The 71,738-nt window shown below is 37.2% G+C and overlaps 4 protein-coding genes across 5 annotated transcripts; 3 read left to right on the top strand and 1 right to left on the bottom strand.

Annotated features, from left to right (window-relative positions):
• Window positions 1–3,423: 3,423 nt before the first annotated feature.
• LOC110709194 lies at window positions 3,424–8,995 on the bottom strand. The gene is made up of 4 exons (XM_021887406.1): window positions 8,845–8,995; window positions 8,297–8,445; window positions 3,805–8,041; window positions 3,424–3,599 (listed from the first exon to the last, which is right to left on the bottom strand). The coding sequence occupies exons 1-4, from the start codon at window positions 8,993–8,995 to the stop codon at window positions 3,424–3,426; spliced, it is 4,713 nt and encodes a 1,570-aa protein (XP_021743098.1).
• An 18,191-nt stretch (window positions 8,996–27,186) lies between these two features.
• LOC110709184 lies at window positions 27,187–36,372 on the top strand. Of its 2 annotated transcripts, none has more exons than XM_021887399.1 (6): window positions 27,187–27,355; window positions 27,443–27,513; window positions 31,380–31,428; window positions 31,605–31,711; window positions 35,249–35,331; window positions 35,923–36,372. In XM_021887399.1, the coding sequence occupies exons 1-6, from the start codon at window positions 27,307–27,309 to the stop codon at window positions 36,170–36,172; spliced, it is 609 nt and encodes a 202-aa protein (XP_021743091.1). In that variant the 5' UTR covers window positions 27,187–27,306; the 3' UTR covers window positions 36,173–36,372. The 2 variants fall into 2 exon arrangements, with proteins under 2 accessions (XP_021743091.1, XP_021743092.1); XM_021887400.1 differs by having other exon boundaries at window positions 27,338–27,355; window positions 31,342–31,428.
• A 1,817-nt stretch (window positions 36,373–38,189) lies between these two features.
• Window positions 38,190–42,607, top strand: LOC110709183 (probable aquaporin TIP3-2). The gene is made up of 3 exons (XM_021887398.1): window positions 38,190–38,575; window positions 40,623–40,876; window positions 41,993–42,607. Exons 1-3 carry the CDS (start codon window positions 38,440–38,442, stop codon window positions 42,374–42,376), a joined length of 774 nt encoding a protein of 257 aa, XP_021743090.1. The 5' UTR covers window positions 38,190–38,439; the 3' UTR covers window positions 42,377–42,607.
• A 1,857-nt stretch (window positions 42,608–44,464) lies between these two features.
• Window positions 44,465–60,718, top strand: LOC110709182 (testis-expressed protein 2-like). The gene is made up of 7 exons (XM_021887397.1): window positions 44,465–45,061; window positions 46,196–46,419; window positions 51,016–51,667; window positions 52,462–52,834; window positions 53,869–53,963; window positions 57,622–57,816; window positions 59,517–60,718. The coding sequence occupies exons 1-7, from the start codon at window positions 44,864–44,866 to the stop codon at window positions 60,108–60,110; spliced, it is 2,331 nt and encodes a 776-aa protein (XP_021743089.1). The 5' UTR covers window positions 44,465–44,863; the 3' UTR covers window positions 60,111–60,718.
• Window positions 60,719–71,738: the final 11,020 nt, after the last annotated feature.

Here is a 71,738-nt window from a genome sequence, read left to right as displayed (position 1 = left end):
AAAACCCTAGAAAGCTTTTTTTTCTCAAAACTTAATTCTCCTTTTTTTCTTCAAACTTAATTAAAACTAAGCTATTTATATGTTTCTCTATTTTAATAACATAACACAATAATAATAATAAAATAATATCCAAAACACGAGCCAAAACAAAGCCAAATTGCTGAAAATTAACCAAAACAGCCCGAATTTCTGCCAGAGCCGCTGCCAGCTGCTCTGGACCCGCTGGCAGCTGCTCTGGCAGCCCCTCACTCTGGTATACCCGCTGCCAGCGGCTCTGGCCAGCTGCCAGCGGCCCTGGCAGCGGTTCCTGCTGTTTTCGCCTTCTTTCCTTGCTTCTTCTTCTTGCTTTGCTTCACCTTTTCCTCAAGCTTTCTTCCTTGCTCTTCCATGCTCCATCACAACTCTCAAATCACGAGCCAAGGTCCATCCTTCTTACATAACTCTTCATTGGTTCCCGAGCTCACTCACTCACTTATACTCATAAATCCCGCCTTTTGCACATAAGTGAGATCACAGCCCAAAACTCACAAAAGCTAACAAAAGTACATATAAAGCATCAAAACACACCCTAAAATGCTTCTCTCAACCCATGATAAGAAGGCTTATCAAATTCCCCCATGCTTGAACCTTTACTCGCCCTCGAGTAAACTTAGAGAATAAAACACATCCTCCTCACTAAGGTTCAAAACAGAAGATGGTGGAATCAAACTAGCTCTACGCACTCAAACTCAACAAAACATCCTAGTACTTATCAACCAATCACAATCACACTCCCCCATACTTCACACTTTGAATCTCCCTTTTTTCTTATTTATCAATTCATCCCCAAAATCAACTTGGAACGATAAACGCATAGCCATGAGTATGAATATTCTCAACCTCCTAAAGAAATGAAATTTTTGATAAAATTGGGCAAACAAAAACTCAACTTAACCAAAAATCTCATAAAAACACTTCCACATTCAAGAGTGAAAACAAACAACTCATGCTCTCAAATTCCTAAGATGATCAACAAATTCCCCCAAAATCTCAACTATCTCCCAAAATCACCAAGATGAAACCTACCCCGACACCTCCTTATATCTCCTCCCCTTATGACACCGACTCCGGCAAATAGATGCGAAATTTCCTTGAAAAATCAAATTCATGAACATTTCTCTCTTTTTTCTCTCATTTTGCCTAGGAGCCCTTTCGGGTTTTCATCCTAGCCTCTCATCTTTTTCCAAATCTCACTTTCTCACCCACTCATTAGCCACTTTTTTGCTTAGGTCGCCCTTTCGGGTTTTCAACCTAACCGGGCCCCCATTTTTGCCTAAGCCGCCTTTTCAGGTTTTCAACTTAGCGGGTTTCTTTTTCTTTTTTTCTTTCTTTCTTTTTTTTCTGTTTTTTTTTTTTTTTCAAGCTTGCTTCATTGAACCACAATTAAGATAGTTATACAAAACATGAAATCAAGATAACTATACAAAATTCAAAGAATATATGCAAGAATTTCTTCCCCCCCCCTACTTGAATGAAGCATTGTCCTCGATGCAAGAACAACTACAATGAAACCAAAAGTAAGGGAAAAGGAAGAAAATCGTTACCATCTCAATGAGAGGGACCTCCAGAGCCAGAAGAGCCGGCATCGCCCCGAGAAGCACGCCTCTCGGAACGACGCAAAGCACGGGATGCCAAATGATCCATGAACGCCTCAGTTGGAGGCTCATACTGCGGATACTGAGTGGTGTAAAACCGACTCATGCTTCTTTGATATGCAAGCAGCTCGTGTATCCCATCGCACACCTCCTCTAGTCTATCATCCACATCAGCCCTCCATCGAGGCCAATCATCGTGCTGCACTCCAGCAGCATCCTCACCCCCTTCCTCATCAACAAACTCTCCGCCCATATGAACATCGGGATTCTCCTCTCCCATGTTCTCAACTATGATTTCAGCATCTCCCAAATAAGGAGCAACATCCGGGTCGGGCGGAAGGAAAAAGTCTGCAGCAGTAGGGCCAAAAGGTAATGCTCGTCCCTCGGGACGAGGAAGTCTCAAATAGTTCAAACCCTGCGGTCCGTATCGCCAGAAATAACTACCGGCGACGGGGGAACGCGATAATAAACCGATCTTGACCAGAGTCATGATGTTATATGTCAAGTATGTCGAGTCTACTGGCACAAGATCCTCAGGGGGTGGAACATTCAAATAACAGGCTAGCAAAGAGACCATGCCACCCATACTAATATGGCCACTGGAGTTGGACTTCACCTTTACACAACTATCAACAAAAATCTCCACCCAATTGGGCGTACCGACACCTTCAGGGGTCATCGCCCACAAATACGACAATGTGACTTTGGGGACCTTAGTGGCCTCCCCTTGGCATAGAATAGTGGACGATATAAACCTATGCACCAGTCTAAGGCATGGGTGGGTGATTTTGAAGCTATGATCACCATGAGGGTCAACTTCACAACCAGTTATAGCCCTCCAAAATGTTCGGGACGAGTACGTGCTATAATCACCCCAACGGTTCACCAATGGGGGTGCATCCCAACCAAATGCCATACGCAAATCATCATAAGACATCACATAATTCCTATTGTTCAAATTAAAGGATATTTGTTCACGTCCTTTAGTAAGCGTTGAAAGGAATTCATATGTATACCTGACATAGGTGGGAGCGCATTTGGTCATGAAATTCTCGAGACCCACGTTCCTTAGCAAGAGCCGCACTCCTTCCTCCATCTCTAGCTCTTGTAGAGCTTCTAAGTCAAAGAACTTGGTGCATTGCACCGTTCGTCGGGGTTGTTGAAGCTTAGTCCATACGCCCTTCTCCTTGGAATGCAACCGAACACCCATGAAACCATCCCCTTGAGGCAATGGAGGTGCCTCCCCTTGACTTGAAGAAGCCCCTTGCCTCTTGCCCCTTGAGGGTCTTGATGGAGATGATTCTTTAGACCTCTTGTTGTCTCTACCCATGGCTATAAAAAGGAATATGTTCACTTGCACCTTCACCTTCACCTTCAATGAAAATAAATTAAGCTTGCAATTCCACACAACCAACTCAATTTCACAATTGAAATCAAGAAAAATGGTAAACCTTAGGTGAAATTGTGATGGGAATTGAGAATTTGATGAAAGATGAAGATTTGGGAAAGGGAAATTGGTAGGAATTTGGTATAATTGGTGTAGGGGAATGAATGAGTAGAGAGAAGGAGAAGAAAAGGAGTAAGGGTTTATGTGAATTGGGGGATAATGAAGTTGGAGTTTGGAAAAGGGGAAATAAGGGAAAAAAAATCGGGGAGAGCTGTAGGAGCCGCTGGTAGCGGCTTGAGGCCCGCTGCCAGCGGCTCTGGCAGATTTTGGTGATTTTTTTTTTTTTTTTTTTTTTTTTTTTTGAAATTAACAAAACGTAGAGGGGGGCCCGCTGGCAGCGGCTCAGGAGCAGCTACCAGCGGCTGGGACAGAAACAAAGGGGTTTGGGCTGCAAGAAGACCCGCTGGTAGCGGCTGCAGAGCAGCTGCCAGCGGCTTCTGCAGGGAAGGCCCCTTTGTTTCTGTTTTGCTCTGTTTTTGCTGCGTTTCGCGCATAAAAATTGCTCCCAAGGCCTCCACCTACACAAAAACAATAAAAACACTCTTCACATCACACGAAAAAAATAAAAACTAAACTACGAAAAGTAATGGGGAAGAGTTTTCGATCGGGTTGCCTCCCGATTAGCGCCTTTGTTTTACGTCGTTGGCTCGACGCGGCTCATCCCACTTCGCTACTCCATTGATGGCTCGTAGAGATCGATGCACTCCACGTTCTCGGTTTTGAAACCCTCGAAGTAGGGTTTGAGCCTTTGGCCATTGACTTTGAAAATCTTATCGGTCTCGAGGCTTTGAATTTCAACTGCTCCATGCGGATATACATTCGCCACTTGAAAAGGGCCCTCCCAACGGGACCGAAGTTTTCCCGGAAATAATCTAAGTCGGGATTGATATAGGAGTACTTTGTCACCGACTTTAAACTCCTTCCGCGTGATCATTCGATCATGCCATAGCTTGGTCTTTGCTTTATAAATATCTGCATTCTCATAGGACTCAAGCCGGATCTCCTCTAGTTCTTGGAGTTGCAATTTCCGATGTTCACCTGCTTCATCCATTTGCATGTTGAATGACTTAACCGCCCAATATGCTTTATGCTCAAGCTCAACCGGTAGATGGCACGGTTTTCCGAAGACAAGGCGGTAAGGGGACATCCCGATAGGTGTTTTGTATGCGGTGCGGTACGCCCATAGAGCATCCTCCAACCTCAAACTCCAATCCTTCCTATCCGGATTCACCGTTTTCTGCAGAATTGACTTCACCTCTCTATTGGACACCTCGGCTTGCCCATTGGTTTGTGGGTGATAAGCCGTGGAGATTTTGTGGTGAACAGAGTACTTCCTCAACAAAGCACTCACTGTACGGTTGCAAAAGTGTGTTCCACGGTCACTTATCAACGCCCTTGGGATTCCAAACCTAGAAAATATGTAAGCTTTGATAAAACCTGAAACCACTTTAGAGTCATCAGTCCTAGTGGGTATTGCTTCCACCCACTTCGACACATAATCACAAGCAAGAAGTATATAAGTAAAACCGTAAGAAATAGGGAATGGTCCCATGAAATCTATACCCCAAACATCGAATATTTCACAATACAGAAGAGAGGATTGGGGCATTTCACTTTTCTGGGAAATGTTACCTACTCTCTGGCAATTATCACAGGATTTACAAAATCCATAGGAATCTCGAAACAAACTTGGCCAGTAAAAACCACAGTCGAGAACCTTCCTTGCTGTGCGTTTGGCTCCAAAGTGTCCTCCACAAGCATGAGAATGACAGAAGGTGAGAATGGGGATCACCTCATTTTCGGGAATGCATCTGCGAATGATTTGATCGGAGCAGAACTTCCACAAGTATGGATCATCCCATGCATAGTACTTCGCATCAGTTCGAAGCTTGTCCTTTTGAGACTTTGTGAAACCTGGAGGAAACTGTTGAGAAACCAGAAAATTCACAATGTTAGCAAACCAAGGGCGCAAATCCTTAAGAGCAAATAGAGATTCATCTGGAAATTCTCCTAGGATTTGATATTGGAATGATGGTTGATCAACAATATGGGTCAAACGACTCAAATGATCAGCAACTAGATTTTCCGCGCCTATCTTGTCCTTGATTTCTAACTCAAACTCACATAAGAGCAGAATCCATCTTATTAGTCTTGGTTTGGCCTCTTTCTTCGTCATCAAGTGGCGAAGAGCTGCATGATCAGTGAAAACAATTACTTTAGTACCAAGCAAATAAGATCGAAACTTTTCTAGAGCAAATACTACAGCTAACAACTCTTTTTCTGTGGTAGTGTAGTTTCGTTGGGCTGAATTGAGGGTCATTGAGGCATAATAGATCACATGAGATGCCCTCCCTACTTTCTGGCCTAAAACAGCTCCAACTGCATAATCACTCGCATCACACATTATCTCAAATGGTCGAGACCAATCTGGGGCTTGAATGATAGGGGCAGAAATGAGCTTAGCCTTCAATTCGTCGAAAGCCTTCTTGCAATCATCATCAAAGTGGAATTTCACATCTTTCTGCAGCAATTTGCACATAGCATTTGCAAGCTTTGAGAATCCCTCAATGAACCTACGATAGAAACCTGCATGGCCAAGAAAAGAACGCACTTCACGCACATTAGTAGGATAAGGGAGAGACTGAATAGTGTCAATCTTAGCCTTATCAACCTCAATACCTCTAGAAGAAACTACATGACCTAACACAATGCCCTGTTGGACCATAAAATGACATTTCTCAGAATTCAAGACAAGGTTAGAGTCAATACATCTTTTGAGGACCATAGATAAGTGATGCAAGCATTTATCAAAAGAATCACCATACACAGTGAAATCATCCATAAATACCTCCATGAAATGCTCAACAAACTCAGAAAAGATGCTCATCATGCATCTCTGAAAGGTTGCAGGTGCATTACATAGGCCAAAAGGCATACGGCGATAAGCAAATGTGCCAAAAGGACATGTAAAAGTTGTCTTTTCCTGATCTTCAGGTGCAATGGGCACTTGAAAGTACCCAGAATACCCATCAAGGAAACAGTAATAGGATTTCCCTGCAAGTCTTTCAATCATTTGGTCAATAAAAGGTAAAGGGAAATGGTCTTTCCTAGTTACTGCATTCAACCTACGATAATCAATGCAAACTCGCCAACCATTTTGAACTCTAGTAGGAACCATTTCACCCTGTTGATTTTCTACCACAGTCACACCACTTTTCTTAGGAACCACCTGCGTAGGACTGACCCATTTACTATCAGATATAGGAAATATCATTCCTATTTGCAATAATTTTATGATCTCCTTCTTTACCACGTCCATCATGGGAGGATTTAGGCGACGCTGAGGTTGCCTCACAGGTTTGGCATCATCTTCTAACAGAATACGATGCATGCAAGTGGATGGACTTATTCCCTTAATGTCTGCAATGGTCCATCCAATAGCTAACTTGTGCTCTTTCAGCACTGTCACCAACTTGTCCTCTTGCTCCTTGGTCAATTTGCTTGAAATTATAACAGGTAAAGTATCGTTTTGACCAAGGAACACATATTTCAAATGATCAGGAAGTGGTTTTAGCTCCACCTGGGGTGCCTGCAAAACAGAAGGTAAGAGTTTATCAGTAGGCACTGTCAATGGGGTAGGTGTCGAACCTGGTGGTCTAAGTGGAAGCTTGGAATGACCATTCAACTCTGCTACCATCATCTGCACACTATTAGGCAAAGGAATATCCAAACAATCAGCAGATAAATCATTAGAAATGGAAGTGAGGAGCGCATCCTCGCCCTCAACATTGAAGACATCCTGCACTATAGGATCAATGATATCAATGGAACACAAAGAATGAGTGTCAACAGGGTATTTCATGGAATCATAGATGTTATACACAATTTCTTGTCCATCAAACTCCATAGTCAAAGAACCAGTAAAAACATCAATTTTAGTCCTAGCAGTTTTCAAGAAAGGTCTTCCTAACAAGATGGGTATTGCTTGTCTATCATATTCCATATCAAGCACATAAAAATCAGCAGGAAAAATTAGTTCATCAACTTTCACAAGCACATCTTCCACTACTCCCTTAGGATAAACATTTGATCTATCAGCTAATTGAATCACTACCCCGGTGTCATGTAAGGGTCCAAGTTCCAAAGATTTGAACAGTGAATATGGAATAACATTAATTGATGCACCCAAATCCAACATTGCTCTACGAAAAGTGGTGTCCCCTATTGTAACTGGAACAGTAAACATACCAGGGTCACTGCATTTTTCAGGAAGTTTCTTTTGGAAAACTGCAGAAACATGAGCACTGACTTTCACTTTTTCCTTCCCTCCTAACCTGTGCTTCCTCTTAATAGTACAAAGTTCTTTCAAAAATTTAGCGAATCGAGGAACACTCTTTATTAAATTCAAAAGGGGAATGTTTACCTCACACTTGCTGAATGTTTCATAGATATCTTTGTCCTTCTCATACCTCTTCGTTTCTTTCAAAGCTTCAGGAAAAGGTGGTGTGGGTTCATAAGATGGAAAAGTGGGAGGATTTGCTACAGCTTCATGTTCCACTTCCTTCTCCTCAGCTCCAATCAACTCTTCAGCCCTCTTAGTTGCAATTTCAGTCTCTTTCAGCTCCTTGCCATTTCTCAATGTAATAGCGTTGGCTTGTTGCTTAGGATTCAACTCCGTTTGAGATGGAAGTTTTCCCGAATCCTTAGCTTCAAGTCTGCTCACTGCAGTTGAAATTTGACTCACTTGACTTTCCAAATTCTGAATACTGGATTTGGTCTCTTGCTGGAATTGCACCATGTTTTGCTGCATAGTAGAAACATTAGAAGTTAGTGATCTAATCATTTCATCAGTTGACATATCATTCGAATTTGAGGTTTGGCCTTGAGGTTTGGCCAATGGTGCCCTATATTGCTGATATTGCTGCTGGCCTTGAGCATTTTGCTGTTGTTGTTGGTTCCCCTGGGAATTCCCATATCTCAAATTTGGATGATCCCTCCATCCTGGATTGTATGTATTCGAATATGGATCATATCTTCTCTGAGGACCTTGCCCTTGGAAACCCATTGCATTGGCCTGCTCATTCTGTTCCTCTTGTAATTGAGGACATGCATCAGTGGGATGTCCTGTGGAGGTGCATAAACCACAAGCATTCAGTTGCTGTGGATTCCTTGAGTTCACCATGAACTCACGCATCATAGAAGTCAAATCAGCTACTTGACTCTCTAACTCAGTTGTATTTGAATTTGCTGCATTCACCCGGCGCGTGGGAGTTCTCTGACTGAACTGCCTAGAATTCTCTGCTAGCTCTGCAATCAGCCTAGTTGCATCTCCTGGAGTCTTATTCACTAGCCCTCCACCACTTGCTGCATTCACCATCCTCAAATCATCATCTGTTAGACCTCCATAGAAGTATAGGATGAGGTCTTGATCGGAATACCCATGGTACGGACAACTAGCACACAATCTCTTGAATCTCTCCCAATACTCATACAAGGACTCATCTTCCTTCTGATCCACATTGCTGATAGCTTTCTTAAGGCTTGCAGAAATAGTGGCTGGGTAATACTTCTCTAAGAAACACTTCTTCAAACCTGCCCAATTTGTTATGCTCCCTGGGGGAAGATAGTAAAACCAATCCTTCGCTGCATCTTTGAGAGAAAAAGGAAATGCTCTCAACTGAATTTGCTCATCAGTCATCCCAATCGGTTTCATGCTAGTACATACCACATGAAATTCTGCCAGATGTTTATTTGGATCTTCACCCTTCATGCCATGGAATGCCGGCAATAGATGAATTAGACCAGATTTGATCTCAACATTAGCACCTTCCTCCAACTGCTGATATGCGATGCACAACGGCTGTTGGTTCAAGTTAGGAGCTGTTAGCTCTCTCAGTGTTCGATTTTCTGCCATCACTTCCTCTTCTTGAATGTTGAAGATGTATGTTGATTCACTGGGGTTTGTTCTTGCCTCTCTTCGCAACCTGGAAATATTTCTTTCAATTTCTGGATCAAACTGCAAAACTTCTTTGTTAGCAGAACGGGTACTTATCATACCCTAGCGAACAAACAAAGAAAAAAATAGCTAAGAACAATCCTAAAATAAATTCTACTAAGATAAACAATTAAACGGTAACGCCTAAGTCCCCGGCAACGGCGCCAAAATTTGGTGTGCCTCAGTCGTATGCAACCAAAAATATCACAACTAAGCTAACTGCAAATAAACGTAGTTAGGGAAGTCGAGTTCGAATCCACAGGGAAAAAGGGACTAATAACTGGAAACCTAAGTGGAAATACTCTAGGACGGTAGTAACCTAAGTAACGAGGGGGGTTTTCACGAGCAATGATGATAAATGAACTAAGTAAGAACAACGAACGTAATGAATAGGTAATCAATGAGAAGAACGGTCTTGGTTATGCGAAATCCACTAATGAACATACAAATTGATCATAGAAGTCTCCTCAATCAAGCTCTATTGAACACCTTGTTGTAGAATTCCTAGATTCTAAATTCTCATAAATAGTTAGAAATAGCAAAGCGCTCCTTTCTAACCCTTTCCAATGCACAATTCAATACAAGCGCTCTAAATTATCCACAAGAAGAAAATAAACGGAGAAATCAACAAGGATTGAATAAATTAACACAAGCGGTCTAATTTCTTCAATAATATTATTCCCTCTTCAAGTTATCAACCAAAAGCATGCATCAATAACCTAAAGTTGCTACTTTGGAAAGATTAATTAGATGCAAGCGAATCCAATAATTCTAACCTAGCAATTGATTAAAGCAAATCATGAAATTAATTCAAGGAACAATATATATTCAATAGATATTAAGAGAAGAAAGATCTCACAATTCGTAGCTAAAAGCTTCAATCTTTAACCAAGAATCCGGAAGATTAAGCTTCCATGGATTCTAATTCCAAAACAAAGAATTCTGAAAATTCCAAGAAAACCCTAGAAAGCTTTTTTTTCTCAAAACTTAATTCTCCTTTTTTTCTTCAAACTTAATTAAAACTAAGCTATTTATATGTTTCTCTATTTTAATAACATAACACAATAATAATAATAAAATAATATCCAAAACACGAGCCAAAACAAAGCCAAATTGCTGAAAATTAACCAAAACAGCCCGAATTTCTGCCAGAGCCGCTGCCAGCTGCTCTGTACCCGCTGGCAGCTGCTCTGGCAGCCCCTCACTCTGGTATACCCGCTGCCAGCGGCTCTGGCCAGCTGCCAGCGGCCCTGGCAGTGGTTCCTGCTGTTTTCGCCTTCTTTCCTTGCTTCTTCTTCTTGCTTTGCTTCACCTTTTCCTCAAGCTTTCTTCCTTGCTCTTCCATGCTCCATCACAACTCTCAAATCACGAGCCAAGGTCCATCCTTCTTACATAACTCTTCATTGGTTCCCGAGCTCACTCACTCACTTATACTCATAAATCCCGCCTTTTGCACATAAGTGAGATCACAGCCCAAAACTCACAAAAGCTAACAAAAGTACATATAAAGCATCAAAACACACCCTAAAATGCTTCTCTCAACCCATGATAAGAAGGCTTATCACCTGTTGTAACCGGTTTAGGGATAACGTGGCACTTACCGTTGGGATTTCTTTTAATTATTTATTTCTTTTTAATTGTTTTGATTTAAAAAGCAATAGCCTGCCTATATTTTTGAACAAAATTGCTCGATTAAAAATCTGTAAAAATCAATCCCTTGAATTAGTCATCAATGGAGAGGTCAAATCATCAATTTGCAACATCAGGGTCTTCTTCTTCATCAAGGGGAGGGTCAATTGACAAGATTAAATGTAATTGTGGAAGAGATGCGGTTGTGAGATCGGTGAAGAATGGTCTAAATGTGGGGTTGAAGTTCCATGGCTGTCCATTATGGCCTGTAAGAACATAATTAGGGCATTAACCATCTAAATTATCCAATTTAAGTACATTGAATTATGGTTTAATTAACTAATTGTGGTTTAATGTGCAGGATACGGATTGTGGTTTTTTTAAGAGGATAGGTGGTGTGAGGGATGAAGTTGATGAGTTACGGTTTCAATTGTTTGAAAAAGAAACAACCATTGCTGAGTTAGAGATGCACAAGCAGATGCTAGAAGATAAGGTGAAGAAGGTTCAGCTTAAAAAAGAGAACTTGGAAGAAGATGTTCAAGAACTGAAGGGGGAAGCCAGTCAAATGCGAATTAAGTTGATGAAAAGTGCAAGGAATGAGAGGAATTTTTCTTTGGCTTTGATTTTATCTTGGGTTTTGTTTGGGATAGTGATTATGTCAATGAAGTAGGAGTAGCATGATGTTGCAGTGTTATTTGTTTGTAGTTGTTATGTGATGATGTTAACAATGATTATTCAATAAAAAAGGGTTCCATTTCCTTATGCTAATTTGTTTGTGCAATAATTGAAACCAAACACAAATGTGGGCAAACAACTGCTAAAATAATAAGTCAAAGCAGATTTAAAGTACATTAACTTGATTTAGTTCACAGTTGCTAAAAAAAAAAAAAAAAAAAAAAAAAAAAACACCAAATTGTTCATCAAAATAAACATATTGTTCTTGCCAAAAGCAACATCAATAAACAATATTGACTTTCGTTGACTTTCTCTCTTCTCTCTCTTCTCCATGGTCCTTCATTTTTGATCGGTTTTCTTCATCAAATTTGGATATCAATGGCGAAGAAGAAGAAGCAAGCTATTTCTACACCTCAAGTAGCGCAACAAAAGACTGCTCATGAAGCCTTTGATTCGATTTTGCAGAATTTGAGAAACTCAGGTACTTTTTTCGTTCCTAGTCCGATTCAAGAGGTGGATGAATTGGTTACTCCGGCGCCGGCGTTAGTGGATCTGGCTTGTGGAGCTATTCCCAGGAGTGATGCTGAGACCATTGCTCTCTTTGCTGAAGCTACTGCTAGGCCGAGTCAATCCAATGGAACAGTACCTAGGGTTTCTGGGTTTACTGTTCCATTGGATGCTGGTGGATCTGGGCATCGTGCTGAGCCAGGGAGTTCTCTTCGACATTCCTCACCCTCTCTGGAGCATAATGTGCACAAGATTAGTGAAGATCGAGCTACTTCTCCCTCTGCTCTGGAACTGAACTCGCGCAAATTTAATGAGGATCGAGCTGCATCTTCCCCTGTTCTGGAGTAGAATGCGAGTGAAGATCGAGCTGCACCTTTTACTGGGAAGTTGGCTGCAAAAGGGGCTGCATTATCCTTTGTTGCTCCGAAAGTGCAGGAAGGGAAACTCATTGCTGAGCTACAGGCAGCCGAGCTTGAGGCAGGTAATAAAAAATGGGCTAATGCTTTAGTCTTTTATGTGGTTGGCTTTTACCCTACTATTGCTGTTGTTCTTCGTTTCTTTGCTCAACAATGGAATGATATGCAAAAACCAGATGTGTATTGGCATGATGATGGGTACTTTATTGTTAATCTGTGCTCTAGTGATGATAGAGATACTATACTTTGTTCTGGTCCTCATATGTTCCTTGGAAAGCCGGCAATAGTGAAGCCTTGGTGTCCTAATTTTGATTTTAATGCTGAAATTCTTAGAACTGTTCCTCTCTGGGTTAAATTCCCTAATCTCCCACTTAATTGTTGGGGATCTGACACTCTTAGCCGCCTTGGTAGCTTGCTTGGAGTGCCAATTTGTGCTGATGAGTGTACTACTAGACAACTTAGAGTGTCTTTTGCTAGGGTTCTGATTGAAATTGATGTTACAAAGCCTATGCTCAACTCTATATGGGTTGAGAGTCCTTCGAAGGAACTATTGGAGCTCAGGGTGGTGTATGAATGGGCCCCTCCTTTTTGCTCTAAGTGCAACAAGGTTGGTCATGATTGCTCTGTTAAGCCTCCTATGCCTAAGCAGGCTCCTAAGCAACCGGCTCCTGTTCCTCCTAAGCAAAAGCAAGTTTGGGTTCCTAAGCCTAACCATGCTCTTGATTCTACTACTGATGTTGATGTTGGTGTTTCTGTTCGTGGACAATTTATTATTACTCCACAGGTTCATACCTCTCAAAATTCAGATGAGGGGTGGAGAATAGTAGGAAGGAAGACAAAAAGCCAACAAACTAGAGTTCATCAGCCTGCTTCTACCTCTAACGCTTTTGTTGCTTTATTTGCAAATGAAATGGATGGTGCAGGTGGTTTCACCATAAATCCAAGCGGGGGTGAGGTTGATCCCCCTTTGATGTCATGATTTACTCTGTTTGGAATGTCAGGGGCCTGAATGACCCTGGAAAAGTTGCCTCTGTAAAGAGGTTGCTTCATTCTCATTCAGTTGATATTGTTGGTTTGCTTGAAACAAAAATCAAATTGAAAAATGTTTTCACTTATCAGAGGAAGTTTGGCTCTTCTTGGCTTTGGTTGTGTAATTATGACCATTCTCCCAAAGGGAGGATTTAGCTTGGTTGGAATGCGGATAGAGTAACTGTTAATGTCTTGAAGGTTCATGAACAGTTCATTCATTGTAGTGTTTCTTCTAAGGACCTCTCTACACAAACTTATCTCACTGTTGTCTATGGGCTTCACTCCATTCATGATAGGCTTCCTTTGTGGGAGGGGCTTAGAAGCATCTATATTCAGCATTCTCCTTGGCTTTGTGTTGGTGACTATAACTCTGTTCTTCATACTTCAGATAGGCTTCATGGTGCTGATGTTACTGATTATGAGACTAGAGACTTTCAGAGTCTTGTTGATGATTTGGACCTCACTGAGATCAAAAGCAAAGGGTCCTTTTACTCTTGGTCTAATAAGGCTCATACTGGCCCTAGAACGCTCTCTAGACTTGACAGAGTTTTTGGTAATCAAGCTTGGTTAGCTTCTCATCGGCATGTGGAGACTGTCTATCTCCCTCCTTCTTTATCTGATCATAGTCCAGTTCTGTTGGATATTTGTTCTGGCCCTGCGGGGAAAGGTAGACCTTTCAGATTTTACACTGTATTGCTGATCACCCTGATTTTCTTAATACTGTTTCGCAGGCTTGGGGTTCTGGTAGTTCTGTTTGGAAGAAGCTTAATTATGTGAAGTCTAGTATCAAATCTCTTAATAGCAAGCAGTTTGGTAACATTGAGGAAAAGATTGATCAGGCTAATGTTGAGCTTTCTAGAATTCAAAACTTAATGGCCCAAAATCCTGATGGTTTGGATTTATATGCTAAAGAATCTGATGCTATTAAGGTTGTCAAACACTGGAATGATATTCAGGAAAGCATCTTCAAGCAAAAATCTAGGATCAATTGGGTTAAGCTTGGAGATGGAAATTCTCACTATTTCTTCTCTGTGATGAAGACTAGACAAGAAAGGAATAAAATTGACTCCATCTTTGATTCTAATCAGGTGTTGCTCAAGGATCCAGATGCTATTTCTCATGAAATTATCTCTTTCTATAAGTCTCTTTTAGGGACTCGGGCTCCTTGGCTCCCTGCTGTTGACCTTGTCACTATGAGGAGGGGTAAGCAGCTTAGCTTTGCTGCTCAGAGCTACCTCATTAGGCCTATTTCTCATGGTGAAATTGATGTTGCCCTTAAGGGAATTGATAACACTAAAGCTCCTGGTATTGATGGCTTTAACTCCTTTTTCTTTAAGAGAACTTGGCATATTGTAAAAGATGATATTTATGCTAGTGTTATTGATTTCTTCAATAAAGGGACTTTGCCTAAGCAATGGAATTGCACAATTATCACTCTGGTTCCTAAAGTCCTTTCTGCTTCTCATGTTAAGGATTTTAGACCTATAGCCTGTTGTACTGTGGTCTATAAGCTCATTTCTAAGGTCATAACTACTAGGCTTGTTGCTGTCATTGGTGAGGTGATTGATGATGCTCAGGCAGGGTTCATTCCTGGCAAGCACATTGGTGACAATATCCTTCTTGCAACTGAACTGATCAAAGGCTATGATCACAAATTTATCCCTCCTAGGTGTATGGTTAAGGTGGATTTGAAGAAAGCTTATGATTCAGTTGAGTGGGGATTCTTGATCACTGTCATGCAGGAGCTTGGTTCACCTCAGAGATTTGTTGATTGGATCTGGAATTGTCTTACTTCTGTCTCTTACTCTATTCTTATTAATGGTTTTCCTGCCCCTCCCTTTGAAGCTAAGAAAGGGTTAAGACAAGGTGACCCTATGTCTCCCTTTCTCTTTGCTATTGGTATGGAATACCTCTCTAGATGCCTTGATGAGCTTAGGTTAACTCCTGATTTTAACTTCCACCCTAGACGTGAAAAGTTAAACCTAACTCACATGATGTTTGCTGATGACTTATTGATGTTTTCTAGAGCTGATAGTGTTTCTATTAAGCTTCTTTTCCAAGCCTTCTCGAAATTCTCGGGTGCCTCTGGGCTTTCTGCTAATCTTGATAAAAATGAAGTCTATTTTGGAGGGGTCTCTGTTGATGTTCAGAAAGAGTTGAGGGAGCTTCTTGGTGTTTCTCAAGGTACCATTCCTTTTAGGTATCTTGAAGTCCCTCTCTCTTCCAAGAAGCTTACTATTGCTCAATGTAGGCCTTTGGTGGAGAAGGTCACCTGCTAGAATCCAAGGGTGGATGGCTAAACACTTGTTCTATGCTGGGAGGCTTCAATTGGTGAAGAGTGTGTTGCTTGGTATCCAGACTTATTGGGCTCAAATTTTCATTCTTCCGAAGAAAATTCTGAAAGAGATTGAGGCTAGGTTCAGGTGTTTTCTTTGGACTGGATCCTCTGCCCCTGCTAAGAAATCTTTGGTTGCTTGGAATAATGTCTGTCTTCCTAAAGTTTGTGGTGGCTGGAACTTGCTTTCTCTTCCTGAGTGGAATAAAGCAGCTGTCACTAAGTTACTTTGGGATATTGCTCACAAGGCTGATAATCTTTGGGTTAAGTGGGTCCATATCTACTACTTCAAGCATAAAGATTGTTGGACCACCCCTACCCCTGATAGATGCTCTTGGTTCTTGAAGAAGATTTTGAGTTGTAGAGATGTTGTGAATGATCAAGGGGGATGGGTTGGTTTCATACAGGGCAACAAGTTGAAAATCAAGAAGCTTTATGCTGCTATTAGGCCTCAAGTGCCTAAAGTTCCTTGGAAGAGAGTTACTTGCCATAACTTAGCAACTCCTAGAAATGTTTTTATCTTGTGGCTAGCTTTGTGGAATAGGCTTGTCACTAAGGATAGGTTGCTTCAATGACACATTTCTAGTGATTCAAGGTGTTTCTTGTGTCTGAATAGAAATGAAAGTGTTCAGCATTTATTTTTTGATTGTGAATTCTCTAGGAAGGTTTGGAGCAAGGTGTTGGGTATCTTACATGTTTCCAAGCCTGTTCAGCAGTTTAGTGATGAGGTTGATTGGATGAAGAAAATCTGCAGAAGTTCCAGATTGAAAAATAAAGTGATCCAGGTGGCCTTCACTGAAACAGTTTATGGTATTTGGATCCAGAGGAATGCAGTTCTTTTTACTGGTTGTTGCAAATCTGTTGATGCTCTAGTTAGGGATATTGTCTTTCATTCAGTTTGTAGAATCCCGGCGGGAAGCAAATATTTGATCGTTTAGGAGCTTGTTTCTGGCTCCTAGTGTTTGCGTTCTGGTTTCTTTTTCTTGTGGTTTTTGTTTTATCTGTCTTGTTTTGGCTGCTCGTTTGGCTCTTTATTTGGTGTTGGGTTCTGATGGTGCTTTTTTCTTCTTGAAGTTGTGAATCCCAGTTGCATCTGTTATTGTTTTGCTATTCTTGGCAGGGGTGTTTTGCTGTTTGCTATGGTTGGTGTTGTGCTGCCTTTGCTGCTGTCTGGATTGTCCTTTCTGCACTGCTGCCTGCTACTGCACTGTCTGCTGCTTGCCTACTGTCTGCACTGCTATTTGCACTGCTGTCTGTCTGCACTGCTGACTGCACTGTTGACTGCTGCTTGCTGCACTGCTGTCTGCTGACTGTGCCTGCTATCTGTTGACTGTCTATCTGCTGACTGTCTGCCTGCTTTCTGCTGCTTGCTGCTGTCTGCACTACTATCTCTGCACTGCTGTTTGCTGCTGGGGTTTTGCTACACTGTTGTTCTGATGTTGCCAGGTTTTGCCTAGTGTTGTTTTGTGTTGCTGTTTAGCATACATGGTTTTGGTTTGCTGCTGGTTGCTATTGGCCTCACCCTAGTGCTTTTGCTGCTGCTTATTTTTGTGTTTGTTGGTTTTGTTGGTCAGTTTGCAGGCATGTCTGCTTTTGATTGTTGTTTTTTAGTGGTTTTGAGTGTATAGCTTTGTTGTTTGTTGCTTGTGTTGTTGTCTGGTCCTGGTTTCCAGAACCCTTCCTAGAAGGTGGCTGGAAATCTGAGTCCAGCTGTTCTAGGCCCGTCCTAGAACCCTTCCTAGAAGGTGGCTAGGATTGGATCTAGAACTGGTTTTGGGGTTGGCCTGTTTTTTCAGGTCTTGCGGTGTTCTGGTGGTAGTTATAACTTAGCTTTTGTAAGTTGAAACTTTCTCTCTTTGGTAATAAAATCTTATTTTCCAAAAAAAACATCAATAAACATGTTCTTGCTAAAAGAAGGCCGCATTAGAGGAGATTGTAGTGCCATACATCAAATGTGGCTTGTCTGAGTGGGGAGATCAACCTGGGTGACTTGTGAAGGACCCTGGTGTACATTAGACTGAGAAGGACCCTGATTTAGTACAGAACCATCTGCACCAAACAGGACTCCCAAACCTCTTGAGCCCCTGCCACCTCTTAAGCCCCTGCCACCCTTTGACCCCCTGCCTCCTCTTGATCCCCTTCCTTGTCCTGTTGTAGATGCACTGCTGCTCTCTCCACCAAAAGCTGAACCAGTCCTCCCCCCTCTAGAACCCCTCCCTCCTCTAATCATTCTCCCACCTCTCCCAAGTTGGCTTGGCTGTGCTATAGCCTCATGATGTGACTGACTAGCAATAGGAGCAGCTGTAGTTGCTTGCTTCTTGGTGGGAGGTTGAGTGGCAGTGGAAGTTGGTGCACCACACTTCCTTTTGTTGTGGCCCTTCTGATGGCAATTACTGCATGTCATCTACATCCCTGTTCTAGTGAGTTGACCTAGCTTAGATGGATTTTTCAGATGGATCTTTGATCTTATTTTTCCTGGGTCCATAACCAACTTTACTCTAGGCCAGTGTCTCTCCCCTTCACAAGGTGGAATTGACCCTGCATGAAAAAAACAAGTTAGATTAACAGATATAACCTAAACTTAGTGTTGCATATACAACTAAAATTCATACCTACATATGCTTGCAAATACACCTCCTTCCAATAACATATATCAACATAAGACTCAGCTTCTTTATGTAAGAAAAAAATGCATGCCACTGCATGACAGCATGGTATACCAACCATGTCCCACTTTCTACATGTGCAAGTTTTTGCTTCTAAATTAACAACTAGGGAATCCAACTTGTAGCTGACATTAAACAATGTCTCTGATGAAGGCATAACATCACAGTATGCAGCCTTATTCTTCTCATTTTCCAACCTTTTCTGAATGTTTGGACACATAAAAGAGCTGCATTTCTGCATTTCCAGCCTTTTCAACACAAGCCTCTGCATCAAGTTGGCCCTTATCTCTTCAAGCATGTAAATAAGATGCTTTGTTCTTGCATTGATGATGTATCCATTGAAGGTTTATGCCATGTTGCTAGTGATTGCATCTGTTTTGACTTTTGTATCTAAGTGGGATCTGCAAAACACTTTTGGATTGTATGCTATAAAAGCATTTGCTGCATCAGGGTCCAGCTTCCTAGGTGCTTCAAGGTTTTCATTGTAATCAACCATGTTGTATGACTTGGCTATTTTCCAGAACATCAGCTTCAGTTCATCCCCTTTATAGGACTTGTGTCAGTGAGCATATATATGCCTAGCACAATTCATGTGTTCTGCCTCAGGGAGAACATTTTTCACAACATTTAAAATTTCCTGGTACACATCAAACAATCACAATGAAATCAACATCACACATTATCACATCCATGTCAATAATAGAATTCATCAACAAAAAAAAAAAAAAAAAAAAAAAAAAAAAAAAAAAAAAACCCTCACCATATGTTCATCAGATATGATGCAGACACCATCACCATCCTCTAGGCCAAGATTGTTCTTCAACTGCTCAAAAAACCATTCCCATGATAAGTTGTTCTCCCCTTCTGCAACTGCCTAAGCTATAAGGTACATTTGCTCATTCCCATCCCTACCAACAGCTGATAGCAATTGCCCTCCTAAAAAGGTTTTCAAAAAACACCCATCCACACAAATCACCTTCCTGCAACCATCTACCCAACCCTTTTTCAGACCTTCAAAACAAGTAAACAACCTCTGAAATATGGGTGGTGCAGGCTACTTGTTGAGTTTTGTTACTGTCAGCAACTCAGCACAACTACCAGGGCTGCTACCCTTCCAAGCTGCTATGTAACCTCCAACCTTTGCATAATGATCATGCACTGACCCATGAAGAATTCTATGAGCTGCATACTTGATCTTGTATGCAAATCCTCTCTGAAAAACTACCTTAAAGGCCCTTCTGATAGTTTCAACTATCTTCTTTTGTTGGCCAATGGGGTCTGTTCTTGAAAACCTCTAAAAATTGCTTAGCTACCCATTTAGACTTCAACTGTCTGTTCCTTTTCATGTTCCTATTACAAGTGTGCTCCAACTGCAATGTCTTCATAATAAAGGTTGCCCTCCTACTATCCCAAGCACCATACAAATAGAAAGCACAACCCTCCACACACTTCACACCTAATCTTTGATTTACTTTGATGTTGCTTATCTCATAAGTCAAATCCATTCCTTGTAAAATAGCATACTTAGATACAGCATCCCTAAAAAGCCTCCCTGGATGAAAACCTCTGCCCCACCGTCCAAGTGAAAACACTGAAATCAGTGTCTGCACTGACTGAATTCCCAGCCCTCTTCCTCCTTTGCTCTCTAGTTTCTTCCTCATCTCCACTGTTTGGTGGGGTTATTAAATCATCTTCACTCTCATCATACTCACTACCGTAACCCTCTGCAACTACTTCAGGTTCTTTCCAACCCTCCCTATTAGCCTCACAACCTAGTTTACCCTCAGCAACCTCTTTCTGTAGCTGATTTGCAATCTGCTGTAACTTGGCAGTACAAGTTCTCACTCTCTCCCTTGCTGTCAAATCCTCCTCATCCACCTCAGAGTCATAACCATCAATAATACCAGTTAACAACTCACCATTTTGCTCTTCATCATCATCCAAATCAAAGCTACCATCAGATTCATTCCCTTCATCTTTTGACAAACTCATAACATTTTTCCTTTTATCAATAGCTGGATCATAAAGGGGATCTTTCTCATCTCCACTCAAATCATCATTGAACCCTAGAATCTCCCCCCAATCCAAAGGACTTTTTGGTCTGTTATCAACCCAAACATCATCATCATTTAGGAGTGAGTTGTTTGAGGTCAGATCTGGAAAGGGGGAGTTATCAATAAGAAGAGGGGAAGGCTGGTAGAAGGAACCTAAAGGTTGAGTGTTTTGTTTTGCTTTACCTTTGTTTTTTGGGAAAAAAGAAATAGGTTGGGTGGTTGTATCTATATTTGTGAAAGGACACAATACAATTGACGTGGGAGCATCTTTCTGTGAGGGAGCATCTTTTATCATTAAAGGTAATCGTGGGGCCCTCTTTATAGGTAGTTTATGCTTTGCAATGTCATGGGTCAAAGGTTCTGCTTTTTTTTTTTGTACTTGTGTTGGCATAGGATGTAACTTAGGTAATTCAACCCCTTTATGTACATATATCTCCACACACCTAAACTTCAACAACATCTCCCTCATCCCATTCACTTCATTGTAAGAATAAACCTTCCTCAACCCACTCTCTAATGGCTCCCCTGGTTCCAAATACAGCAAAGCCTCTACATTTTCAACCCCACAATGTTTTGCAAAATCCTCTAACCACCACCAACATAACTGATCAGGATCAATACTAAAAGTCCTACCAATTCCACCCTCATACACTAATGTACCATTACGCGAAGTTTTAAAACTCCCCCCATACCAGTACTTAAGAGTTACAGCACCAAAAGGATCATCCATCTAGCATTAAGCATAAAATTACCATCTTTCAGACACAAATATAACAACAATAGCAATAACAATCCAATGCAAAGCTAAACCTAACTACAAAACGTAACAAAATGAGTGCAATTTTAATCCAAAAAAATCATCAAAATTGACAATTTAGCCCACAATTATGCACAAATCAACAAAATTAAACACATTTAGGGTTTTGTCGAATACATACCATTGATAAATCGATGAAGCGAGGACACCAAGACCTTCCCCAGCTGCTTTAACTTCACTTCAATGCTTCCACGAACCTAGTACAATTGCAGAGCTAATTTAGGAAAAAAAAATTTGGGGACCAACAGTTCGCAGAAAAAGAAAGGGGAGTATGGATTGAAAGCAAAAGAGAGAGTGAAATTTGGGTAAAAGGAGGAGAGGGGTGATTTTTTCAGCATTAATGGTTGATTCGACACAGTTGGTTGAAGAGAGTAATGGCACTTCAATTCGTTTGGGAGGGAAACTAACTCCCCAAAGGTCAACACGAGCTCTGTTGACTTCTCTAACTGGTTCCCAGTCACCTCAATCCATTTTGGGAGAAAATTAAAAAAATTCAGTTTAATTTGGGCAAATTTAAAGGTTAGTCCAATATTGGAGAACCGGCCAAAGGTTTGTTCACTCATGTTAAATTTTCCTTTAATTTATTATATAAATTTTCAGATTTGTGTATGTATAAAATGTAGGGTTTAATCATTGATTTTTCATGTTTTAGGGCTTGAAAACGTGCTAATCCATTTATCTAATTATGCTATGTTTAAATTACATCAAAGTGTAATTATTTTGACTATATACTACCTCCAGTCCAAATTAGTAGCAACTTTGGGGGGGGGGTTTGCCGAGGCTAAGGCAAAAGATCATAAGCATGATTATTGAAAGATAAGGGTATATGCTTAAGTTTTAATCCAACCTTAAAAAAAATAAAAAAAAAAACTTAAGACCAACGACCCACCAACCCAGCCACGACCACCAACCGGCCACCACCACCACCTCCTACCGCCGAACCCATCCACGACCACCAACCCAGCCACGACCATCAAACCAATGACCAAACCACCAACCACGACCACTACCCTACGACCACACCAAGCCACGACCACCAACCCAGCACACCGACATAACCAACCCAGCAAACCGACACAAACAACCCAACAAACCCAACACACTGACACCGAAACCACCAACCCAGCACACCGAATCAACCAACACCAAAACCACCAATCCCAACCCACCAATTTGAAACCCACGAGCAACCGATCTTAAACCACGACGCCGCCGATCCTCGCCGATCTTAAACCACGAGGAAGGAGAGGAGAGAGAAACCGCCGATTCACGCTCAATTCTTCGTCATCAAACTCTGGAACTCACCGGAAATCGCCTCAATTAGACTCGATCAAGCGACAGGTTGAAGGAGGAGAGAAAAAAAATTGAAGATGAGGAAGATTATGAGAAATTTGATGAATAATGGTGATGAGGAGGAAGATGAAGGAGGGTGAAGGTGGCTGAAATTGGTTTAAGTGGCTAAGGGGTTGATTTTGGTGAAAATAGGTAACTTATTAATGTTAGGGTTAAAGCTAATTAGATAAAATCAGTTTTGTAATTAGGGTGTTTTTTTTTAAAAAAAAAAAGTAAGGGTAAAATGGCAATTTTACCACTAAAAAGTTACTAAAAAAGGAAATAAATAGGAAAGTTGCAAGTAATGTGGACCGACCCAAAACGGAAATAGTAGCAACTAATTTGGACCGGAGGTAGTATAAATTTTCAGATTATTAAAGTTTTGATTTTTATGAGCATGTTAATTTCATGTTTTTATGCTTCTAAGCCTATAAAATAATTATTGTTGGTATTTTATGATTAAAAAGCTTTGAACTTTAAATTACAACCTCAAGTATAAATTTTCAGATTTGTATACTTTTATTTTGAAGCTTCTAATTGCATTGAATGGGTATATTTTTGGGTTTTTAACACACTAACTTGCTATATAATGATAATTTAAAGTAGTTATGCTTATGGGGTTATTTTATATACTTAAACTAAATTTTCAAATTTATTTACTTACTTTAAAGCTGTTGGAATATCATGTTATACACTGTATTATCATAATTTTAACATATAAACTTATAGTTGGAATGTTATATTATTAATATTGACTAATGGGAACAATTTAAAAGCTTTATTTTGATGGTTTAAGAGGTTTTAAAGTAGTTTAGTATTGTTGTAAATTTATTTGCTTGGGCATTGATTTATTTCTCATTGTTTGGTTTAGGAGAGGACTTTGTAGAAGGCGACTTCTATTTTCTAAAGTGGCCAACTAAGTTGTTTACACAAGGTACGTACGAGTTATGAAACCTTGCTTTTAGGTGCATGTTTAAGGATGGATCAAGAACTTAGTATCATGTATAGGGATGACTGGGCTAAATTGTTTGGTTATACATTGTGATTTCTGTATGATGTGCACTATTCTATATTGCAAGTATTGTTTATGCTCTAATTAGGCAAGGTGCACTTAGAAGCAAAGGTATGTGATTGGTGAAATGATTAATTTATTACTCATTCATGATTATGGAAACAGAATGAGTAAATGAAGAATTTAAGTCTTATATGACGAGGTTAAGTTTGTGGGGTGCCTTATGCACTCAAGGTGTTTATACACCGAGGTAGTTAAAGGACTAAATAATAAATGTTACTTGTCACTAATAAATCAAGAATTGAAATTTGAAAGTTTGCTTTACTTGATTGAATTGATAATGGATTAATTGTGTTGTTTGCAAATGAGTCATACCAAGTTTAAACTTGTAAATCACGTAAAGTGCAAGATGGATGAGCAATATAACTCTGAATTTGTGCACATATGGAGTAATGACAATTAGGGGTTGGAGTACGCGGGATATTAGCCGTGCACTTTTCTCGAGGCCGTCTAATCTACGAGTTTCTTATTTCAAATACTTTTCAAAACTAGGAGTTAGATGAGATCTCATACTAGCTACGATCACGGAGTCACGCCCGTGGTCGTTGGATGTTTTATTGATGTTTTCGAAAGGAGGCATGGGGTTTTCTTTTATTGATGTTCCAAATGGAGCATGGGTTGGACAACCTTGTCTATTGCTTAATCCAATGAATAAAAATGATGAGTTAACTATTTTTAACTAGTGGAGTCTTAGTAAAGTGATAGTTGAGTCATGTGTTGAGTCTACAAATTAATAATGCGTGTTGATTGATTATTAGTAGCATGCTAGGGATTTCTTTTATGTTTCGCAGCTTGTATGTATTTTGCTTTAATGATTGCGTGCTTTGTGTGTCTTTCTTTGGTCATGGTGGCCTTCACCTTTCAATGACCTGACGATCCAATTTTTACACTTGTAATATTGGGGAGCAGATTAACCGCAGGTTCTTACACATGCAGCATCCGTATCTAGGTGGTGGGATCTTGAGTGGAGTGTTGGTTGCTTTTCTTTTTTGTATTGTTGTTTACTTTTGAAGTTACTTAAATTCAATTTTACTTTCATACTACTTATGTTGGTTTGAGTTTTGAATAAGGGCCCTAATGGTTCCAAGTTGTAAGATTTAATTTAGTTTTGGTTATTGGTTTTGAAACTTAGTTATAACCGATTTAGTTTTTCAGCTGCTATTTTCTGATATAGCCTTAACGTTTGAACACGTGGCGATAGCACGCCAGTAATTCTCTTGAATATTGTTTAGGGTCCTCACAGGTTTAAATAGAGAATTATTGGGGTGATACAAGTTCGGCTTGATAACGGGTACAATTCATTAACGGTTCTCAAACATTCATATCAGTTCAGTTTCATAAAAAATCGGGTCGGGTCGGTTTACGGTTTTAAAATAACAGGTTCTTAGCAATTTGGTTCCTTTTAAGAACAGTTCGAAACAGTTCGAATTTAACAGTTTGGATCGGTTTTTGACAACTCTAATATTTAATCTACGTTGATTGGTTGATTATTAATGCACAAATAAATCTATTATTGGTGACCACTTGAATAAAAATCATATTAGCCTAATCAAATTATTAATTATTTTATTAGGCGTGATTTCAAGTACAATTCAATACTAATATTTTAAAACAAGAAGTTGGAAAAATGCAGAAAAGGGTGTGACCAAGCAATAACAATAAAATCATGAATAATCAAGTAATATTCAACAATCATCATCATCATAATAATATCATAAAAATATATTAGCAAGATCCTAGGCATGATACTAAACAGATTAATAACAAATCCTAGCATTCACTTATAAAAATCAAAGCTTTATCCTAAATATAATACTAGAAATCAACATAATATTAAAAATATTAATTAACACCCTAAATATGATACTAGAAATCATAAAGACATCTTAACATGATACTAGAAATTAAGTAATATTCTAAGTATGATCTCTATATGTCAATTGAATAATTAAGTAATCGAATTACTCACTTTGATGTCTCGTATCTCTTTCTATCAAAACAATACACGTTAGTAACTTCAAGAAAGATTAGATTAAACGAATTAATCAAATATGAATTGAAATATGGATTTGAGACCAAACCCTTAGAATTATCAACCTTTCACGTCGAGGTTGAAGGCAACTTTGAGAAGGACTTGGCATATTCAAATCCTATGATGGAATTATGGTGCTTGTTTAGATAGTAAAAAAAAGGGGGTGTGTTCTTGAACTCGTCGGAATGTGTTTATTAGTTTTAGTATTCTTTTTGGGTGTTCAAGAAATCTATTGAGATCTTGTGTTTCTTTGTAGTTTGAAACAACACAATGGTGAGCTTAAAGGAGGGGCTAAGCATCTCGAGCTGGAAGACCTTAAATTTGTGCTTGCCTTGTGCAAGGTTTCAAAAGTCGGAGTGAAAGGTATTTGCTTAAATACATGCACTGATTATCTCATTTGCTCCTTAGAAACTTGACATACCATATTACGTTTCCTTACAATCTGTACTTTTTTTTTTGACACTATAATCTGTACTTTAATGATTAGTACATTAGTTTGTGATGAAATTATTGTTGGTGCTGCAAAACCACTGTTACTATTATGAATGATAGAAAGTTATTGGTTTTTTTCTTCTGAAAAGCGAGTAGATTTCTAGATGTTTTTAAATGCTGCAAATAGTCATATACACTATTTGATGGTATTTTGAGTGATTAGAAGTGCAAGAGATGTTTCAACCATTTGTTCTTGTATTATCTACTTTATCTAAAGCTTGAAACTTTACAACCTTAGTTGACAAAATTACAAAATGCTTGGAATTTGAGTAACTTTACATACCATATTACATTTATGTAAAAGTTACTATCACGAAATATTGCAGAAAGTTATTGATTTTTTTTTTCTTCTAAACTTGGAATTTCTAAGCTGAAAAAACACAAACACTATCACTTTATAAATGAATGGATAAATTTGTTGATTTATTTACCAAAATGCCATATTGATAATACACAAATTTGTTTATCCCAAGTATTAACAATTACTCCGTATATGCACTAGAGTATATCAGGACCAAAATAGAGGTTTTCTTCATAAACAGGGGCAGCAGATCACTCTTGGGACTGGGATTTCAGAGCTAAACTACTAGCGGAGGGGTACTCATGATGCTCAACAGGTTGTAACAGTAACAGTGGATGGGGCATGGAAACAGAGGAAGGGTAGGTTGGATTTGGCGGCGGTAGGATGGGTAGTAATGAAAGAGGATAGGTTGGTGAAAGAAAGTGGGAAAAGGGTTATTGGAGGCTCAGCGCTACACTGTGAATTATTGGCTACTAGAGAATGAATGGTGGAAGCCCTCAAACGGTACAATCAGGTTGAGATTAGAACGGACAACAAGCTAAGTGTCAAAGCCACTGAGAACCCAATGCAGGCGCCAAAAGAGTTGAGAAATCTAGTCATTGATATCCTTAGCCTCAGCTAACAATGTTCTTATTTCTGTTGTTGTTATGTTCCTTGGCCTGTCACACCTAGGCCCCATGACCTAGGCCTTGGAAAGGGGTGTAGGTTTTATGTTTTACTCTCTTTTGTTTCACTGCTGTCAAAAAAAAAAAAAAAAAAAATCTAACTGGGACTCTCTTTCTTTTTTTTTTTTTTCTCTCTCGACTTGCAAAAATTGAACAATCCCAAATTGACTTGTAGTTTGTTACCCTTTACCAACATCAGATTTTCGCCATGGCAGGAAGAGAAGTTCGGGAGTACACAAACCTTTCAGACCCAAAAGGTTTAATTTTTCTTCACCATTTCAATACCCAAAAGTTTCTTCTGCTTTTTTTTGATGATTGAATCGTAATTTTTTGTTGTTTTACAGATAAGAAATTTGGTAAAGGTAAAGATAAAATCGACGATGAAGATGTTACTTTCCAACGCATGGTTGCAAAGGTTAGCTGGTCGCATCTCCCCTTAATTGAATTCAATTTTGTTTGTTCATCTGTTAAATTGTTTGTTGGAAAGGGTTTTACGATTAATTCTTGGATGAAAAAAGGGTTTGATTGATTGTTTGTTTAAATTTGATGCTTTAATTTGTTGATGCCATTGTTAAATTAAATGCTTTTAATTAATATTCGTCCTTATTTCGGTTTAGTTTCAGAATTTCTTAGAAATTTTAGTGCAATAGCTTGTATAAAAGATAATGGAAATAACCCTCTTCATAATCCCCGTGTTTCACTGTTACGTCGATTCAATGTTAGTCTAGGATGTTGCTTTTCTAGTTCGAATTCCTTCCTTTAGTTTTTGTCTTTGTGAATTTGGTATAAATTTGAGATTAAGGGGTTGCCTGGATGTAAAGTAATTGTTAGGGGAGTAATGATTAGGGAGGAACTGTTGCTGCGATATTTATAATGGGCTATCGATTTTAGGGTAGGATGGTTAGCAAAGGTTAGTCCATAAGGGTGATGAGTGTTGGACCATCTGCTGTTATTTGCAAACACCTCGTCTTGCTGCCTGCAAGCTGCAACTACATTACCATAACACAAATTTTTAGGTAATCACCACAAAGTAAAAGTAAGAAAAAACAGAGATAATCACTGACATCAATTGACAAATCACAGGTTATATCACGAAAGACAATTATGGATTCATGAACTTTAGAAAACTGCAGATTAAATCACCAAAAACTGAATGAAAGGTGTTGAATAGGGAGATAGCTGACCTTGAGATTCGAATTCGCTTTGGGAAAATTACAAAGGAGGAACTTCAATACAAATCCGTGGAAGAGAATGGAGCAAATTTTTAAAGATTTAGCTTGTTTGAAGGAGGAGAGAGGGGGGTTTCAAAAAAAAAAAAAAAAGGAGGAGAGAGGGGAGAGAGCTTCAGTTAGCCACCATAGATGAAGTCGATGGGTTCAAAGATGGACCTAAATAAGTTCTCTCATTCTAGGTGTACGTACAGGCACGTAACAATTATCCCATGAAACATTATGGGCTATTCATGTGATCTAGGCAAGGCCTAAGTAAAATTTTTGAGAAAACCTTATAATACGAACCTTGTAATTTGAATGCCGCAGTTAATTTGAATAGAGAGAGTAATGGTTATTGGTACAGTAATAGATCTCTGCCCAAGCCATCATTCTTCAGAATGATATATTTCCAATGAGTCTGTAATTGAGCAGGAGTCATATGATCCAAAGGGATTTAGATTGAATCCTACCACCTAAAAATAAAACCACTAGGTGAAGCTGGCTACCATGTAAATGAATGATTCATCATTATCCTTCATTTCCATCCAGTGATTCATGGGGTGTTAGGTACCTTATGGAAATGGGGGCTACGAACCAACAATAGTTATGATTAGTATCTTGAGGAAACAATTTTAACCAAGTTGAGCGTTCTAAGGCATGGGAAACAAATTCTACTTTGTTCACAGGAAATTTATGTAGTAAAATGACTAAAATCCATTATGGTTTACTCGGAATGACATTTTCAAAAAAGTAAACAAACAGCGCATATTTATTAAGGTGTAATTACTGGAGGACTTATGCTATGGTTCTTATGAAACAAATAATGCTTATTTATTTAGTTGTTTTCTGCAAGGGTTATGGATGTATAGCTAGGAGAACTTAGGCTATGCTCTCCTCATCTTATCTATTAAAGTATTAATGAACTAAATTTATTTTTTTGCTTAACTTAGCTCAGCTTTTTAATTCAACATAACTTATTCTTGCTAAATAAGCTTGTTTGGGTTGATAAAAACTTAATGTTGCCAAAGTTTATTTAAGGCAAATAGAACCATAGCCACTAAAGTGGTTAATGGAACGATCATCAAAGATGTCATAGTTTTGTTATTCTGTTTCTAGAGCTCATTTGTAACACTACTGGAAGTCTTGATCAGAAAATTTGATCATGTGATGCAACTTGTCTTGGACATAGAAGAAATTATAGTAGCGGGTTTTTTTGAGATCCTTGATATTAACTTTTGGACCCCATATTGTAGGGTTTTATCTCGAAATATATGAAAGATCTCCCTCCTATCCATAGTTACCATGTATCTAGCTTTCATCCAATGCTATTTATGAGCGAATCACTTAGTACTCTGAAAAGTGTAGAAACTAGAAAGTATTGAAGTAAGAGGTTTACAATATTATCCCTACTATAAACATTTCATCCATGGCTAGTACAAAATAAAGAAGCACACATAAGTTAATGATCAACCGTAATTAGTTTGGTAGGTTAAAAATCATATAGTACTGTTGTGTTCTATGAAGTAATCATCTAATCTGTTTGGTCCTTTGTAGTTCTTTTTAAATTATAGAAATCCAATGTATTAGTTGGGTGAAAGTTTTTTTTTGTTCAATTTCTGATTTATGTTTCCTCTATGATGCCACTGGATACCTTCTGTTGAGTCAGTTCTTACTTAAGCTAGGGCCATGGTGATTGGTGACACTAGATCGCTAGTTGCGAGCTATATCTGAGAGATTGGTCTTTGCTTCCTTAGATCTATTGCTTTTGCTTTCTTCTTGGTACTTGAGAACTAAAGTCCATGTATTTAAAAAAATCATGGATGCCGTCATGATCACTTTGCTGCATAAACAGCTTTTGTTAATTTGTTGCATAAACAGCTTGTAATGAACAAATAGTATGTATCGGGGCTGACGCGGTGCGAATTACTTCAAGAATATCACATTAATTGGTTTTAGACTTGTTTACACTTTTTTAAGTTTAAGAATTATTATTTCAATGTAATGTTACCAAATTTATCATAATATGGGTTGGTACTTGGTAATATGTTTAGTGAACAAAAGTTACTTCAATATTCATGTTTATAAATTACATACTCTGTAATTTATAATTTTTAAAAATGGATATAATAGTAAAAATGGTTCTAGCTTGGTGAGTCACCATTATGTAAATGGACTATGTGGGTAGTAAGACGTGAATTCTGTCACGGTGTTATGTAACATGGTTTTGTGGAATAGAAAATCCAATATTTGTAACAGAACGACTGAGTTTTAATTCCATGATTCCAAACTCCGACTCTAGTATACTAGCTTCAATTTTTCTTAGTCATAGGTAATTTCCAAGTTAAAAAAATAATGTAATCTTGATTTCTGATATGGGTATTAAGTTGCAGCTTTAATGGAATATTTAAAGAAGAGAAGAGTGGGTCAGGGAGATGGGAACACCTTGAGGATATAGTAGATTTTATAAAGAGGGCTGCAACAGAGTTGGCTTTGAGGTTTTTTTTTTTTTTTTTTTTTTTTTTTTTTTTTTTTTTTTTTTTTTTTTTTTTTTCCTTTGGGGAGGTTTTGGATAAGTTTGTGGTGACTTAAAATGATCTTCTTTTGTGAGTGTGGATTGTCATGGATATTTTTTTGCTGTCAGCCTGTCACTAGAAACAGTGTTGATTGTCCTTATTGTTACTTAATTTGCTTTGCTTAGGTCTTACATAGATTACTTCAAAAAATTGGAAAAAAAAAAAAACAAAAAAAAACGAGATAAACTGTGCTACAACAGGGGTGAAAGCTGCCAGTTCTGGACTTTTTGTATAACATCCTAGTTTGTAAATTACATTTAGTACCTATCCACAGATATATTGTCATGGCAGAAGTTCCCGAAGATGTTATTTTTCTTTTCCTTTCCTCTGCAGTGATTAGGAATTGGAGGTATTGTGTATAAAGAGATTACTATGTTACATGGAGTTTGTATTATCCAAATTGATTTCTCGAGGACTTAATTTATATGTCTAGATTTTTCTGATAACATGCCCTGACAGGGATCCTGGCTTTTCTGTCCGGTTGGTTGACAAAGCAGATGCAAGAGGTTGCTGGAGAACGTGGAGGCTACCTTCATGGAAGAGGCGGTAATTTCCTTTTTTTTTTTTTTTTTTTTTTCCCCTTGCGTGCATCTCTCTACTTGTGCGTCTAGTATGTAAGAGAGTACAATATCTTACTTCGAGCCTCTGAAAGGATGGTACTTTTGTTGTTTTTTATTGTTAAAGGCTTATCATCTAAGTTTTGGTCAAGTTTTATCATGCAGCGTTGGATAGTGATGACCTTCTCTATCTAAAGGAGCAGATGGAAGCTGAGGAAGATGCTGAGCGCCTTTTACGTCGCACTGAGAAACGAGCATTTGCCGCTTTCAAGATATCCTTTTTGGTTTTCCTATAACAATTTCGCCACAAAAAAAAAAAAAAAAGTTTATTGAGTGAATTTAAATTTCTATTTGAAAAGGGACAAAATGTTGTCAGTAACTCACTATATTATTAAACCTGAACGGCTTAAAAAACACTTTATGATGCTTGGTTATGTTGTTGCCCTGAGTTCATTTAAAGCTTGGTTCGTGGAGGCGGATGCACAATCCGCATGGTGCATCCGCTCCAAAGTACAAAAAGGCGGAATGAACATGCAGGTATATACTAATGTACATGGGCATATAAAAGAACATAGTGTTCATTTATAATGTATATGGACATATACATAAAAGAACATAGTGTTCATTTATAATGTACATCAGATTTTTGTGCAACAATTTTGTATATTTTTTTTGTATAATAATATAATTATTTTTTTTTGTATAATGAAATAGATAAATAGTACTATAATTATTTTTTTTATCATACATTAATTACAAATCATTTCAATATATTTTTTTTTACCAAAAGTTCACTTTCTCTCTCCAAACAAAACTTCAAACCCATTTAAATTCCTCAAACCTCAAGCAAAATTTCAACAAATTCGAAATTTTGAGTTCAACATTGTTCAAGATGACAAATAAAAACAAAAGGTAAGACCAAATTTGACATTCATACTTGTTTATTTGACATTCATACTTGTTTATTTGACATTCATACTTGTTTATTTTGAGTTTGAGTGTTTGTTTTTTATAAATTTGATTGAAAATTGTAATATTTGATTTTATTGGGAATTATCTGCGATTTTGATGTTATTTTGTTGTTGCAATGAGAAATAAAATGAAGTTCTTGAAGAAGATCTTTCGATTAATCCATTTTTGAAGAAAAAAACAAGCAAATAAACAATTTTAAAAAAGTTGTAGATTCAAATAATGCAATGTACATTAAAATACAGTAAAATGTTCTTTTTTCATATACTTACATGATGCAAATAATACAATGTACATTAAACATGTAACCAACATTATAACATATATGTTCATTAGAATATAATACAATGTACATTATAATACAATAAAATGTACTTTTTTATATGCATACATGGTCATTTATACCAATTGTACATATACTATATGAATAATGTTCGTTAATATTATCATGTTCTTTACTAATATTATAAATGTTCTTTAGATTTACAAAAAAAACATATAAACTAGATGTTCTTTATAAAATAGCTATATGGTCTTTATAAAACAACTATATGTTCTTTACTAAACAACTAAATGTTCATTCCGCCATTTTTTAAAAAGAAAACCGGATCCGCTTCACAGAAAAAATTTCAGAGTTCATCTCCTATTTGTCATGCTTAGGTTTTTCTGTTTACCTGCCATCTTTGCATCTACAAGTTCTACAAGATTTTATTTTTTTTCGGGAAATTCTCTTTGGTGAACTCCAACTTTTTAATTTTCTAAGTGGTAAATACTTTCAAATTTATTATCAATGGTAAACCTAAATTATCGATTACCATTGATAAGTGTTATTTTAATAAAAGTCCTTAACTATAGTTAGTTTTTTATTTTTTTTAATAATAAAATTATTATAAAAAAATATTTTTTATAAAAAAAAAAGAAAACCAAACCCTCCCCCAGCAGCCCCTCCCTTGCCGGCACCCACCAGCCACCTCCCCACCACCACCAACGTCGGCGCCCACCAGCCACCTCTCCCCCACCTCCACCAACGCTGGCGCCCAACTCCACCTTCACCGATGCGCCGGCCATCCCCCACCTCCACATTTGCCCTTTCTCCCTATCTCAAAACCCCCACCACCTCTCATTTCCCTCACAACCACCAACACCATTGCTGCTACACAACCACCAAACACTATCCTATTGCTGCTGCGTAACCCATTGAACCCACCATCTATTTACCCTTCATCAATTCGTCAACCCACCATTTCAACCCCTGCGCACCTACCTCATAACCCATAATTGAGCGGCCAAATCGCAACAACAGCAGCAACCCCAACCTCTCACGCATTAGCCACCCGCACTACATCACAACCGTCCTCACTGATTCACACCCCTGCAGCCGCAATTGAAATCGGACTGCCGCAACAATCAACAAAGAAGCTCATCATTGCCGCCCATAATCACAACAATTGTAGATCAAAATCGCAAATTCAAATGATTCAGGCAAATTTTCCAGAAATTCCGATTAGAGGAAGCGAAGAAATGGGAACTTTGGTTGGGGTTTCAGGGAACAAATTGGGTGGTTATGGAGGAAGGGAGATGCGGCAGGGGGGATAATGGGTTCAGTGCGGCGCCGGGAAGGGGTGGATGTGCCGACGCGGGCAAGGGAGGGTCGCGAGGCTCGCTGGTGGCTAGATGAGGGGTTTGGGGTTTTTTTTTTTTTTTTTTTATACAAAGATAATTTTAAAATAAATATAAAAAAAAAAACTAACTAACTATGGTTAAATATCTAGTTAAAATTTATTATTAATGTTACTTAATATAAAAATTTAGGTTTACCATTGATAAGAAAATTTAAAAATGTTTACCACTTAGAAAATTAAAAAGTTGGAGTTCACCAAAGAGAATTTCCTATTTTTTTTTTTAAAAATAATTTTCTTTGTCTGGTCATTATTCCAAAGTTTTTGCAAGAGTTATATGAATATATGTTTCAAGTATGATATCTTTTGTCAGAACTCAGAAGCTGATTTTGATCATGCTCAATTGTAGTGTGGTTGTTCCATAGAATAGAATCTTCGTATGGGTTTATCCATGTAGATTTGTTTTTTTAGTTCTCAAAGTGTTTTTGTATTCTCATTGCTTGCTTTTGTGAACCAAAAAGGATGGTTGGCCAATGGTACGTCACTTGTAAATTTCTTATAGCCTTATGTAATTTGTTGAGACATTTTTTTCCTGCTTATTAGTTTCAATCCAGTTAAGAATTGTTTTAAGAAAACAATTCCCAACGTTAGGGCTATTTCTACTTGCTAGTTTGTTACTGAATTCGTTGATAGGCTTATAGTAGTTGGGATTGTTGGTGTCAATTTTTCTGGTGTAACAAAGATGTAGTCTTATTAATATTTTGTGGTAAAATTGTGAGTCTCATGAGAGGTGCTTAAAAAATTTAGTCGTTTGATCAACTTCACCGGATTCTCTTTCTAGTCTAATCATCTATTCATTTGCATAGTATAACTGTATTACTCTTAAGCTTAATATAAGATCTAACAGACAGATTTGGTAAATTATTCAAAAGGGTCAGCATGTTACTTTTTTACAAGTTTGATAATTTGATGATTTTATTTTTTAAAATATTTTTTTCTTGAAATATTGGTTGTTAGTTTCTTAGCATTTCTCTTGTTACAGTATTTGGAGCAACTACCATATATTAAATGCTATGAGAATAACTTGCAGTTTCAAAGTTGTAACAGTAGTCCTGTTCGCCTTCTGGCAAGGATGGCCTTTTTACACTTGTGTAGTAATGCTATCTGATATTTTGTAAGTAGATGAATGCTTGAATTACAGTTATTCTTAACTACTCATACAGAGCAGCGAATTTGGCAGATTCTACACCTGCACCTACTCCTTTGTCCCTTCGAGTCGAGCCCAAATCAAAGAGTGGAATAAGGTATATTATATCTCTAGCATCAAATCATGAACTTCTATCTTTCATGGACCATTTGCACTAAGTTGATGGATGAAAAGCAAGATAATGTTTTCAAATTATTATTTTCAAAACACACTTGGGAGTCATCATGATCTTATACCCATTGCTTCAACTGTCATTTTTAATTTATGCGTAAAGGTCTCTAAATCACTGCCTGCTTCATCTGAATAGCCTGTCTTAAATTAATTTAGAATGAGATTGATTTTAAACTCCTTGAGTCTATCCAATTTCTGATCACAAATGGACAATATTCACCTGATTTGACCCAGCCCATAAATTTGCACTTGTATGGTTATAACACATGAATATGATCTGATCATGAATCTGCCCAATCTGTAGCCAAACTGACTAAACCATTTGTTAGGCACCCTTACCTTGTTTATGGATGTAGGTGGTTGCTCACTCTTGTAAAACTGCAGAATGCACATACTAGATTTGGCTTATAATTCTGCAAGTGAAATTTAATTAGATAAAAAGTACTAGAGAAGCTAATTATTATATTCTTCTTGAGAAATACCCTGAATCTAATTTGTTTTCGCATTTAATTTGTAGGCAACAAGACCTGCTAAAGAAAGTAGTAGAGATAAAACCGAAGCGATCAAAGTTGTCAAGCCCATCTGAGGGTAATCAGTCAAATTCAGATATAAATGAGATTGCTACGCCAGAGCACAAGGTTGAGGAGTTAAGTGAAAAACAAAAGGATTCTCAGTTATTATCAAAGGAACAAGCCCCAAAAACAGCTGATGATACTGTGAAATCTTTACTAGGATTAGCATATGAAAGTTCTGATAGTGAAGATTGATTCTACTGTATCCGTCTTGGACATTATTAACCTGTAGTTAATTGGCCAGTATTCCAAGTTGAAAAAAATGTAAAAACAGTTTTCTCAACTTAGAAGTTTCTCCAATGTTCTGAATGTTTTGTATCTGATGTTATGAGTGTCAGTTATCTCTGACATATTAAAGCTTTGAAATCCAAGCTGCTGCTAGTTCTTTTTGCGTATGTTTTGTCATATTTGCTTGATCAAATTTCTTGAATGGTGCCATCTTCTCATAGATATCATTTGCATTTTGCCATCTTTGAATTTTATTGCCAGGTATTTTAGGATTGTTCGTAATCATTTCCTTCTTACACTCACCCTGCTCCCTTCTCTGGAAGCTTGAAAGGAAGATTGCAGGATCTCCTCACCCTTGGTGTGATCACTGTGACTTCCCAGATAGCTGAATGTGTAACTGTTTTTTTTTTTTTAATTTTTTTGAGCTGCTCTCTTTTATCTGTTTTACCAAGACTTCGTACATTAATCCCCTGTTTTGGTTTGTGATATCAGAAAAAGGACTTTGATTCAGAAGAATTGTTGATCCAAGGCAACATCTCTTAAGGACCTTGCCAACTGAGCTAACATTAGCTCAAATCTTTGGGTAAGGTTTATGATAATCATAGGCTCTTAGCTTGTGAAAAGCATTTACTTGAAGATGGTTGTGATTGTGAGCCTGTGAGGAGACCGAGGACACCATAAAAGATGAGATCTAATTTGATCGGTGTATCTTTGAATTTCCGTAGAATGAGTAGAAGAATTATTCATTCGTAGATTTAAAATACAATTATCTTTGCTGGATTCGGAACTCAAATTCATATAAAAATTCGATCCATAAAACATAAAAAAAAAAAAAAAAAAAAAAAAAAAAAAAAAAAAAAAAAAAACCTATCCCTAAACTCACTTTCTTTGCTTGTAACACTCAGAATAAACTTCATAAGATAAGGTAGTACGAGTATTTTCTGGGTTCTATACCTACATTTTTCCTTGTTTAGACAACCTTGTTTAACCATAATTGGTTAGTACACATACTGTACTCCTTACGTTTGATTAAGGGTGTTTAGAGAGAATATATAGACAATCATTGCATATACTGCTCCTTTCATTTTAGTATACTCATCCTATCTAATTTAGGCATAAAGATTCCTGGCTCATTTGGTAGGATTCCTAGCTCATTTGGTAGGCATCTTACCGGCACTTTGGGGTAGGGATTTTTTTATCCTACTCTATACTTTTAAGTATTTGACCCCTTAAAATACTAGACCAAAAAAACCGCGAGAGTGGAATTATGATTAGAAAAAAATAAAAAGAAAAAAAAATCAGAAGAGGTGTGGGGAGAGTGAACTAATGTGGTAATTATAAAGTAATATTCATTGTTACATAGAGGGCTTCAATAGTAATCACAAGGGATGTAGTATTAACTCACATTATTTGTTTTTGTGCATTTTATAATTCTCGGACAAATATTTTTGATACCATACTCATTTTATCTCACAATTATGTACATTTTTCGTTGAATTTTTTTACTTTAAATGTCGTTTTATTAAACTATATACACTTTTTACTTAAACTACTATTTTTTTACACCAGTCACCCATTTTTCAATCACTTTTCCCTCTCAGATCAATTCTTCTTTAAACAATGAAGTATTCAAAAAAATTATTTCCTTTTTCCATAATATCTAATACAATCAAATTTAACACACTTTAGCACTTAACTATAAAATTACATGTGATCTGAACGCAATCACGTACGTATACACATTTATTTTCTGTTTTACAGGGGTGGGAACTAAGCCAATTAAAATGGGCCCCATTTTATAAAAATTGAATAGAATTATTCTGGTTTTAGATAGAGATGAGATGATTTCATCGTAACTTTGATATCATCTGAGTTCATGCTAGCTAGAGTCAATCACAATATGAAATACGAACACATGCAATAATATTGTACGTGTCAAAATTATTGCATGCCTTAACCCAAGTGTCCATATTACTCCTCTCATAAATTTTGTCCAATTTCTACAACTATCGTCATCTGCCTTTCTCCATTTCTACTCATCAAATTATATTTCACTTGAGAAAGTAGTAATAGCAACAATATCGTTAAACTTGAGAAAGTTTTTTTAGGCCTTTTTATCTTGTCAAAAGTTGTGGTAAGAGATTGATAGGTTTGTTGTTGTTGTTGTTAGCTTGGTGTTTTGAAGGTGGATTAGCTGAAGTTGGGGTTGTAGAGAAGAAGGGAGAGTAGCTAGCATGGCACCGCCTCGAAGATACGCGTTCGGAAGGCCGGAAGAGGCCACACACCCTGATTCCATGAGAGCTACCTTGGCTGAATTCATCTCCACTTTAATCTTTGTCTTTGCTGGCGAGGGTTCTCAGCTCGCTCTCCGTATGTTTTTCTTTCTTGCATGCATGTTTTTCTAATTTTCTTGATATTGTAACGTTTTTGACTTTTATGTTTGCTAACTCACAACTCTTTGACTAACACAATCACATTGAAATTATTCTTCTTTGCAATTCAAAGCTCAAAACGGATCGATCATAAATCAATTATATTAGTATTGTTTAGTGCGTGTGATACTGATACCATCTTGTACAAATGATGAAACATTCACTTCGAATCCAACACTTCAACCAACTAAGAGCAACTACAATGGTTGACTAATTTATTTAATAGCTTGGCGCCTTGGCATGCCACATTAACTTCTTAATCTAGATAGATTCAAGCTATTTGTTGCTCCAATGGTTAAGCTAGTTGTAAACTAATTTATTTTTAAATTAATAATATTATTCTAATTAAAGAGGTTACGTTGTGGTGGGTGACTTTTACGCGACAGGGGTAACGGTTTTAGGTCTCTTTAATTAAAATGTGGTAAATATGTACTAGATGATAAAATTATTTTTTAAAAAAATCATCTATTTTCTTGTACATTTTGTAGATTCTAAGTTCCGTGTAACTAGAGCTGTCAAAAACCGACCCGAATCGTTGTGAACTATTCTGAAAAGGAATCGAACCGCTAAGAACCTGTTATTTTAAACCGTAAACCGACTCGACCCAATTTTTTAAAACCTGAAACTGAACCGATCCGAATGTTTGAGAACCGTTAATGCACCGTACCCGATATCAAGCCGAACTAATACAACCCGAAACCGACCAACAACCCGAACCGAGTACTTTTGAACCCGATAGCAACCCGACCCATTGTAAACCGAAACCGTTTAAATTCGACAAAAATCCCGATAAACCCAAATCGTTTACAACCTGTAACTGGTTAGGATTGAATTGTTTATAACCCGTAATAAGTTATGATCGAACAGTTTACAACTCGTAATCGGTCATAACCGAACCGTTTATAAATTTTTTTTTCTATTTTTTTGGATATATTTTATCAATAGTAAAACAAAAGGGTTTAATTTGAATTATAAAGTATTTATATTGAAAAGGTTTGGAATTTTGATGTCATTGAAACTCTTATGCTACAATATTATCGTCCTCTAATGAATAATGGCTTATGGAACACTATATTGTATTAAAAAAAATTAGAAATCTAACTCTAAATTTGTTATTATTATTTGATCCTTAAAATCATTATACAAAAAAAGACATAAAGTTAAACAACTAATTAATACTCAACTGGAATAACTAATTAAAGAATATTGAGGATATACTAGACGATATACGTTAACAAAACCCGTTTAAAACTTGCAAAAACTAGTTGTCAAACCGACTAAGTTCAACTCGAATCGATTACCACCCGAATCAATTACAACCCGACCTGATTAGGACCCGATATGTGTTGACCCAAAACCCGCTTTAAAATGACAAAACCCGTTTTTAAACCGACTGAATTTAACCCGAGCTGATTATGACCCGAACCAATTATAACCCAACCCGATTAGAATCCGATCCGTAAAGAAACTGTAATAAAAATAAACCAAACCGAACCAACCTGAAATTATCTAAAACCGAACCGAACTGACCCGTTAATAATTCCAACCCGTTAAAAACCGACCCATTACAAACCGAAAACCGAACCCAAAACTAAACCGAAATCCTGATTGACATCCCTACGTGCAACAAATTGTCAAAAAATTGTAACAACATGTAAACAAATAGATAAAAAAAATAATAAAAAATTAAAAAAGGTTCAATGTAACAATACTAACAAAAGCTACCTGGAGTACTATGAAATTCGCGGTCTTTCACTGTTGTTATCAGATTTTAGTTCGAAGAAAATCCGACTGCGCATAGCCAGATAGTTCATAGTAGTATAGTAAGAATTAGAGTTAATATAAGTAAATTGTGATTTCTAATTTTTATTGGTACGTTTAGATATTTGTGATGGTAATCAATAAATTATTGGACATTATTTATGTACTTTTGTAGGTTTGATTTTGATCTCTTTAATAGCTTTCTTTATTCTGTTAAATTGCAGGGAAGTTATATGGTGATGAGGCAACTACGGGAGCCTCATCGTTGATGGTGATAGCTTTGGCACATGCGTTTGGTTTGTTTGCTGCAGTCGCGGCAAGTTTGAATGTATCAGGAGGGCATGTAAATCCAGCAGTTACATTTGGCGCCCTTGTTGGTGGTAGAGTCTCGTTTCTTCGTGCTATCTTATATTGGGTAGCACAACTCTTGGGTGCAATTGTTGCTGCCCTACTTCTCAGGCTTGTTACTGATGGCATGGTGAGTTCTAGCTAATTGCTGATTGTGGTACAATACCCTTGCTCAAAATTAATTAAAAGATAAACACATTATTTGGTTTAAGTTTGTTCTCTTGTATTGATTTTTAGTGTCCCAGAATGAATGATTTTTAATGGTGAAATGTTATCCACATAAGGTATATTATGTAAGGGTGAAAGTAATTCGGATTAAAACCGAACCGAAAACCAAACCGAATTAGTAATTCGGTTTAGATTTTTTTTGAATTCGGATTGGATCGGATTGAAACAATTAAAAAATATGGATTACGGATTGGATTCGGTTTGGGGTTTTAAAAAACCGAAAACCGAATTACAAATCGAATTTCGACCTAATACTTTAAGCCCATTTTCTTTTTCAAATTGTCCAACCACTTTCCCCTTACATATATAAACTTAAAAAAAAAAAAACCTAATTCTCAATTCCCCTTTCTCAATATCTTACTCTCTCACAAAGAATGTAGTTAACAAGGAGTGGTTGTAGGAATTATCTAGGTGAAGTTCGAATTTTGGGTTTGAATGTTGCAAAAGAAGGGAACAAATTTTGGTTTGGATTGGATCCTAATTTTAAAAACCGAATTAATTCGGTTTGGATTGGAATGGATCGAATCTTAATTCGGTTTGGATTCGGATTGAGATTTCCGAAACAGAATTAATTCGGATTGGATATACCGCAAACCGAACTTTTACCCCTAATATTATGCTTAAAGGTGTCAATTATGGTAACTGAGCCAAGTTTGGTTTGGTCTAGTAAGGTCGGGTCTAGTTTGGGTTTGAGTCATGTAAAATCATTTTACCATATAAGTCTAAATCTAAATCCAGTTACTTTTGGGTCGGGTTGTATCAGGTCAGGTTGTGTTTATTTTTTTTACACCTCTAGCCGTATGTGCTACATAAACTAGTGACTCTAATATACATGTCACCGATACTTGACAAATGATGTAAGGCAAATATTTTCAACTTGTGATCAAAAGCCAAGAGGTACCTAAGTTTTCGATCTAACACATGTATCTTCTACTTTCTGTTAGTATTTGCATAATCAGGTAATGTTGTTCTAAAATCTGACTATCTGAGTGATCTCATTTTTGTAAATATGTTACAGAGACCAGTTGGGCTAGGAGTGGCATACGGTGAGGGTAATCTTCAAGCTTTAATTCTGGAAATAGTGATGACATTTGGTCTAGTATACACGGTGTATGCTACCGCCATTGATCCAAAGAGAGGCAGCTTAGGGACCATTGCGCCTTTAGCCATCGCATTGATTGTAGGAGCAAATATTCTAGTGGGTGGGCCATTTGACGGAGCATCAATGAACCCAGCAAGAGCATTTGGACCGGCCTTAATTGGATGGAGATGGAGGAATCACTGGATCTACTGGGTTGGTCCGTTGATCGGAGGTGGACTTGCCGGACTGATATATGAGTTTATTGTGATCCCTACTGAGCCTCCTCATGCTCACCAACCTTTGGCACCAGAAGATTACTAGTTTCGTCGTCATAAAAATGTAAACACTGCATAGTTCCTTTATGTTTGCTGGGGGTGTTTAATTTTGTAGTCTTATTTGAGTCGTCTTCTTTTGTTGTTGTGTGAATTCTCTTAAGCTTTGGACTTGTACTTAAGAGGCATATACTGTGGTATGTTGTCTGTAATAAAAGGTGTCATTGCGTTTATATTCAATGTTGACCTTAAATAATATGAATAGCTTCCTTCAGTTGTACTGTCGACTGTCGTCTCCTACAATTATATCGTGCTAGTAAAAATGAGAAATCTGGTTTAAGGCATCTAAGATTGGGCTGATCCTAATGGTTTATGACATCTAAGATTGGCGCTGCTCCTTATCGAGGATGGTGATAATGATGCCAGTTATTGTGTTGCTTCTTGTTGTCGCCAAATTTGTCAATTAGTCTGAACTGTTGACACATATGAATAACGGCAGGAAGAAGATAAGAAATTTTTGCATAATGTATAGATCAATATAGCTGTCTTTTCAAATAATGTATGACTCACATTATATGCAGCATATAGTTGTTGAACCATAAGTCTATAACGAGGAATTGCAACAGGGTGAGGCAACAAGCCAACGAAAGAGTTCCAGCAAAAACAGAGTTGCAAACTTACAGTACATTGAGCACTTGAACATATGTAGACTATTCTTGCTGTTTGGGTGCTTAACCCCATTTGGGTCCCCAAATGTCAAAATCCCATTTTAAAGTCCAAAACTTATGTTCAAGTCCAATGCTCTATCAGGCCATCATCCCAGCAAATTAGGCTGACACTCACGCTTTGTTTGGATAGCAAAGAAGGAAGGAAAAGAAGGGGAGGGAAACTGGAGGAAGGGAAGGGAAAAGAAAGGGAGGGGGAGGTGAGCCCCATTTTCCCTCCAAATCTTTCCAATTTTGGAGAGATTATGGTTATTATAGAGAGAGGGAAAATGGATCCCTATCTCTCCTTCCCCTTCCTTCCCCCAATCTTTTACCCAAACAAGAGATTTTGTCCCCCTCCATTTCTCTTCTCTTCCTTTTCTTCCATTTCTTCCTATCCAAACAAAGTGTAAGTAATAGCCGGTCCCATGACCAGCTAATTCTAGTTGATTCTTCATTTTGAAAAAATGTAACATTTTTTTTTGCTACAGAATGTTCATTCTTATAAAATTAAATGTTCACTTTTATTGTATAGGATGTTCATTCTTATAATGTTACTGTTCATTTTTTTTAAAAATTAATATAGATTTTTGTTTTTGCTTAGTTGTATAAAGTGTTCATCTTATTCAATTGAGGTTAGCTTTAGAAAGGTTAGACATTACCATTAAATATACTCGTGTTAGACATTAGCATTATTGAAAAACATTTGTTGATTATTTGTTATTAAATCATACTCCATTTATTTTTTTTATAAGCTGCAGTCAATTTTGCACATTTGCCGTGAGACTGATTTGACAATCAATATTTTAAATGAGATATTCATAAAAATTATGAAAAATTAATTTATAAAAGGAGATATTATCAACATATTATGATCATATTTATATAATACCTCTGATTTTTTTTAGTTGCAATTTTGGAATATTTTATATCTCACAAATAATACCCAAAAGTTGCAACTAAAAAAAATCGGAGGTTATATAATGGTAAAAAAAATTAAATCGATGATGATATATGAATAGGGGAAAATCTCAACTCTATCTTATAAAAAAGACGAAGGGAGTTATTTTAGCAAATTACAGGACATTCTTTCAGTACCCTAAATAATATTTTAACCTGACTTGTTTCAGTTCACTAGCTGATTAACCTAACCCGATTAGGACTTAACCAAAATAAACATACCTTATATGAATTGAACCTACTTTAACCTAACTTCTTTAAGATTCATCTAATATGAATTCGAATTCACTTTAACTCGTCTAAACTTGATTCCAACTCAACTTTTTTCAATTAGAACTAAAATGACTTGCATGGATTGCAACCTAGCCTAATTATGAATGGACCTATAAGTTGCATTTATTAATCTAAAATCACTACATAGGATTAAGTTAATTTACTAGTATTTTACCAACTTTTTTTTTTTTTTTTTTGAGGCAACCTAGATTCAGTAAAAAAAAAGTAAAAATGAGATGCTCGCGGAAGACACAAAAAACCTGGTTTGGTGACCTAAGAAAAAGCATCTGATTACATATTTACATTAAATAATTTCTAGCGCGTATACCAATACCCGCATACATACTTTTATTTGAGTTCACCCAAAATCAAAAACCGTCCAAAATATTTCATTTAAAACAGACCCACAAAAACTCCCATAATTTATTTATTTTTTCTTTTCTTTTACAAAGTCTATAATTGTTACCTTTTCTTTGTCATTATTCTTCATAATCCAGAATCGAATAAAATAATAATACAGTTGAGATATTCAATTTTTGATGCAACAATTAGATACATAAATCTATGAATGAAATTGGGTATTTTTTGAAGAATTGAAAATGGTGATGATTTCAGTGTGGTTGATTGTTGGGTTCATAGTTGGTGCTTTAACTGTAATTGCGGTTGAAGGTTTTGTGATTTTGTATGTGATCCGTCGATTATCACACTCAACTAAATCACCCAAACTTGGTGTTCATACTTCTCCTCCAAATCCTCTTGATTCTAGCCAATCTCTTCCTTCTGTATGTCAGAAACAGGTTAGTTTCATGCTCTTAATTTCTTTCTTTGAATTTTATAATTAATCGTGGAATGTAAATTAGAACTGTGTTTTCTTTTCTATGATTATTAGAATTAGAATGTTGCAATTTCATTATCAATTATGGAATTTTTCCGGGTTTTTATTTTGTGGTTTAACAACATGCAGTTTTTTTTTTTTTTTTGGGTGGGTTTGGAATAATTGGAACAAGTGTTGGGTTTTTTTGTTAATTTTGATAAGAGTGTTGCAAGTAGTTTATCAATTGTGGGAACTCTCTGGGTTTGATTATGTGGGTAGCATCATCATGCTTAGTTTTTCAGTATTCTTGTTTCCTTTTTTCTTTTCTCAATCTAAGTTTTTTGGTTTTCGAATGTTGTTTGGTTATGTGCATTCGATGTGGAGAATTCAGTCAGTTTGTAGTAAATGCTGTTTTGTTACTTGCATTCGATGTGGAGAATTTGGCTAGTTTGTTGAAAAATGCTGTTCTGTCACTTGGATTCGATGTGGAGAATTCGGCAAGTTTGTCAAAAAATCTGTTTTGTTTCTTGCATTCGATGTGGAGAATTCAGCATGTTTGTAGAAGATTCTGTTTAGTCACTTGCATTCGATGTGGAGAGTTCAGCAAGTCAGTCGAAAATGCTGTTTTGTTACTTGCATTCAATGTGGAGAAAAACTGTAAAGTTATGGAAAATCGCTTTCAAATGTTTGACAACCATTTGTTTTTGCATAATTCTCTCCTTGGTCACATTTCTTACTTGGTCAATGTGATGCTAAGTGATAAAATTATACTGTGGATGGCTTGTTTGAATGAGCTTAATATATACAAGTATAATATTTTTGAAATTGAAGACATGACAAGTGGTTTTACTAATGGTTTATCTAACGAGATTTCACAAAAGTTGTTCTTTAAGATTAAGGATTTAGATATCCATGAGCGACAATAGTCTTTTTTACTTTTGTCACACCTCGTCTAGTGTTATTTGTGTTTGCATAATCCATTAAATACCTTCATGATTTGTTACGCAAATTTCTTGGCTCTTAATTCAATAATTGAGGATGAAAGATCGAGTGTATTCCAGTCCTTGGCCAAGGTCTAAATTTTTCTAGTGCTATTCCTCAATGTTTTTGGTTGCAGGGAGTGGTTTGGGTTTTAGAACCAGAACGCCATCCTAAATTTCCTGTTCCAACTGAGCAAACTAGGAAGCGGGAAATTTTAGAGGTTTCCCCTGTCCGGAAACTTGCAAAAGTCAAAGATCGTATGCTTATTCTGGCAGAAGCAGATGGTTCGCTCACAAAAGTAACGCTGATGGGTTGTAAAGTAGTTGCAGTTTCTGCTACAAGCCTGCCTACAAGAAAATGGTAACTCAAGTTCCTTTTATTTATGTAATGTAGTATGGTACTTGAAGTTTGATTTTGCGATTTTGCGTTAATAGTATTTTCTCCATATACCATATCAAATTTTTTCACTGACTGCTTGCCTATTTATCCAGGCTACCTAGGAAAATAAGATGAAAATAGTGTAATGACATTAGTTTGTTTGATGAATTATCCATGAACAAAAAGAAAAAGTAATGATTTGTTGAGGAAGAAGGTATCCATGGGCTTGTTGAGTTGCTATATAACATAAAACATGCGCTCTTTGTTTAGAGCTTATATGTAAATTGAATTTTTTGTTTTGGATTGAGGGGATTGGGGAAGGGCTACCAGTTGAAGGTTTAGTGAGAAGTTATTTCATGTGTGCTATATGTTTGCATTTCTTGTAATTCAAAGCTGTAGCATTCTTTGGATTTTTGATTTTGATGGACTAATATCATATTCAACGGACCATTAGACTGTACAATATAATATGGGCATGACATATCAATTTATGGCTTAATTTCAACCAACCCGTTTTTCATTCTAGTGGTAAGGTTTTGGAATACGTATTTGAGGTGTCAATTTTTATTGGAGGGAGTTGTCTATCTTGCCTCTCTGTGATGTTAGAGCCTTTTAAAGTTTTAATGTGAGAACCTTTTAACTTAGAATGATGTACCATGGAATTGACGCCTTCCCCCCTTCTCCTAGTAAATTGGTTATTAGGTTTTGGAGGAATCCTGATTCCTGATCCTCTTCTGACATAAGCTTGTCTTTGCAGTAATAAAATCAATCAAGTAAACTAAATATAGTACCGACATGTTACCCCTTCCGTTTTTTATTGACTGTTACACCTTTTTTTTTTTTTTTTTTTTTTTTTTTGCAAATTACTCCATTTTAAGATTATATCTCTCCCCTCCCATAGCCCCCCCCCCCCAAAACCTACTACTACTATTTTATTATTTCCTTCTCTTTTCAATATATTATTAATGCCGCTGTTTTTTTCTTACTTCCTCCGTTTTTTATTAGATGCATCACTTTTGTAATAGACAATATTTAGAGCAAAGAGAGATAGGAAAAAAAAAATTGAAAAGGGCCCGTGTGATAAGAGAGGTAGAGAGAATTTATTGACTAAAAAGGAAGGTGTGCATCTAATTCAAAACTTCCATTTATAGAAAGTGATAATCTAATAACAAACAGAGGAAGTATAATTTCTTAAAGTCAATCAATTTACCTAAAGCTATGTGTTGGTCAAAGTGTAACACTAAAAAAGCGGATGGAGTACATTTTTGGTAACACAACTATATTTGATTGCTATTTTAAATTTACCTCATTTTTGTTTGTATCAAGTTACATGGTACGTGATACAATAGATACGATTTGTGGTATGATATGGATGCATGGAATGCTATTAATAGTTATGCCTTGGAAGAGCAGAACAAAATGAAAAACAAAAGAATAAATGAAATTTAGTCATCATTGTTTTCTCTCTCACCTTTTCCCCTTTCTCGCTCTTCTCCAAGCTGCAACAAATCCTACAAAGTTTATAGACTTTTCTACGGCAAGCAAGAAACTTTCTGTGTTTGGGTCTAAGACTTGTCTATCTAGATCTTAAGGTTCAATGAACCCAGGTCGTGTTCCGTCACGTTCTGATACCTACGAATCCAGTTGCAGAACAGCTCTCTTTACTGCATTCCTTGTAATTTTGGTCTGTACATGTGACCTTGGTTCACTATTCTTTATTAGTTTTATCTTAGGCTTATAATGTTCTTTTAATTGTTGACACAACCTGCAGTAACCCAGTAACACTCAAGCTGCTCTAGCTCATTTAATCTTGAAAAGCATATGGATTGATGAAAACACAACTCGTTTTAATTGCAATTTGTATGTCTGTCTTTTAATGCTCTGAGGAGAAAAAAGACTCAAGGATATAAATTAATTTTAAGGGCAAGGTTTACGTTTATCATGTATAAGGTAACTTGATATCTTAATTCATCAGTGGAGCCTCGGAGGATGCCTTAAATACTCCCATCTCCCAGTGACGCAATCAAAGCCGTAATGCTTGATTCTTCAAAAAGGGTTGAAGTGAAGTAATTTGACAGTTGGGAACAACATTGGCATTGGTCATATTGGGAGTGTAGCTAGGAAAGTTCTGAAAACTGGTGTGGGGTAGGGAAGTCGAGTACAGTCAAGTACATGCAGACTTGGCTAACAATGTGACAGGACTTCAGTCATATCTGCAGAAGGAAAGATGCCTGTGGAATTTTATGGCAAATCTTTTATCTGTCAAGGATACAAATTTCATTTTTTAAGATATTGTATAGTTAGAGAAACAGTATTGCCTTTGAGGTGGAAATTATTTTGCCTCGATTTTATTAGTAGATTGATGCATGATATCCTTGATATGGGATTATTCCTGCACTAGTTATACTTTTGTATAAGTTTTACTATGGTGTGACACTTCTTTGCTGATCCTACATAATTCTGGAATCTTCCCTTTGTTCCCTCCTTTATCCTCAACAAACTTATCTGAACATTTTAAGAGGTTAACGCTGCTTTTATCTTGCTCTATTGTGGCCTTACAACAACAACAACAAAGCCTTAATCCTAAAATAATTTGGGGTTGGCTAAGATGAATCATCATAAGGAATTGTTGTGAAAGAAAAACAAACATAACAAGATAACGGTTGTAAAAAATTTGATTAAAAAAATAAAGGGTTTTTCTATACAGTCCCCCTGAGGAATTGACTTTTCCAAGCTGTGCCCACCCATTTTCAAAATTCCACAATGTATCCCTAAGGCCCCTTTACTGTCTACGATGTAATCCTACCCTAATACCTCCGTTAACTTTCCGTTAACTTCAAAATAAAGAAATTAAAAAAAAAACAAAAAACAAAAAAAAAAAAACCCAAACACCTCTCTCTCCTCCCTCACAACCACCCACCACTACACCTCCAACCGCACCACCACCCCACCTCTCTCTCCTCCCTCACAACCACCCACTACTACACCTCCAACCGCAGTCTCCATTTCCGGCCATCCCTCCCCCTTCGCCCTGACCGCCCTTTTCCGGCCACACCTTCCCTTCTCTTTCAACCATTCCGGCCAGCTCTCCCCCCAGCCACGCCTCATACTACAAAAATCCAAATTCCAAATCAAAGTCAAGAATTTTAAATCTAATAATCCATCGAGTACAAATCAAAACTCAGAATTCCTAATCTCATGGTATAATCGATTGAATTTGGGCGAGGGTTTTCGATGGTTTGGGTGAAATTCGTCCTTAAAATCGATATGATTTCATGAAATTCGAGCTCAAGAAAACCGATTCCAGCGTCGCCAATGCACTTCGCCGCATTATGAACGCTGAAGTTCCCACCGTCGCCGTCGAAATCGAAGTTAACTCCTTCGTTCTCAATGACGAGTTCATTGCTCACCGACTCGGCCTCATAGGTGGTGGGTCAAGGAGAGAGGAGCGCGGCTCGGTGGTGCAGCTGGGGTGCAACGGAGGTGGGGCGGTGGTGCGGCCGGAGGTAAGGGAGGAGAGAGAGGTGTTTGAATTGGTTTTTTTTTGTTTTTTTTTTTTAATTTCTTTATTTTAGTTAACGGAAAGTTAACTTAAGTTAACAGAAGGATTAGTGTAGGGTTACATCGGAGACACTAAAGGAACTTTAGGGGTACGGTGTAGAATTTTTAAAATGGGTGGGCACAGCTTGGAAAAGTCAATACCTTAGGGGCATTGTATAGAAAAACCCAAAAATAAATTGTGTAAAGTAAGACAAAGATAGAGTATATAAAATTTTTAGAGAGTTTAAAAGGGTTCCAAGAATACATTTTAAGAGAGTTCTATAGGAGTGGTGAAAATGTGCGATTAAAAAACATAATGATTTGAGAAAACTTTAGCAAATGAAACCAATGGAGTTTATAAAACACTAGTTGAATAGAATAATTAAAGGAAACCAATGACACATTGTTGACGTGAATTTTCTCCCTCTATACCGCTCTATCCAACACCATATTTTCTTCTATCCCCAAAGCAGTTATATTATTCTCAATCATCCTCTTTCCAAATTTTCTTATGTCTTCCCCTACCCCTCGCGATCCCAACACTTTGCAACTCACAAAATTGTAGCCTTACCTTGGGCAAAATTCATACTTGGTTGCTATTTTGTTAAATCCCATGAGGTATGAATATTTGACTGCCAATAATGGTAAAGTGTGATTAACATTAAGGAACAAAACAAAAGGGAAAGCTTTTGGTTTTTCACGTAGCCATAAGGTCTCTGAGCTTGGTTGTGTGAATAATGTGAATACAAAACTTTAACTCGTGTCATCATCTTAATCCGGAGAAGTAACATCTAAGAATAGGGTGTATCAGCAGAACATGTTATGTCTTCTATAATTACAAGCATATATGCAGTATAGATATAGTAGAAAATACTGCCTTTATCCAATCATATCATTTTAGTCAACATGATTAATGTGGTTCATAAAAATAATATAAGTTACATTTTGAGTCAAAAATACAGAACATATGAAGTATACAGTAATTTGAGCCAGCAGTTTTTGTTTTCTTATTGTATTTCTTTTATATTTGTTTTTCAGGGCAAAACGTTTCCCAATCAAAATAGAAAGCAAGAACAGAGTTTTGTATGAAGGAAGCAAGGTGCTATATATATATGCAGAAACTTCCTGTGAGAAAGAATCTTGGTGTAAAGCTCTTCGCATAGCTTCGTTGGATGATAAAGAAAAACTACTCTGGTTCCCTAAGATAAATGAAGATTTTCGAGGCTATTTGAAATCTTTAAGCGAAGGATATCCATTTCTTATCAAACCCTTAGTGGGTTATCAAGGGTGGCCCTTGGATAAAGCTAACCGGCTTGATGATCCACCATCAAAGGTTCGTCAGATTTGGAGAAAGCTTTCGAGAAAGACTTCTTTGGTCACTCTTGATGAGAAAAGGGTTGCTGATAAATCTCATGGCTTTCAAGATCCTTATTCTGCTCCAAGTATTGCAAAGGCGGCTAATCTGGGAAAGATGCAAAATGAATTTGAGGAACATAGCCCTTCTGTTTCTTCCACTGCGTCTACTCGGTCGGGGAATTCAGTTCTTGGGTCTGAGAATTCTGATGTAGACACTGCGGAGAAGTTTATTGTTGATGAGGGCACACTTTGCTGGAATTTATTGGTCTCTCGACTGTTTTTTGACGCCAAGAGTAATGTAGATATCAAAGCTGGTTTAAAGGCTCGGATTCAGGTAAAAAAAAAAAAAAAAGTAAAATTATCTTTTTTTTTTATCAATCAAATTTACTAATTGTGAGTGTGGAATTCTGTGATATGTTTTTTTATGCTTTGTAAGTTTTGATGTTTTGTCAAAGGAATCCATAGAACAGAGTAGTTTTCTGTAGGTCTGTCAAATGTATCCATTTCTTGATTCCTCATATGCCTTAGAGGCCTAGAGTATTAAGAACTATTGATTACATGAACTACTTTTGTTTGATTTTTCCAAACTCCTTTTTGTTTATTTATTATTCCCTCTCTCTCTCTCTCTCTCTCTCCCTCTCTCTCTCTCTCTCTCTCTCTCTCTCTCTCTCTCTCTCTCTCTCTATAGTTGGATGCATTTTCAACTTTGAAGCTTTGTGGTAAGAATGTCTTCCATCTGAAATTTATATGGCTTGTATTAGTATAGTTGATGAAAGATTTACACTAATGTCAATAAGTGGATAATTTTTGCCGTTGATAAGTAACTGTGTTCATAGGGCTGAAGGAGCTAAATCTATTATGATAATTGATAAGACATTAGAAGATCAAGTCTAAGTTGTAAAAAGAAAACAATTAACTTTTTAGATATTATTGAGACATATACTAAAAGATACTATTGAGATAGCTGATTTGTATTTGTATCTTGTGACAAGGCAACAATTATCATATTTTGGGTAGCTGCAGCTTAAAATTATGTTCCCCTTTTCTTTGTTTTGAGTTTTTGTGAACATAAGAACATTACTTTGCCTTCTACATTGAGTAATCTTACTTTAATGTATGATATTCCAGAGATCGCTCTCAAACATGAGATTGCCCTATTATATTGGTGAAGTGACATGCACTGATGTGGATCCAGGAAATTTGCCCCCTTATATCCACGGGATGAGAGCTATTCCTTCTGACATGAATGACATTTGGGCCATGGAAATGGACATAGAGTATTCTGGTGGAGTAGTTTTATATATTGAAGCCCGACTTGAAGTGCCTGAACTAGATTCTCATAGTGGATTGGCAGACCACAATACTGAGTCAAGCTCTGTTGGGGAGGCAGCGACTGATATTTTGGATGATTTGAAGCCCTTGCAAGAAGAAGAAGATATGAAGCTTTATGATGGGAATAAGGATTCTTCAGAACAAAAGGACGCAGAAGATCTCAAACATGGTGAGTTATGTCTTGTAATTTCATAAAATAGAAAACTGTGAGAAACTACTGTCATTTACCACTTTTTACGAACAATTGCTCCATTCTAAATTACTTTTGACACTTAGTAATGGCAGATAGATAAGCTGTTTGGTTATAAATTGTTATCTGGTTGATTAAGCAGATGTGATGGGAGATAATGAACTCTAATTCATTTAAGAAGTAGTTGTGATAGAAGATAGTTTGGTAATTTGTGATTGAAAGTGCGAGGATGTGATGGGAGATTCTAGCTTACTATTGGGACCTTCCTAAAATAAATATGTAAAAAGCTTTTCTGGGATATTGGGAATCTTATAAGTGAAAAAACTAATTTGAATTGGTGTATCTTTTTTTCCATTAAAAAAGATTATACCAGTATTATAAGATAGGTTTGTTTGTCTAACACTGCCACTTACTAGTTTTTTGTGGAATTATGCTGTGTATGGCCCACCACCCTTTTTCCATTACTTCCTAATGAGCTTGCTCCTTTTTTTTATTATTATTTTTATATATATATATATATATTTAATTTATTGTTTCTATTGGGCAATTTTTTTTTTTTTTTTATGTTTGACTCACTTATTGACTTATTGTAGATATGTATCTCAAGAAAACTTTGAAAAAGGTAAGCAAGTGTAAGGAAAAGTAAGAGAGAGGGTGTACAAATGGGTTGTTGTAGCCATGTAAGATAAAGTAAGAGAGAGCATGAAGGTGGTTGGGTGTAAGATAAAGTAAGAGTGGGGAAAGGTGTAAATATGAACATAAGAATCTAACATTATTGCATTGTATTAGCAAAATTACTGACATTTTTATGGTTATGACTTATGAGGACCTACAATATTATTGGCACAGTACCTGGTTATACTTCAGTCAATAATATTACTTCTGCTTTGTTGATTTTAGTAGTCAAAACTCTTTTTGAGAAGTAACTCTGAGATGGAGATCAAGTGTAGATGTTAACTTCACTGGTTTTGCAGTCTCTTTATTTCCCTCTTTTTCCTGGTGTTAAATTTCAGAGTTGCTGAGAAGTTCCAGGACAGGTGTATCTACTGCCAGTACTGGTTCTAGGTGGAAGTCTATTTTGAATTCTGTTGCCAAACATGTGTCTCAGGTTTGCTAATTTTTTTGTTACATTCATAGTGCATGTCTTACAATGCTATTGATTGGATTACATGCTGCTCTATTTCCTTTTCAATTTACCAAATTTTGCTTTGCAAACTTAAGGAGCATTCTCTTTGTATTTAAGTATCCTGCTTTGTTTATTTAAACTTTTATCAGATAAATAGATTACTGGTTCTGAGATTCATGGTAGCCTTATTATGGTTAATTATCATCTCTGCTTGAACTTGTCATCTGTTTATCTTGATCTACCTGTCATTGTGTTGAATTTAGAACTTGGAACATGGTAAGGGTCCCCTGATCATCCCTCTTGACTAGTTGACTGTTTCCCTGTAATCTTGGGGGTCAAGAGCTTAAGACAAACAGGGTTCCTCTAGCAGGGAAAATGAAGGGGGTTGTCTAGTGGGGATGGTGTAAACTAATGACAAAAATAGTCTTTTTTTTCTGCACTTGTTACATATAATGTCTGTTAATTAGGCAGTAAGATTACTTTAACCCCTCTAGCCGGGTTGGGGGGGGGGTAACTAAGACAAAGCGGTTTCAATTTGTTTTCCTTTGGAGGAGGTTTGCCAAGTGCTGTCATTTGCATGAGAGCAGCTCCTGATGGAACTTTATACCTTATTCTAAACAAATGAACTTTCATTAAACAAGTAGGATATATACTGAAGAAACGAAGATGCTGATTTAAATACTTAAGTACAGTATATTAATCTAAGTTGATCATGTGACCTAGCTATTTCTCTATGGATTTGGGCTACCCAAGAGATTTTTATCAGCTGAGGGCTCAGGCCCTGCCTGGATTGATAGTAATGGGACGGAATAATTCAAGGCTTAATAATTACGGACCATAGTACAAAGCCTGAAATAGGGGAAATAATTTGGGCCGAATATTTACCCCCCAAATGAGGGTATTACGTTACCTAGGGCGGCAGAGCCCCCCTAGGGTAACTAATCAGGGGTTAAATAAATTTAGCCCAAACTTCAACCATTTTACTGTACCAGCCGGTAACCGCCCACTCATTCTCTGTCCACTAAATTATTCTCTCTTTAAAATTCCTCTGATTTTTTTTTGAATCAAATTTCCTCTGCATTTGGTTGAAGCTGATTAATATTTTCCATGGCTTAATTAATTTCTCTTGATCATTGAATTTGAAGTTTGAAAAATTCGTGAATTTTTATTTAATACTTGATCTGCTTCAAATGCTATTTATAAAAAACTCAAGGGGCACTGAAGCGAGAGGGGTTCTGCTGCGCTTAGGTGCGCCTCTTTGAAGTGAGGTGCAGTATATGGGCAGTTAAAAATTTTTGGCTGAAGTTTGCTTCAAGTGCGCCTCAGGTGCGCCTCTCGTGCACCTTAGGTACGACTCAGGCGCTTTTTGTGTGCCTAACCCCCAAAACGCCTCGCCCAGTCCAAATTAAGCGCTCACCCAGTCCAAATTAATCACTCACCCAGTCCAAATTAAGCACTCACCCCTGATTGGCCCAGATCAAATGAATAATTTAGTTTCAAATTTTGCTTCAAATTTATAAGATTTAATTTATTTTTTTTATATTATTATTAGATGTAACTTTTTTTTTCCTTTTTTTGTTTCTTTTGCATTTTGATTTTGAATTTGATGATAATTTTTGAAGTGGTTCTTAACATTTTGATTTTTGATGGGATTTGTGAAGTTGCTCCGTACTATCTTGTTATATATGACCAGAATTTCAAAAAGTTTTTGTATCAATAAATCAAACAAAGCCTTAATCCCATAAGTAGGGTAAGGTACATGAATTAAATTTGAAAAGAGTTTTTGTTTATATTTGTATAATTTTGTCATGAATTTCAGTTTTACAACCTACTTTAATATCATAGTATATTTAAATTTAATTGATTTTAAAAAAAAAGGCATGCTCATATGAATCATATCTCGAGTGTCTGAAAGAATTCATCCGTTCCCCATTATTTGGTTCACTTAATCCAAACCTTGTGTCCTTGTCTGATTTAATGTCCTTGAAATATTCTCCCATAATTAGTCCTCTAGTATCAATTGCCCGTATAGAATCTACCCTTGTAATGAGTATATTCCAAAACAGGAAAGGCCTAAGCCAAATTACGCACTTCACAGTTCACATCACAATGCCTACAAAGAGGCGTCCATCAGGGTAATCAAGTTTAAATAACGCAGTCTTTTCCCTGCAATGGTGAGAGACCAATTTCATTATCAATCTGATATACAATGGCCATATGCTACTTTACTATAAATCTATGGAGCAGACATGTTAATTTAGTTCATTATGATAAAAAAAATTCTTTTTTTTACAAGTCTTTGACTTTACTGGAAATGAAAGATATTAGCTATCCCAAAATTATACATCTTTAGGCAGACCTTTGTTCTTGAAATTTCTGAAACCCACTTTAACCAAGAATTTGGATATTGACACGTGTGTCACCATGTAATGGCACAGTTTGTATCCTCCTGTGGGTCATATAGCCTTGTGTAGAAAAAGGCATAAGCTATGTTGCTTAGACTCAGATTTGGGTGTCGGATCCTTTGGCACTCTAGATTTTATAAAATTTCATACAAGGGCATTATATATTTGGGTGTCTGTCGTGTCAATGTGTCGGGAGATCCGACACATGACACTCGTTGTACAACATGGTGTCGAAGTAACATAGGGCGTAAGATACCTAGGCAGACCTAACAAAGATCAAAGAGCCCAAAGTGTTTTCAAAGGCCTGTAAGCTCATATTCTGCAACACTGAGACATAGATCATGTTTTGTGTTTGCGAGTGACCTAGAGGTTTAATTTTATTGTATATGTACTTTTTCCATTGTCTTTTAGTTGCTACGTTTTGACTTTCACGCTAGCAAATGCGTAATTACATCCCACCATATCTTTGATTATAGACAAGTAAAATATCATATATAAATTTAGACGAATTGAACTAGATCCCACATGACTATCAACATATAGATCAATAAAGGTAATTAGATAGAAGAATGTGAATATGCATATTTTCAAATGTTGCAACTAAAAGTTAGCCGAGCAATTATCTTTTTTTTTTTTTTTTTAAAAAAAAGAAAAAAATTGTTGATTGTATTGACTAAAGATGTCTTGGTGAAATCCTAGAATATGAGGTTTTCTTTCTTTACTTAAAGATTGGATGTAGAGACAACGGTGTTGAAGTGTGATTTGCTATTTTGGCTGTCTTGATAGAAGCATTTAATGCGTTTAGTTTATACCTCATAATTGTTAACCATCTTGTTTTACTTTTTCTGTTGTATATGTTGGATATGCATAATATGAACTAAACATCCATGGAATGTTTCTGATTGTAAATTTAAAGTGGATTTTTTTTTTCTTTACCAAATAGCAAGTATCCTTTGTGTTAACTAGTGATAAACTATACCTTATGAGTTTTATAACTCGGAATGAAGTGCAAGAATGAGTACATATATGTAGCTTTGCCTTGGTAATTGTTATTTTATTATTTATTGTATTATATTTTGTTCCAGTGTGTGTGTTTGAATGTGTTTATACCATTCAGAGCCTTTTTACATCCTACAATGACATTGTCAACTATAGTCTCATTTTAAAAAAATATATTTTTCAATGTGTCCCTAAAGTTTTAGATTAGTTCTAATGGAAACTATTTATAATTCAAGGTACCTCTTACTTTGGCAATAAGGGTGGTAACACTGAAAGGGACAATCCAATTGCATATGAAGCCACCGCCTTCTGATCAGCTCTGGTTTGGCTTTACCTGCATGCCTGATATACAATTTCAATTGGAGTCCTCTGTCAAGGATCACAAAGTTACCAATGGACGTGTAGCTTCATTTCTAATAAACCGATTTAAGGTGAGAAGAAGGTTCTTTGATTTAGAATCCTTGTTCATACTTTCATTATTCAACCCTGTAATTATTTCGATGCACTAAATTATGCTCGTGATTATAGTTTGTATTTCTCCATGGATTTTCGCTACATTGGCCGAAGATTTGGTTTTTAATTTTGGAAAAATTAACATAAATAATCCAAACTATTAGCCCCCTTCTCATTTTAATCTCAACTAATGTTTAAATCAGAATAATCCCAACTATAGGGGTCCCTTCTCAAACTAGTCCCTCTTACCTACAACCTGTAATATCGGTAATTTTTTTTTTTTTTTTTAAATATCTTTTATAAGAGAATAATTAACTTTTTAATTATTTATTTTTACTGTCACCCACCAGCATTCACCTACAACCCTCAACCCAACCATAGCCACAATCAGTCAACCACAATCAGCATTCACCAACCCCAAATCTTGCAACCACCATGGACCCACCACCTCCTCACTGCCACAATAATAGACCACCACCACGGCACCACCGTATACCACAACAATAACCCCATCTACCACCTCCGTATCACCCATCTCTCCCCTCCCTCAACCAGTGGCGCCCCACCTCAACCACCTAACCCCACCTATATCCCATTTGCTACCTCGCCAATCCGCCATCAACCGCATCTCCTCCCCCTTCTGCGTATCCCATTTCATCTCTTCCTTGTCCAACCGCTCTGTTCCTCTCCCCTCTCTCAAATCGCCTCCATTCTCTCTCCTATCTCCTCTTCCTGTTCAGCAGTCGTTGGTGTGATTGATATCGGTGGTTAGTAGTGCTTGATGGTGATTCATGGCTGGGGTGGTAGAAATGATGGTTTCGGTGGATGGGCTTGGCTGGAAAGATTCTTTAAGTTGCTGGCGTTGGATGTTGAGGTGGTTTTACTGGAAGACTACGTTGGGTAGGTGGTGAGATCAGAACATACAGAAGGTGGTGGTATGAATTTAGATTTAAGAGCATGTGGGGTTTTTTTTTTAATTATTTTTTATTTTTTTTTATTTTTTAAAAAAAAAAGATAATAAAACAAATAATTTGTTGAAAAATGGCTCAATCTACCTGATTACCTGGTTAACAAAAGTTTGAAACTAATTTGAGAAGGGACTCTTATAGTTGGGATTATTCTGATTTAAATAGTTGTTGGGATTAAAATGAGAAGGGAGTCAATAGTTTGGATTATTTTTGTTAATTTTTCCTTTAATTTTCATCTCTTTATAATGTTTGTTATTAATATATTACATATACAGTGTTCTCTAATAGCCTTCAGAAACAGCCATTTTGCGGTTCATTTATGTTTTAAACAATTAACTGATGAAATCTATATGTTGTCCTTAACCATACCTATGTTTGTTGAGATTATTATCTGGACCAATATATCTGATCCAGTAAGTTTTAATTTGAGCAGCATTGATTGTCGTGTTAGATGTCATTTGCTGATCTATTGTAGATCCTCTTTTGGTATATGGCCTGCATTACATTATTTCTGATATACTTTGTATACACAGTTGGTACTTCATTTATTTTATTTACTTTTTTGTTGTTCCCTTGAGTTATAATTGATGTCCTTCAACCATGCATGTATTTGTTGAAACAAGTTGATTTATCAGCATATAGCAAGAAGTCATGTGTCATGTGGATGCGGCTTGTATTTTGCTTATACTTTAGTTTTAATCTTAATGCAGGCATCTATCCGGGATACATTAGTTCTTCCAAATTGTGAAAGTGTATGTATTCCGTGGATGTTAGCAGAGAAAGATGATTGGATTCCATGTCATGCTGCTCCATTGATGTGGCTGAATCGAGAAGCGCAATCAGAAACTAATTCAAATGAAGGATCTAGAAACAAAAGAACAGAGGGTAGGGATCTAGAGAGCAACCTAGGGAAGCAGAAGAAAACTGATCCTCTAAAGCGGTCTATTGATGCAGAAAATGGTCAAGGTGTCCCTTCCACAGCTTTCCGTAGAAGTTCTTCTGATAGCAGCATGCCTTCATCGGACTTGAAAGTGCCATTGCTACAGAATGAAGAGTCAAGAGATATGGTTATCCATAGAAAACAAGAGAATACCGAGTGTCCTTCACCTTCTAGGTATGTTAGTTTAAGAGAAGAAAGAAACAGTCTTGAAGATGATGATACAAAGTCTAAGAGGCCGGTGGGAAAAAAAGCTAGGATGTTTGACTTGGGAAAAAAAATGGGGGAGAAATTTGAAGAAAAGAGGCGCCATATTGAAGAAAAGAGTCGGCATATTGTTGAAAAGATGCGAGGGCCAGGAAGTTAACAGAAGTTTATTATTTTTTCTTACAGAGCAGTGCATTCTTCTACAATTCAATACGTATTACATTGTTTTCTTCCAAGAGGAAAGAAATGCGGAGAGAAGGCAGTGTGACTGCGATTTACAGTCTGTGATAAGTGTGTAGTCTTGTTCTGGTGTACAAATGTGTGAATGAGTAACAATTGGAGAGCAGAAACTAGCAAAGTGATTTTAAAAAACTAACTCAAGTGTGTAGGAACCAAGGAGAGTTTACCAGACACGCTTCATGCTGGATTGTTGCTTCGTAAGTCCTTGTATACTAGGGCTATTCTAGGGAGTCTGTTCGTTGATTTGTTGTATACTATTCTTTACCATAAAGGTGTAGCATAAGGTTGAATTACACTGCTGATAAATTTACATTCATCAATGAATTTCTTTTTGCAACTATCATTTATTCCAGGTAAGGTGTAAAGCTGAGACTGGATGCAAGTAATTTTGTGTGAAATATTGGTAAAAGTTCTTAGCAATTAATCACTTTTTGACTTTGAATATGGTTCAAGCTTTGAGTTTGACTGCTCTTTGTTCTATCAAAATACTCCATTTGTCTTATAGTATAGTACCAGTACATATTTACGTCAAAAAAAATAAAAAAAATAGTACCAGTACATATTTTAATTTAAAGGCAATACATATTACATACTGTCATATTCAGGCACCAATCGTAATGCATTTTAATCAGCTATTGTTGCTTTGTTATAAAAAATTTTGTCCTCCGCCTTTGTGCAAAAACTTTCTCAATAGCGTCGATCCTCCTATTCCTCGGCTAATCAGGTTCAATATCAAGAACTAGCTAAAGAAATGCAATGTAAATTACCAAAGGAAAAATTGTCCGGAATTATCCTACCTTTGGCCCGTCCGCTAAAAATAATCCCACATTTGGATTATTTTTAAATAATCCGACCTTTATACCCAATCCACTTTAAATGGTCCCAACCGGTCTTGTTACTTGTTATAACAAGTTACTTGACACGTGTCGCCATGTAATTTGTCAAAAAATAAAATAAAATTAAAATAAATTTTTAAAAAAGTTAAATGTTTTTTTTAAGGAAAACTAAATAAAATTAATAAATATTTAAAAACCACTAGCAACATAAGCCTTCCCCGCCACCCCTGACACCTCATCCCCATGGCTCCAGTCACCCAGACCCCCAACCCCGGCGCCGACGGTGCGCTGAACCCCCTCCCATGAACAACCCGCCTCCCTCCATCACATAACCACCGTTTCCTTCCCTCACGACAGCACCAACCAACCTCACTCACGAAAGCACCAACCCCTAACCCCAACTCCAGCGTTGACGTCGCCGGCCCCTCCCCTGAATCACCAGCAACTCCCTCCACCACGAAATCCAGGCATATAATTGGCGAGATTTTCCGTCCCTGGTCCCATCACGATCCCAGCCCCCTCCCCGTTCGCCGTCCCTTTTACGGCCGCGCCATCTTGCCCGACCTTAATTTAGGTCGCACAACCTCCATAACCCGTTTCCTAGGGTCTGGTTTGATGGGTTTCGATATTCAAACGGGATTTGGGGTTGGGTTGGGATATGGGTTTGCAGTGGATTCGGATCTAGGTGGAGCGGTGGTTTCCGATCTGGGTGGGGTGGTAATTTTGGGTCTGGGTTTGGGGGTGGTGGGGATGGTGGTGGCTGGGTGTGGCTTAGGTGGTGGTTTTTTTTTTTATTTAATATTTGCTTTTACTTTTTTTTAATCATTTTTTTAGAACACATAAACACATTATTAGGGGTTGACTTTCGTTGACTTTCACTCTTCTTCCTCTTCTCCATGGTTAATCGATTTTGATCGGTTTCTTCATCAATCTTGAGCTTCGATGGCTAAGAAGAAGAAGCAGAATAACTCTACACCCCAATTAGTACAGCTTAGAAGTTCTACTGATGAAATTTTACAGAATTTGCGGAACTCAGGCACAACTTTTGTCCAAGCCCGATTCAGGAGGTGGACGAGCTTGTCACTCCGGCGCCGGCATTGGTCAATCCGGCCTGTGGTTCTATTCCCCGGAGTGATGCTAAAACCATTGCCCTATTTGCTGAAGCCATTGCTAGACCAACATCTTCGAATTTCAATAAAACAGTACCTAGGGTTTCTAGTTATATTGTTCCATTAGATGCTGAAGCGGCTGCTCATCGATCTGAACCAGCTATCACTGATTCTCACTCTGTACCTCCCCCGGAACAGAACGCACATAAGGATGGTGAAGATCGAAGCTCTTTTTCTGGGGCCCGAATGACCCTGGCAAGGTTGGCTCTGTAAGGAGGTTGCTTCATTCTCATTCAGTTGATGTTATTGGTCTTCTTGAAACAAAAATCAAATCAAAAAATGTTCTCACTTATCAAAAGAAGTTTGGCTCTTCTTGGCTTTGGATGTGCAATTATGATCATTCTCCCAAAGGGAGGATTTGGCTTGGTTGGAATGCAGATAGGGTAACTGTCAATGTCTTGAAGATTCATGAACAGTTTATTCATTGTAGTGTCTCTTCTAAGGATCTTTCTACTCAAATTCATCTCACTGTTGTCTATGGGCTTCACTCTATTCATGATAGGCTTCCTATGTGGGAAGGAATTAGGAACATCTCTATTCAGCATTCTCCTTGGCTTTGTGCTGGTGAATTTAACTCTGTTCTACATACTTCAGATAGGCTTCATGGTACTGATGTTACTGATTATGAGACTAGAGATTTCCAGAGATTGGTCGATGATTTGGACCTCACCGAGGTCAAGAGCAAAGGAGCCTTCTACTCTTGGTCAAATAAGGCTCACACTGGTCCTAGAACTCTTTCTAGGATTGATAGAGTCTTTGGTAACCAAGCTTGGCTAGCCTCTCATGGGCATGTTGAGACTGTCTATCTTCCCCCTTTTTTATCTGATCACAGTCCAGTTCTGTTGGATATTTGTTCTGCCCCTGCTGGGAGAGGTAGACCTTTCAGGTTTCTAAATTGTATTGCTGATCATCCTGATTTCCTTGATACTGTTTCTCATGCTTGGGGTTCTGGTAGTTCTGTTTGGCAGAAGCTTAATTCTGTGAAGTCTAGTGTCAAGTCTCTTAATAGCAAGCAGTTTGGCAACATTGAGGAGAAGATTACTCAAGCTAATGTTGAGCTTGCTGGAATTCAGAACTTAATGGCTCACAATCCTGATGATTTGGATTTATATGCTAAAGAATCTGATGCTATTAAGGTTGTCAAACACTGGAATGATATTCAGGAAAGCATCTTCAAACAAAAATCTAGGATCAACTGGATTAAGCTTGGAGATGGAAATTCTCATTATTTTTTCTCAGTGATGAAGAATAGACAAGCAAGGAATAGAATTGACTCCATCTTTGACTCTAACCAGGTTTTGCTTAAGGATCCGGATGCTATTTCTCATGAAGTTATCTCCTTCTATAAATCTCTTTTAGGGACCCAGGCTCCTTGGCTTCTTGCTATTGACTTTGTTACTATGAGGAGGGGTAAACAGCTTAGCTCTGTTGCTCAGAGTTATCTCATTCAGCCTGCTTCTCATGCTGAAATTGATGCTTCCCTTAAGGGAATTGATAACACTAAAGCTCCTGGTATTGATGGCTTTAATTCCTTTTTCTATAATAGAGCTTGTCATATTTTGAAAGATGATATTTATGCTAGTGTTATTGATTTCTTTACTAAAGGGACCTTGCCTAAGCAATGGAATTGCACAACTATCACTCTTGTTCCTAAAATCCCTAATGCTTCCCATGTTAAGGATTTTAGACCTATAGCTTGTTGCACTGTGGTTTATAAGCTCATTTCTAAGGTCATAACTGCTAGACTTCCTGCTATCATTGGTGAGGTCATTGATGATGCCCAAGCAGGTTTCTTTCTAGGCAAGCACATTGGTGACAATATCCTTCTTGCAACTGAATTGATCAAAGGCTATGATCACAAATTTATTTCACCTAGATGCATGGTTAAGGTGGATTTGAAGAAAGCCTATGATTCAGTTGAGTGGGGATTCTTGATTACTGTTATGCAGGAGCTTGGTTTCCCTCAGAGATTTGTTAGTTGGATCTGGACTTGTCTTACTTCTGCCTCTTATTCTATTCTTATTAATGGTTTTCCTGCCCCTCCTTTTAAAGCTAAGAAAGGTTTAAGACAAGGTGACCCTATGTCTCCCTTTCTTTTTGCTATTGGTATGGAATACCTTTCCAGGTGTCTTGATGAGCTTAGGTTAACTCCTGATTTTAACTTTCATCCTAGATGTGAAAAGTTAAACCTAACTCACATGATGTTTGCTGATGATCTATTGATGTTTTCTAGAGCTGATAGTGTTTCTGTTAAGCTTCTCTTCCAAGCCTTCTTGAAATTCTCGGATGCTTTCGGGCTTTCTGCTAATCTTGATAAAAGTGAAGTCTATTTTGGAGGAGTTTCTGTTGATGTTCAGACAGAGAGAGCTTCTTGGTGTTTCTCAAGGTACTATTCCTTTTAGGTATCTTGGGGTCCCTCTCTCTTCCAAGAAGCTTACTATTGCTCAGTGTAGGCCTTTGGTGGAGAAGGTGACTGCTAGAATCCAAGGGTGGATGGCTAAACACTTGTCCTATGCCGGGAGGCTTCAGTTGGTGAAGAGTGTGTTGTTTGGTATTCAGACATATTGGGCTCAAATTTTTATCTTGCCAAAGAAAATTCTGAAAGAGATTGAGGCTAGATTCAGGTGCTTTCTTTGGACTGGATCCTCTGCCCCTGCTAAGAAATCTTTAGTTGCTTGGAATTATGTCTGTCTTCCTAAAGTCTGTGGTGGCTGGAACTTGCTTTCTCTTCCTGAGTGGAATAAAGCAGCTGTCACTAAGTTACTTTGGGATATTGCTCATAAGGCTGATAATCTTTGGGTTAAGTGGGTCCATATCTATTATTTCAAGCATAAAGATTGTTGGACCGCTCCTACCCCTGCTAAATGCTCTTAGTTTTTGAAGAAGATTATGAATTGTAGGGATATTGTGAATGATTAAGGGGGATGGGATGGTTTTATACAAGGCAACAAGATGAAAATCAAGAAGCTTTATGCTGCTATTAGGCCTTAAGTTCCTAAGGTTCCTTGGAAGAGGGTCATTTGTCATAACTTACCAACTCCTAAAAGTGTATTTATCTTGGGCTAGCTTTGTGGGATAGGCTTGTCATTAAGGATAGGTTGCTTCAATGGCACATCTCTTGTGATCCAAGGTGTTTCTTTTTCTTGAATAGCAATGAAAGAGTTCAACACTTATTCTTTGATTGTGAGTACTCTAGACAGGTTTGGAACAAGGTGTTGAGTGTCTTACATGTTTCCAAGCCTGTTCAGCAGTTTGGTGATGAGATTGAATGGTTGAAGAAAATCTGCAGAAGTTCCAGATTGAAAAACAAAGTGATCCAAGTTGCCTTCACTGAAACAGTCTATGGTATTTGGATACAAAGGCATGCAGTTTTGTTCACTAGTTGTTGCAAGCCTGTTGATGTCCTAGTTAGGGACATTATCTTTCATTCAGCCTGTAGAATCCCAGCGGGAAGCAAATACTTGATTGCTTAGTTGGTTTATCAGGGAGCTGCTTCTGCTGTTCTGTTTTACTGTTGTTGTTGCTGGTTTATTGCTGCTGTTGCTGAATTCTGCTACTGTTGCTGTCTGTTCTCTGTTGTTGTTGCTGAATTCTGTTGCTATTGTTGATTTTTGTTGCTTTTGCTGGTTTCTGTTGCTGCTGCTGGCTTCTGCTACTGTTGTTGTTTCTTGTTGCTGCTGCTGTTTTCTGTAGCAGCTTCTGTTTTCTTTTGCTGTTGCTGATTTCAGCTGCTGTTGTTGGTTTTTGCTGCTGTTGCTAGTTTCTGTTGCTGATTTCTGTTTCAGTTGCTGGTTTATGTTGCTGCTGCTATTTCATGTCGCTGTGCTGAATTCTGGTGCTGTTGTTGGCTTCTGGTGCTGTTGCTGACTTCTGAACTGCTGTTCTGTTGCTGTTTTGTTGTTTGTGGAAGCTGTTCTGCTTGCTGCAGTTTGGTTTTGGGTGGCAGCTGATTCTGCAGTTGTTGTTCTGGCAGTCTGTTTTCTGCAGCTGCTGGTTCAGGTGCTGATGCTGCTGTTCTGTTGCTGTGGTCCGCTGGTTGTGTTGTGGTCAGCAAGTTTGACAGCATGGTTGTTACAACTTGTGTGCTGGTGTTGCCTTTTTGTTTTGGCAGCTGGTTATTTGATGTCTTTTCTTTTGTTTTTTTAGCTGCTCTTGTTTCTTTGCTTGCTGGTTTATGCCAGTTTTGGTGTTTTCAGCTGCTCTTTTTGCTTATTTTTTGTGCTGGTTTTGTCTTAGGTTCTCTTGTCTGGTCATGGCTCTCAGAACCCTTCCTAGAAGGTGGCTGTGAGCTTGAGTCCTATAGGTGTCCTTGTTTCTCCCAATCACCCTTCCTAGAAGGTGGTTTGGGTAGATTCTTGGAATGTTGATGGTTGGTTTGGCCTTTTTGGACTGTGGTGTTTGGTGTTGTTACAGCTTAGCTTCTTGTAAGTTCTAACTTTCTTATTTTGGCAATAAAATTCATATTTTCCAAAAAAAAAAATTATTTTTTTAAAATTTTTGGACAAATCAAGTTGTGACACGTGTAAATTAAACTTAATTAAAAAAAATTACCTCTTCAACCGGTTATTGGTCACTCGGGACCATTTCGAGCAGATTGGGTATAAAGGTCGGATTATTTAAAAATAATCCAAAGGTGGGATTATTTTTAGCGGACGGGCCAAAGGTGGGATTATTCCGGGCAATTTTTCCATTACCAAATGCTTTTTTTCAAAATACGTAAAGTATTGTGTAGAACGGACTCACGTGAGTCCGATCATACAAACAAAAAAAATTTCATTTCTGACGAAAAATTAACTTATTCCTGGCTAGAATGATTTTATTCCTGACAAAAAATATCTAATTCCTGACGAAAATTAACTTATTCCTGACTAACAAAAGCTTATTTCTAATAGTATTTTTTTGGGTTTTAATTGTCAGAAATTAGACAATATTGATCAGAAATTAGACAATATTTATCAGATATTAGACAATATTGATTAGATATTAGACAAATTTTCCTCGTGATGAAGGTGTTGCATCAATGGCGGAGTTTTCCGATGTAATAGGACCCCCAGATGCATTGTAAATCATACACTTAGTAGCAACGCTACTACGCTACTACCACAACGATCAACCAGCTTTGCGGCGAAGTTGTGAGCACTCACATCCTTACCATCATTGTTCTTCATTAACATTGCTGCTTTAGCTCGGTCATTTTGGCTCAACGTCTTCTTATCTTGATATTCTTTCATCTCTATTAATATTTCGTTTGTGATGGGAACTCCATTCGTTTGCCAGTCTATGAATAGTAGCAAAAAGATTCATAATTTAGGGGGAAGAGGGAGGGTGATGGCAGTGGGTAGGTCGGAGATGGCGGCATGGTTGCGGTTTGTGATAAGGGAAGTGTGTTTAAACTGGACTCACGTGAAACGGACTCACACAAAACCTTCTCTTCAAAATATTATCCTACTCTCGAGTAAAAAAAACAAAACAAAAAAAATATTATCCTACTCAAGTACTCAACTACCTTAGCCGTTACTAGGTTATAAAGATGTTTTTATCACCTATATATATATATTATATTTACGATTATTATTTTTTACAATTGCCCAAAGAATATAGGGTGTTTTCTATTTTAATAATTTTCACTTATAACCTTAACAAAACTTATTTTAGTTGTGTTTAAATTGGGGTAATGCTTTGGATAATGCTTTTTAAACTTATTTTTCTCTATGATCTTGCTAATGAACCCTCATGGGCCTAAGGTGTTAGATAAGCTTTTAAAACATTTTTTCTAAATTGGTATAAATTTTAAAAAAGCATGTCAAAATCACACGTCGATAGGTGTAATTAATGTTCATGTTAGTTCATCATTTCTACTTTTAGTTATTCTATAATATTAACTTTTGTTTTTTTTTTCCTAGGAAAATTTGTTAAAAATAATCCCAACTTTCGTCGGTTCACTCAATATAATCTCTACTTTAGATTACTTTTAAATAATCCCGACTTTATGGGTTATTCGCTTTAAACAGTCCCAACCGGTCACCCAACCTGTTGTATCAGGTTACGGGGACACGTGGCATTGGTAGACTAATTTTTTTTTTTAAAAAAGAACTAATAAAAATATTAAAACTTAAAATAAAAACAGCCCACCCACGAAAACCTCCATTCCACCACCGCCGGCTACTTTCGAAGTCGCCAACCCTCCTTCCCGCCGACGCCAGCTCTCGAACTTTCTCTCCGTCACGTCGGCGTCCGACCACCACCGCTTCCCTCCTCCTTCTCTAAATCATTTAACCTCCACCGCCAACAAAAAAAAACCCAAAAACCCTTGATAAAACCCAGCCCAACCGCCAAAACACCATAATCGGTCCTCCCCCACCCTCGAAACCCTAGCTACATGGGTTTTAAGGGTAGGGGGAGGACCGATTGTTGTGTTTTGGCGGTGGGGCTAGGTTTATTTAAGGATTCGGGTTTAGGTTAGGAGGTTTTAGGGTTGTTGTTTTGGTGGTTTAGGGGGTAAAGGGAAGGGTGGCGACGGAGCTGGCAGTGGGCAGCGGCAATAAGGGGCAGGAGTACTTGGCTGGGTGGTAGGCAGTGGCCGCCAGATTTCAAGGTTGGTAGTGTGTTGTCAACTAGTGTTTTTTAAAACACAAATTAAAAGATTTTCAACCAATTACAACGTGACATGCCCATAAACCCAAAAAAAAAAAATCTCTTTAAGGTTATTGGTCACTTGGGACTGTTTTAAGCGAATAACCACAGAGTTCGGATTATTTAAAATTAATTCAAAGTTGGGATTATTTTAAGCGAATCGGCGAAAGTTGGGATTATTTTAACAAATTTTCCTTTTTTCTAAACTTAACTATCTAAACTTAGCTTGTTTTTATGAAACGCATGAACATAAGGTGAATTGAAAGGCTTTATTTATATGTATCACGAATTTGCTCATTATTTCCTAAGCAAAATGTATGAATAAGTTCATCACAAATTTTCATATGTGATTCCCATACGGTGTGGCCGGGGTTACTCGGTCGATTAGGGGTTACTAAATTAGTGTTTTGGTGTGTGTCAGCTTACTACACAGTATGGCTGGCCACATTTTTTTTTTCATTTTTCATGTTTTATTATTTATATTATATTGAATGGGTTTTTATTATTATCTTATATTGAGTAACTAGGTTTTGATGATTTTAAACTAATGATGATTATCTATCTAACGTATTTCACTACTAAAAAAGAAGGTTTTTGCGACAATCTTGAACGGTCGTTGAAAATAGCAAAAACGGTCGCTGAAAATAATTGCGACCGTCAACGGTCGTAATGTGGGCGTCGTTATTAACTTGATCGAAAAAAAAAATTACGACCGCTTGACGGTTGCAATTAATTTGTGGCCGCTTTCTTTATTTTCAACGACAGACAATAAAAAAGTCGTAAATATTATGAATTGCGACCGTTATCAAATCGGTCGCAAATATGCACATTTGCGACGGTTTTAGGCGGTCGCAAATTTTTTTTAAAAAAATAAAATAAAAAGGTATCAAATGCAGCAACCAATTCCCACTGACCCCCCCCCCCCCACCAACCTGCTTCATTCTTTCATAGCCTAAACCTCCTAACCCACCACCACCGTCCTCCCTAAACAACCACTACCCACCATCACACCCACCACCACCGTCTTCTTTAAACAACCAACACCCACCACCACCGCTATCTTTAACCAAAAAAAAAACCCACAAAAAATAAATCAACCAACCATATGAATTTATAAAATAAAAAAAAAACCCACAAAACCAAATCAACAAAACCACCTGTAGCACCCCCGATTTACTAACTAATAATAAACAAGAATTAAAGGAAAATAAACAAACTTTAAATAAAATTGCGGAAACATACACCTAAATCGGAGGTATCACCGCCACACTCAACAACATGTCGAGTGTTAAGGCTTACAAAATTCCAACTGTACAACTCAATAAATCTAGGTGAGATATTTATACAACTTTACAAACATGTCATAACAAACTAATCGTAACACTTGAGCTCCTTTAGCTACGATCACTTCATTAACCTATTTAGAAAATCTTGACTGCTCACCATTAAGAACAAATTCCAAAATAAATCGTCGCAGGGCCACCATAAGAAAAAGACATGGCCGCAAACACAAATAGCACAATAAAACAACACACACGTTAGCAAAAAGCTGAGTAATCACCACTTATCATAATACAAAAAATAATAGAATAATTAACACAACTAGCTCAATTAAACAATGTAGTTCAAAACTACATTACACAATTCAAATGGTATTAGAGCCTAAACGTTCGTGTGATTTACGCATGGATCTTCATATTCCAGCGTGGTTTATTTAAGAATCAACCTGTTAATTAAGAGTAGGATTAAAATTAACATAGGCTAAGCCGTTTCAAGAGTGTTTCTCTCTATATGCTTGTGCTTGCTATGTGTTTTTTATGTGGCTAACTTTGAGTTCGGGAACGAACTCCTTTTTAAGGGGGATAGTATGTAATACTACTAATATCTCTATATTCTATATAAATAAAAGGTTGGTTTATTGTTACTTTCTCTCAAATTTACAAGTAATAAGTTATTTTTTTCTATTTTAAGTTTCGAGGACGAAACTTGTTTTAAGGAGGGTAGATTGTAATACCCTAAAGTTTTCTATTTTATGTTTCAAGGACAAAACTTATTTTAAAGAGGGTAGATTGTAATACCCTAAATTTTTCTATTTAAGTTTCGGGAACGAAACTTGTTTTAAGAAGGGTAGATTGTAATACCCGTATATTTATTAAATAATTATTTTGATAATTTTTTTTAGTATAATTTTGTAAATGATAAAACATTGTTAACCCTATTTTATTTTAAATAGGACTCTAAATTTTACAGATATTTTAAACCCTTAAACTATATTTTGATATTTATATTGTTGTGCAACTTCAGAATCTATAAAACGTTGCCTTCGTTTTTATTTCGTTCATGAATTATGTGATGTTGTGAGGTTACCCTCGTTCCTTGATTTATGAGCCTTTAATTCTTCCGATTATCATCACCTAGTTAATTAGTGATGAATCATTATTATAGCCTCAATTGAATTGATCAGCTTATACCAAATGCTTTGGATCATTTAACATCATAATCATCATTATCTTCCTTCTTTTTCTTTTTCAATTTTTACGAGTGGGGTATTAACATAACCCCACCTATAAAATCCTCCTCCTATCAAAATTAGCCAATGACACAGTATATACATGCTCGTAATTTCCCATTCTTTCCTTTATCTACCAAGTCTTGTTGTTTTGTTGAAAGGTAATCACACGAACTTACTTGATTTTTGGATTTGTTTGATTATAAATTGTTGGTATCAATCGTACTCTGTATTGTTATGTAGTGTAAATTTTATAATTTGTGAATTATCACTAGTAGAAAAACAGCAAAGGGCACCGGTTTAAACCCGGCCTAAGGCACCGGTTTGAACCGGTTACAATGTGGGGGGTGCCAATTACCCCCCTTTTTGCCACCGGTTCAAAACCGGTGCCATAAACCAGT

Source organism: Chenopodium quinoa, unplaced genomic scaffold, assembly GCF_001683475.1.
Source record: "Chenopodium quinoa cultivar QQ74 unplaced genomic scaffold, ASM168347v1, whole genome shotgun sequence".
In the NCBI taxonomy this organism is placed as follows: Eukaryota; Viridiplantae; Streptophyta; class Magnoliopsida; order Caryophyllales; family Amaranthaceae; genus Chenopodium; species Chenopodium quinoa.
This window is presented reverse-complemented; position numbering and strand designations above follow the sequence as displayed.

Coding starts and splice junctions, on each gene's coding strand:
- LOC110709182 (XM_021887397.1), top strand. CDS start 44,864: ATGGTGATGATTTCAGTGTGGTTGATTGTTGGGTTCATAGTTGGTGCT. Junction 51,668..52,461: donor GTTTAAAGGCTCGGATTCAG/GTAAAAAAAAAA, acceptor ATGATATTCCAG/AGATCGCTCTCAAACATGAG. Junction 57,817..59,516: donor TTCTAATAAACCGATTTAAG/GTGAGAAGAAGG, acceptor ATCTTAATGCAG/GCATCTATCCGGGATACATT.
- LOC110709184 (XM_021887399.1), top strand. CDS start 27,307: ATGGCAGGAAGAGAAGTTCGGGAGTACACAAACCTTTCAGACCCAAAA. Junction 27,356..27,442: donor AAACCTTTCAGACCCAAAAG/GTTTAATTTTTC, acceptor GTTGTTTTACAG/ATAAGAAATTTGGTAAAGGT. Junction 31,712..35,248: donor GAGCATTTGCCGCTTTCAAG/ATATCCTTTTTG, acceptor AACTACTCATAC/AGAGCAGCGAATTTGGCAGA.
- LOC110709194 (XM_021887406.1), bottom strand. CDS start 8,995: ATGGCAGAAAATCGAACACTGAGAGAGCTAACAGCTCCTAACTTGAAC. Junction 8,446..8,844: donor GGCATTCCATGGCATGAAGG/GTGAAGATCCAA, acceptor TGGTGAATGCAG/CAAGTGGTGGAGGGCTAGTG. Junction 8,042..8,296: donor CAACTGAGTTAGAGAGTCAA/GTAGCTGATTTG, acceptor GGGAATTCCCAG/GGGAACCAACAACAACAGCA.
- LOC110709183 (XM_021887398.1), top strand. CDS start 38,440: ATGGCACCGCCTCGAAGATACGCGTTCGGAAGGCCGGAAGAGGCCACA. Junction 38,576..40,622: donor GGGTTCTCAGCTCGCTCTCC/GTATGTTTTTCT, acceptor GTTAAATTGCAG/GGAAGTTATATGGTGATGAG. Junction 40,877..41,992: donor GGCTTGTTACTGATGGCATG/GTGAGTTCTAGC, acceptor AATATGTTACAG/AGACCAGTTGGGCTAGGAGT.